Here is a 72,089-nt window from a genome sequence, read left to right on the forward strand (position 1 = left end):
TTTTTTTGCACCCCTAACAATTTAACTCCAGGGCATCCGCCCCATGATACGCCACTGCTCTGGGTGGCATCTTATAGTAGTTCTGTTTTGGTCTGCTCCTGTTGTCAGTAATCTCCATGCCCAACGTCTAAGCTTGCAATTTGCTTAACGCCTTATCCGGCCAATAGAGGCAGCTATAATAGTTTTCCTCCTGTCCGGACGACATGTTGATATAATTCTTACTATATTTATTTATTTATTTACTTATTTCATTAACAGTACAGAGTAACCCACCGCCTTGAAATGTAAGGTGGATCGGATGCTTCTGAATGTAATAGCAAAGACTTCTCATTGTTACAGTCTTATTGGTATACAGTTGTTAATGCTTTTTTTTAATAATATAAAGAACATATTATATAAAGATTTCTCTGAGGTTACAGCAAATTGAATGCTTAACAATTGTTTCAATGGTTCCATATAATTTGTTATTCGTAGTTAATGAGAATATAACTTATACAAAGAAAAATAAAAAATTAAGAAAATGTAACACAATGATCGTGGTTAAGAATAATTTGTAAAATATAGAGGGAACTGATATGCTGTATTTGGATGAGTAATACAGCCTTAATAATTTGTAAAATATAGAGGGAACTGATATGCTGTATTTGGATGAGTAATACAGTCTTAGTAGCATGTGGTTGGTAATGGCCTATTTCTATGTATTTCAGATGAGAAGATCTCGGTACAACCTCGAGCTATTCTCATCTGAAATGGTTTGCGCTAATTTATGTTAACACAGATTATACAAATTAAATGCTGATTGAGCACTTCATACATGGAATTCATGAATTTTAGCTTCACATGAGAAATACACTTATGTTTGTAACTTGTTAGTTGAAACAGAATGTAATTCATTGCTACTTGAATGCATTATTCTTTAAATAACTTAATACGTTTATGATATATGAAATTAATTGATTATAGCTTTGAATAGAGAAGAGAATATACTTCTGTCTGCACACAATAAGACGAGCAATATATGACTGCTTGTGTGCAGCATACTTTAAACACTATGCAGGACGCCATTGGGGAGGAGGAGCCTCGGAACAAAAGTTCTTCGAGCCTTCTCCTCCCAAGCGACATTACCTCATTACTACAGTCTTAGTATGTGGTGCCGGTGTTTATTTGTTTTCTGTTTGTTGTTTTGTTTTACTCTAACTATTATCCAAAAAATTGCTCAAACGTTAATACCAAATCTGCAAAAGTGAATAATTCAAAATTAAAACGCTCCCGGGTTGAGAGGTTACGAAATGGCCGTGGTAATGGCGCAAAAAACAATGTCGCGTCGACGTGAGTCTAGCAGCTTCGCGCAGTGAATTCCGCCGTTCCGCATAAAACAGCAGACAGCTCCAACAATGGTATCGGTATGTCTGCGCTGTCTCGCGCTCTTAAAATGAGTTATTCAGCCACATGAAAACGCTGTGTTTTGGTGACCTTTATGTCTCGTGTATTTTTATGCATTTTTTGCTGATATATTTTGTAAATCTGACAACTGTTTCCATTTTGTGATCGGATTTCGTAACCTATTCCTTCCACGATATTTTCCTGAATGGTTTCGATAAAAAATTTGAACTGAGAAACTGATTTTCCTGCATCTGTACTTCATTGACCAAAATGAGAGACAGACTGTAACATATCAAGGTGAGCGACCACAGCGTCGCCGGCGGGGAGTGAACAATACAGGGAGCAGTCGCTCAATGTGGTCACGTCCGTTGCGAGTATAAGTCGTTAGTGCGTGTCATTTTAGAATCTGATTGTAAAATTTGTCACGTTTGAAAAACTTTTTTGATTATTAGCCTAAGTATCAGTGTGCGTGTTCACAATCAGCGTTCACTGTTTCTGTTCCTACCTAATAGTTATTCTTTTTGCTCAATTAGTATCACGTACGAATAAACTCGTTACGTCAGCCTCCTCGGATACAGCGAGCGATGTCGACATGTCAGTTTTGAACCCACTCTAGAAGCGATCGAAGAAGAAGTAATTAAGTTCTGTAGAGAAACAAATGGTTATTAATGTGTATAAAATGGAGCTGTTGTATCCAGAGCAGTTAATGACTGTTTTTGTTTTGAAAGCACCTGCATCTACAAGTGATGATCGTTCCTCAGAGTATCGTGTGATAAATGATTACAAGGCTACACGCACCCAATGAAGAAAAATCACGCCAGAAGCTTTTAGAAAGTGTCAATGACTTAGATAGAATTGCGATACGAAGGAGAGTACGCGAATTTTTCATTTCATAACGAATTGCCAGCAATTGACAAACTGCTTGCTGCCGTGATCGAAGAGCCAGATTTGGGTAATTTTCGGAGAGCCACATTTTATTGATTATTAAAAGAGATGAATTTTAAATATGTTCGGCGTGGACGCGATAGCATTCAAAGAGACAGGGATGACATCATTTTATGGAAGTGGCGTTATCTAACGAACCATTAAATTGTTGAGAGATGGAGGGACACCCATTTACTATTTGGACGAGACATGGTTGAATGCAGGACACATCCCAAGCAACGTCTGGGTAGATAACGTCATAAAATCCTCTCAATAAGCGTTTCTGTCCGCATTATCCACCAGAAAAAATGACCCACTAGATAAAGGTGGGAGCAAAGTTGGTTTCGTCGAAGATTGTTTCTGGGTGTTCTAATCCAAGAAAATTGGACATTGTCATGAGGAGATGTATGCTGATACATTCGACAAGTGGCTTAAAGGTATTCTTTCTCGGTTTCAGGAAAGCGCAGTTATTGTTCTTCACAATGCTCCGTACCATTCTCGTTGAAAATAAAAAGCTTCGAAAGCGAATTCCAATCGCTAAAAATCTCACAACATAGATTTTGAAGACAGTATGTTGAAGAAAGAACTACTAGAAATCGTTAAAGGAGTTGCGCACATCGAGTATGCATCTGACGAAAGGACTAAAAATGTAAGGAAAACTGTTCGTACAACTGCAAATTAATCGTCAATGAGTTACTTTGGGCCACAATCAAAGGCCCAAGGGCAGCGAAGAAACAGTCCATGCAGAATGTCGAAAATTAAAGAACTAGTAGAATAAGAAGTAGGAACGTTGAGTGCAGGAAAGAGGAACAAATGCGTCCTCCGTGTGGTGGAAAAAGTTGAGTAAAGGGTAGAAATTAGACTGCATTATAGAGGAGAGAGAAGAGCGTTGTGTTATAAACCTGAATGAAAATAGTTAGAGTTCGACAGAATGAAATTAGTTTCATCGTTCCTTTAACATTATTACAAATTAGCATTGTTGTTAAAACCGCTTGTGACTTTGATCTTTGCTGTAGAGTGCACGAAAGATTTGAAACAGTCCTGCCTTCACTGCAACGGGCGGTAGTCGTCCCAGCTCTCGGTGAATAGACTATAGTGTGCAGAATTTTGGGTGCCCAGTAGCAGCTAGGCACGTATTTAGCTTTTTCAGATGATGTTTGGAGCTCTACTCTTCTGCTGTTACTTTAAGAATTTGTATTTGTTTATGCATGGTTTCATTGTTCTGATATAGCATCAATGGGTCGTCTGCGAATCCGTTACTTTATGACATAACTGTCATATGTGGCATTATGTAGCTGCAGCTCTGTATGTTCGCTCTGTGTTTTCGGATTCCACTCGCCAGAGGCCACTTGGCTGGGACTACAGTAGTTAATTTTATGAGTAAACAGATTTTAGTTAATGGCGACCCCGATCTTTTTAAAAAGATGAACAAAATTGTGAACTCTAGTTACAAAATGTTAATCTTGTTTGTATGTTCACTGTTACCTTTTGAAAATGCCCACTTCGCTTGGTCTTTATTTTCGTTTGCTTTTCTAATTGACTCGAACGTGAACTTCAAAAAAATCTAAAAAATCCTCGAATGCTCAAACGTTTTAAATACTGTTAAATCCACTCAAGTATTCCATCAACATCTAATTTCAATAAATTTGTGTCACTAACTCATTCATCTGTTTGTAGAACTCTCACAACATTCCGAAACATTAATAAATATTCGAGGACGTTAAAAGTCTCTGGACCTTTCTAAAGAATTTTAGAGCATTCTGAAACATACAAGATCATTCATAAAAGTGACAGTACTCTCTGGGGTATTCTAGAACACTCTGGGTTATTCTCGAAAATTGGAGAATATTTTAGAAAATTCGAAAACATTCGATAATTATAGAACATTCGTAAAAGGTGAAACACTGTATATAAATTTCGAATTTTTCCCTTTAAATATACATTGCACGTCACCAGCTATGTGACTACTCTGCAGTTCACTGGTGAGTGCTTGGCAGACGGTTCATTGAACATTTTCACATTACAAAGAAAACAAATGGAAATGATTGTATGGTATCGTTGGCCGGGAGGCCTCTATTCGGGGAAGTTCGTCCGCCAAGTGCTCTACAATTCGACTATCAAATAGTGCATGGGGAAAGTGAACACTTCAGTCTGTAAAGCCATCTGGAAGTGGTAAACTACTGAGCCCAGAGTCAGCAGCAAAATTAAAAAGATCTATTTCAGTACCATAAATTTACATTAAGCACACACTGCTAACCTGAACACTTTTATTAAAGTAATAAAATTACTGCACTGTTAACACCCCCAAAATCAAAATATGACAAAGGAGCCAGTAAGAAACGCTATGAAGGTAATATTTAAATGAGCCCAAAAGCAGATTACACCACTTAGCAGAAACTATTTTAAAAATACAAGTAAAGCAAAATAGTTTACATTACAACCCGGGGTTTACCAACGGAGAACAGAAAGAGTTCGGCCTGAATACTTGTTCAGAAGCTAGTATTTAAATTCAGCATTGGGAGCCAGGGGCAGTCCCCACCCATTCTGCGTGAGTAGACTACAATATAATACAATTATGTTTTAGAGCTCTAAGAGAGGAAAACGACGACGTTAACATATATACAACAGCACCTTAAAATACACCCGTAATACAAGGTAACCTTTTCCGACCTCTTTCCCTTTAACCATTTAACATCGCAAATGTATTTAAAAAACAGTACCACTTCAGAGGATTAGGTACCAAACCAGCCTAATGTAAGGTACCACCCAGACAGTGGATATTTACTAGGAACATCTATGGCACATACAAGCTGCCACTACCACTCCCTTTGGAAATTTTAAATAAAAGGAAGAGTTAAAAGCTGAGACAGTCGAACGTATACGAGCACTATCAACATTCAATCATACCAAAATAAGTTCACTGATTTCGTCCTGCTCTAAGATGTAATACAACAAATGAGAGTTCGCAATGGTCTCACAAGAAGTAGAACTCAGTGAAGAACTTCTGTGGTGGAATTAGATGTAGCCTCCTCCACGGAAACGCTCCAACCCAACAAGTAAATTCGGCTGAGGAACTGACGAGCTCATATGTCGCCACCCGTATGTGGCCACCCATCACACAGCCACCTCCCAACAGAAAAACTCGCTGTTCTTACAAGGTAGAGTGTGCACAGAACAACGTGGTCGCTAGATACGCGCGTGGCAGGGCAAGTGTGTGGAGAGCAGTAGTGATTGGGGTTGGGAGTGGACCGTCAAAACGTTCTGTAGGGGAAATGGCGAAGACTGGAAGGCTTCCAAACTGAAGGCTACGCTCATACTTTTGTAAATATTAAGTGGAGCCCTTCCGCATCGACACTTGCGGAAAACATCAAGAAGGAGTTGTGCGACATAAACGAAAGTTGGTAAGCATGTTACCACATCTGAAAGGTTATGTCAGTTCAAATTTAGCGCCAGTCGCGTAATGGAAATGGAAATTAAGTCCCATGCTTCTTGACAGAGTGTAGGGGACCGATGCGGGAGACCCACACCGCCAAGGTCCTAATGGAGGTGATGTGCCTTTGCCTCTGAGCGTAATGGGGATGAATGATGATGATGAAGACGACACAACAGCCAGTCATCTCGGGGCAGGTGAAAATCCCTGATTCCGCCGGGAATCGAACCCAGGACCCCATGCTCAGGAAGCGAGAACGCTACCTCGAGACCACGAGTTGCGGACTGAAATGGTACTTGAATTACGTAACCATTACGGCACCTCACCTCAACCTCTCGATACGAGCAATATTCTACTGTGTTTCTGTAATATAGTTAACATATTTCTGTGACAACATTCAGATTTTATTTCATTAATGTAGAGGTACTTTGATACATCGATATGTTTATATTGCAATGATATTATTCTTATGTGTATTCTTTCTTGTGTCGCTATGATCTTTGACGTATTTGTAACTCTGATTTTTGGGAGCGTAAGCGATTATTACAAAGTCAAGTCTTGGTCGTCATGTTGAGAAGACGCAAATTGTAGTCGGTTTATGAAACGTCAACTTTAACAGTGAGGAAGATATTTTCAAGTATGTTTTATATTGTGAAGTGGTGGTGCAACAGAAGTAATAAAAAAGAAGTGTAACTTAAATTCGGAGTGCTGATTACTTTTTTTACATCACCAGTGTGCTAACTTGCAAATGTTTAATCTTCAAGAATTGTTTATGAAACACATCTATAAAATTTTTGAATATCGCAGAATAACACCTAGGCTTCTTTGCATCCGAGCTTGGAATCACCACTACCTAGATTTTCGACGATTGAGCCACGAGTTCACAACGAGACCAGCGTGGGAAACACGAAAAGATGAGTGCCTAGTTTATCCATTATTTCATGAAATGACTTTATTAACTGTGCTCTAATGACACCTGCCACATAATATAACTTTGTTGTTGCCCGAAAATGCAATATTTAGCAGCGTGAGCAACACTACAATCATAATTAATTTTTGACCTTTGTTGTGGTAGGGTCGTTAGAGGACCCAACCGCATAAGAGAGGCGCTAACAGCACCAGTGGGAGGATGCAAATCAGGTTTCCTTCAAATAAACGCTGTAACGTACGTGATCGTTAGCTACCTTTGAAATTGGAAGTGTTGGGTTGATGTTAGTCAAGAATGCCTTTACGGCAACAAGGACGCCATTATAAACATCTCACTGAGTTTGTACGAGATCGTGTAATAAGGCTGCGAGATGCTGAATTTTCCTCCTGTGATACTGCAGAGAAACTTGGCAGGAATGTAGCCACCGTACATGATTGCTGGCAGCGATGGTCACGGGAATGTACGGTCGCAAAAGACCGGGCTCTGGATGGCCACGTGACACTGCTGCGAGGCAAGACTAGTGTACGGCGTATGGCTGTGGCACACCGTGCTGCACCTGCAGCAGCAGTTTTAGCACCAGTTGGCACCACAGTGACACAACCAACTGGTACAAAGCGGGTACGTCAACGACTGTTTCGAGCCAGACTCCCTGCACCGTGCACTCGACCCACCAAAAATCACCGCCATTTTCGATTTCAGTGGTGTTAATCGAGATCTCATTGGAGGGCAGGTTGGAGGTCAGTTGTATTTTCTGATGAAAGCTAGTTCTGCCTAGGTGCCAGTGATGGCACCTGTTGAGAGCCTGCAACCATGTGTCTGCATGCTGGATGCGCTGGACCTACACGTGGTGTTAAGGTGTGGGGCGCAATTATGTATGAGAGCAGGAACACTCTCCCGATTATTGCACGCACCCTGCCTGCAAATTTGTATGTCAGTCTGGTGATTCTACGTTTTTTGCTGCCATTCATGAACGAGATTCCCAGGGGTGTTTTCCAACAGTATAATGCTTGCCCACTTACCTTTGTTGTAACCCAGCATGCCCTACAGTGTGTCGAGATGTTGCCTTGGCCTGCTCAATCACCAGATCTGTCTCCAGTCGAGCACATATGAGAAATCATTGAATGACAAATGCAGCATCATCCTCAAACAGCATTAACACTTCCTGTACTGACCGAGCACAACAAGCATGGAAGTGTATCCCCCATATTGACATTCAGCACCTGTACAACACAATGCATGCACGTTTGCATGTTTGTATTCAACATTCTGGGCGTTTCACCGGTTACTAGTGTACCAGCATGTCACATTTGCAATGGCTTATCTCGCAATTACATTAATCTCTGATCTTCCAAAGTTAATCATTTACTTGTGTTACCTAGATAAATGTATTTCCGAAATTTTGGTACACTCTCTCTCTCTCTCTTACTCTCTGTCTCTATCTCTGTCTCTCTCTTTCTCCCTCTGTCTGTCTCTCTCTCTGTATGTCTCTCTCTCTCTCTCCTCTCTCTCGCTGTCTGCTCTGTCTCTCTCCCCCTGCCTCTCTCTCTCTCTCTCTCTCTCTCTCTCTCTGTCCGCTCTGTCTCTCTCTCCCTGCCTCTCTCTCTCTCTCTCTCTCTCTCCTTGTCTGTCTGTCTGTCTGTCTGTCTGTCTCCCTCTCTCCCTCTCTCCCTCTCTCTCTTTCTACATCTACATGTACATACATACTCCGAATCCACCATACGGTGCGTGGCGGAGGGTACCTCGCCCACAACTAGCATCTTCTCTCCCTGTTCCACTCCCAAACAGAACGAGGCTGAAATGACTGCTTATCACTCTTATCTTTGTGGTCTTCCCGCGAAATGTAAGTTGGCAGCAGTAAAATTGTACTACAGTCAGCCTCAAATGCTGGTTCTCTAAATTTCCTCAGTAGCGATTCACGAAAAGAACGCCTCCTTTCCTATAGAGACTCCCACCCGAGTTCCTGAAGCATTTCCGTAACACTCGCGTGATGATCAAAGCTACCAGTAACAAATCTAGCAGCCTGCCTCTGAATTGCTTCTATGTCCTCCCTCAATCCGACCTGAGAGGGATCCCAAACGCTCGAGCAGTACTCAAGAATAGGTGGTATTAGTGTTTTATAAGCGGTCTCCTTTACAGATGAACCACATCTTCCCAAAATTCTACTACCAATGAACCGAAGACGACGATCCGCCCTCCCCACAACTGCCATTACATGCTTGTCCCACTTCATATCACTCTGCAATGTTACGCCCAAATATTTAATCGACGTGACTGTGTCAAGCGTTACACTACTAATGGAGTATGCCATTCTTTACACCAATCACGAATCGTGTCCAAGTCATCTTGTATCCTCCTACAGTCTCTCTCTCTCTCTGTCTGCTCTGTCTATCTCTCTCTCTCCTTGTCTCTCTCTCTGTCTCTCTCTCTCTCTCTGTCTCTGTGTCTCTCTCCCACTCTGTCTCCCTCTTTTCTCCCTGTCTCCCTCTCTGCCTCTCTCTGTCTGCTCTGTCTGTCCCTCCCTCCCTCTCTCTCTCTCTCTCTCTCTCTCTCTCTGTCTCTCTCGCTCTCTCTGTCTGCTCTGTCTGTCTCTCTCTCCCTGCCTCTCTCTCTCTGTCTGCTCTGTCTGTCTCTCTCTCCCTGCCTCTCTCTCTCTCTGTCTCTCTGTCTCCTCTCTCCTTGTCACTCTCCCTCTCTGTCTCTGTCTCTGTGTCTCTCTCCCTCTCTCTCTTTTCTCCCTGTCTCCCTCTCTGCCTCTCTCTCTCTCTCTTTGTCTGCTCTGTCTGTCTCTCTCTCTCTCTCTGTCTGTCTCTGTCTCTCTCGCTCTCTCTGTCTGCTCTGTCTGTCTCTCTCTCCCTGCCTCTCTCTCACTCTCTCTCCTTCTCTCTCTCCTCTCTCTCTCTCTCTCTGTCTCTGTATCTCTCTCCCACTCTGTCTCCCTCTTTTCTCCCTCTGCCTCTCTCTCTCTCTCTCTTTCTCTCTCTCTCTCTCCTCTCCTCTCTCTCTCTCTCTCTCTCTCTCTCTCTCTCTCTCTCTCTCTCTCTGTGTGTGTGTGTGTGTGTGTCGAATAGAGGGAGTATAGTGTAAGTAACGAAACGACCTCTGCACAGAACGTAACCAGGCCAGCCATGTCGTCGCTGCGCTACGCCATCCGGCCGCTGACAGAGAGGGACGGGCCCCAGCTGGTGGACTTCCTGCGTCGGTTCTTCCTGAGGGACGAGCACCTCAACGCAACCGTGGGCCTCCTGGCCGGCGGGCGGCAGTCCTGCCCGGAACAGGAGGAGTTCCTGCTGGACGCCCTGCCCCATGGTACCGCTGCTACCGCTACTTGTATAACTTCTCTCACTGTACAAATACACACATGTACAGAAAAAGAAACAGAACAAATTGAACGACCGTAGATAGGAAGTTATGTTCACAGGACACGTACAGTCGTGGACAAGACGAGCGAGACCCCTCGCCTTTTCGTTATGCCGATCCGCACAACTTTAAAGTCTGCTACACAGCATAACAGGCAAGGCGACGAAGTGCTACCAACATACTATGCACAGGCGTGAAATTGACAAACTATCCGAACTTTGTCACACCGTTTTCAATCATATGCAAGGCTATATTATTGCTGATTAGTGTGTTAAACACAACACGTAAATATAAGATATAATTGAAAGAATAAGCGCTAATTAATATTAACTGTACTAATAAAAATGAATTCCAGCTTATCGAGATAACACAACTGTTCTAGTAAGTCAAAATACCCCAGATCGTTACGATTTAGCAAAATATTATGCGCATTCGGCCGCGACACACTTTGTGTCAACTTTCAGTCCAGTCATAGTGGATTACCGTTGCTGACCTACCATGAAAGTGTGCAAATTTAGTAATGCGGGAAGATTCATAACGAAATTCAGTTAAAAATCATTCAGTGCCACACGTAAATCAATTCAATGATTGACATAAGCGGAAAAAGGAAGGCAGTAACAAGTATGAAATTCTACAAGAGTTTCATATTGACATCCACAGGGTGCCAGTACAGAATAAATGTAGCAATAAAACGTATTGGGGGCGCGAGAATTTCTTAAAATTGCTTTACTGATAGTTTATCTGCCTCCGTCGAGGATTAGAACCGAAAACAAACCAGACCTCCCTTGCAGTAGCAAACACCTTTCACTACGCTAGCAGAGAACCCAGGCAAACAGCCCTCTATTATTACCTCAGACATGAATAAGCCGGCAATTTCGCAATGAAAATGTCAAAATCATCTGCAGTTTCTGTTGCATAGAGCTTTCTGGACTCTAAAATATGAATTTTCTACCTTTATGTCACCGCTTATGTGACAATCATATTCAGCTATCTGAATATTTCTGTAATTTCATTTGTGTTGGGGATAATTTTGGTATCAATTATGATTAACAGCCTGCAAGATGTAATTGTATTGCTATATGTTAATATTCATATTGTTTTATTATTCACGTGTAATTTGAAACCTTGTTTACAATGTCATATAGAGGAATCTAGTTACGTTCAATCTAGAGGCACATACATAGCCTCCACATTCAGGAATTGCTTGTGAGAGAATGAGACACTTATTTCCTTTTATTGTAAGTACAATTATATTCTTTTTATTAATTATATTAACTTTGGTAACCACTTATCTCTAACAATTGATGATTTGTACGTTATCTCATACTTAAATTTAATTTTTAAATTTTGAATAGAGGAATCCTATTATGTTTAAACATAGCTACCTGAATACTTCCTGTATCTAAGATTTTCTGTGCAAGATATTTTAATATTAATTCTGCTATTATGTTTCATGTGAAATTCTAATATCACTTATAATCTCACATAGAGAAATCTAGCTCAGTTTAATTTTTGGGGCACATGTTTAGCTTTGCACTCTAAAATTGCATCAGGGAGAACTCGGTTCTCTGTGGATACCATATAGTTTAGAATTCTTATTCTTTGTTTTCCTTTGTGTATATATTTTTATATCTATTATGTTTTATTTTATACTTAATTAATTATATTAGTTTTTATTAATTATTATGCATATAAACGTCACTCACTGTATTAAAGAGTGTACCAACACACAGAGCAACAGCCAGGGCAGAAACATTAGAAAAGGTCCGCCTCCACGTGGCAGGGACGGTAACGGAATGGGGGCTTGTCAAGCCAACATACTTGCAAGCAACCATTACGGCTAAGAGACGTAACACTGCCTGGCTTGTCACTTGTTTTAAGTAGCACACGGCCCACCTTAGTAACCCAGGTGGTGGGCTACTCTGTAGTGTTTAAAAAAAAAATCATTCGGGAAATTTATCGAAATAACAAAATAGTGTTATTAGCGAGTAACTTCAACGGGTTCTACACAACGCTGGTGACTACTTTGAAGGACAGTAACAGGTGCAAATATGTAACTCTTTTGTATCGGTTGTGAATAAATAGTTGCCACTATTTAAGTTGCAACCCTCGTATAGTCTTACATATGATTGAAAACAGTCTGACAAAGTTCGGATAATTTGTCAGTTTCACGCCTGTGCATAGTTTGTTGGTAGCACTTCGTCGCCTTGCCTGTTATGCTGTGTAGCAGACTTTAAAGCTGTGCGGGTCGGCATAACGAAAAGGTGAGGGGTCTCGCTCGTTTTGTCCACGACTGTACATTAGTATGTTCTGCAGAAATGATTAGTATTTGAACCATGTCGGCCAGCGACATCGATATTACGGCGCAACACCACCTACCGGCAAGATAAGCCCGTGGCTCTCAGTGCCATCTAGCACGTTTCTGCATATTCGTCAAAGGTAGGCAGAGTAGTGGACAACGCACAGGTAACACGAGCCTTAATAAACGGCGACGGACTGTGACCCCTGATAGTGTACGATCTGTTCCACTCATGGGCCACAGCTGAGAAAGACGCAGATCTGTCCTGCAGTACCATTTGGATGAGGTATCGATCTTCTCGGGGAGGGAGGAGGGTGGGAGGGTTTGGGTGATGTGGATGGTGCGACCTGACCCATCTCATCGTGTTCTACGGGCTTCCTTGAACCATTCTGCACACATTCTCTGCACTGCCGAAACACTTCGCCCCAGACGGGCAGCAGTTTCCCTGATGGATGCATCACATTCTCTCATGACAACAACGCCGCCTCCTTCAAACTCACTGATCTGATGGTGCAGTTCGCTGCTCAAGTCACACAGATCCATTGCTTTGGGTTTATGGCGACACCGAGAGGATACTTACAGCAGCAGTGGAGCGCTATGCAGCTGAGTGACTGGAAACGAAGTCTCGCTATGGGGACTCATACATAGTTGAGGTGCTGAACAAATGTGCGTGGGTGGCATAATAGGTGTAGCTGAACTGGGGGCAACAGGGGGGGGGGGGGGGGAGGGAGGGGCGTCTCAGCGTCTCAGAGGGAGCCTCTGACGGTTATATACACACACCTGTGAATATCGGGTTGTCCCAAAAAAATGGCTCAAATGGCTCTGAGCACTATGGGACTTAAGATCTGAGGTCATCAGTCCCCTAGAACTTAGAACTACTTAAACCTAACTAACCTAAGGACAGCACACACATCGATGCCCGAGGCAGGATTCTAACCTGCAACCGTAGCGGTTGCGCGGTTCCAGTCTGAAGCGCCTAGAACCGCTCGGCCACACCGGCCGGCTCGGGTTGTCCCCCTATGATCACGCCACAGGAGGGACCCAGAACAAAAAGGCTGCTTTGGGCCACGTGAAAATTTCGTCGAATGGTTTTGAACAGTTCCTAATGGTTCCCATTCTGTGTACTAGAGCAAAAATTGTAGGCGCCCTGCAGTCCAAAGGGAACATACCACATTCAATAGGGTTGCAGGCCTACAGTTCCTTAGAGAAGGGTTGAGTCAGCAGTCTCTAAACACAGCCTTCCGAACTTACTTGACCAAAGGAGACGACATAAAAATTCCAGAATTCAAATCAAGAACAGCTGCCAAGATGAGTAACGTAGAAGTAGATATCCTCGGAGTAGTGAAGCAACTTAAATCACTTAATGAAAGCAAGTCTTCCGGTCCAGCCTTAATACTAGTTAGTTTCCTTTCAGAGTATGCTGATGCAATAGTTCCATACTTAAGTCATATACAACCTTTCGCTCGACGAAAGATCCGTACTCAAAGAGTGCAAAGTTGCACAAGTCACACCAATATTCAGGAAAGGTAGCAGGAGTGATCCACTAAATTACAGGCCCATCTCATTAACGCCATTATGCAGCAGGGTTCTGGAACAGATACTGTGTTCGAACATTATCAACTACCTCGGATGGAACGGTCTATTGACACACAGTCAACATGGAACTAGAAAACATCGTTCTTGTGAAACCCAACTAGCTCTTTATTCACATGAAGTGTTGACTGCTATTTACAAGCTGATTCCGTATTTCCATATTTCCAGAAGGCCTCTGACACTGTACTACACAAGCGGCTTGTAGTGAAATATCGGGCTTATCGAATAACGTCTCAGTTATGTGACTGGATTCGTGATTTCGTGTCAGGGAGGTCACAGTTCGTAGTAACAGACGGAAAATCATCGAGTAAAACAGAAGTGACTTCTGGCGTTCCCCAAATTAGTGTTATAGGCCCTGCAGTTCCGTTTATCGACTATAAAAGGCATCAGAAGATCAAAACAAATTGCAAAATGATTAAGTAAAGATACCTGTATGGAGCAAACGTTGCCAACTGATCATAAACAATGAAAAGTGTTAGGTCATCCACATGAATGCCGAAAGGAATCCGTTAAACTTCGGTTACACGATAATCAGTGAACTCTAGAGGCCGCAAATTCAACTAAATATCTAGGAATTACAATTGCGAATAAGTTAAATTGGAAGGAACACCAAAGAATGCGTTTCGTTCGGAGGACTCTTAGAAAATGTAACAGATCTACTAAGGAGACTGCCTACACTATGCTTGTCCGTCCTCTTTTAGAATACTGCTGCGCGGTGTGGGATCCTTGCCAGATAGGACTGACGCAGTACATCGAGAAAGTTCAAGGAAGGGCAGCAGGTTTTGTATTATCGCGAAATGGAGGGAGAGAGTTACTGACGTGATGTAGGATTCGGGGTGGACGCCATTAAAACAAGGGCGTTTTCCGTTGCGGCGGAATCTTCCCACGAAATTTCAAGCACCAACTTTCTCCTCCGAATGCGAAAATATTTTGCTGACGCCGAGATACACAGGGAGAAACGATCGTCATAATAAAATAAGGGAAATCAGAGCCCGCACTGGAAACATATAGGTGTTCGTTTCTTCCGCGTGCTGTAAGATATTGGAATAATAGAGAGTATCCATGTAGATGTAGATGTAAGATGACGAGGACGTAGTCCTGTTGCACATCGTACTGCAAAATATCTGAAAATGATCGCCGCTAGTGAAGGGGTGGTTTCTTTGACACCCCTTTTGCCGCCCCCTGAGGCTTTTCCGTGTAGGTTCTGAGCTGCGGTGTGTCTGAAATGTTTTCCTGGGCTAACCATAAGAAAACCGCCTGATTTCAACGCTGGGCGCTGAGGTTCTGATCACAGTCACAGAAGTGACAAAAGTATGGGTGAAAGTGGGTAAGGGTAGAGGGTTAACGACCTTCGCATCCTCTGACACGTCCACGATGGAGTTGGGTAGAACGTTTTAAGAAATTTGGTGCCAATGTGACATCATTAACCCACCTTACTGTTTTGAGTGCCGCCGAATACGCGGATGACGTCGCAGGGTGCCGCGCTCATACACCACTGGGCACCTTTGAGCCAAGTTTCAAATTCGCGGCCGGCCGGAGTGGCCGAGCGGTTCTAGGCGCTACAGTCTGGAACCGCGCGACCGCTACGGTCGCAGGTTCTAATCCTGCCTCGGGCATGGATGTGTGTGATGTCTTAGTTCGGTTTAAGTAGTTCTAAGTTCTAGGGAACTGATGACCTCAGAAGTTAAGTCCCATAGTGCTCAGAGCCATTTGAGCCATAAAATTCGAGTAGCAATGGGAGACAATTACAGGGTGTCAAAACATTGACCCTCCGTGTTACGGAGTGATCAACGCTGATTTCATTGTGAATCCTGCTTCATATACACTGAAGAGCGAAGGAAACTGGTATACCTGCCTAATATCGTGTAGGGCCCCCGTGAGCACGCAGAAGTGACGCAACACGACGTGGCATGGACTCGACTGATGTCTGAAGTAGTGCCGGAGGGAACTGATTGAGACACCCGCTAAACCCGCTGGGCAGAACAGGTGATTAGGATTGTGGTAATGGCCAAATAAGGTATCGGTCAGGTTCACTCAAAATTGTAATTTACTGTAATTTAATAACACCTTTAAACCAAAACGGCACATAGCCGAACCTTTAGAATGACTTTCAAAAAAACACTTCTTTCACGAATTAAGGCTTCCAAACAAGAAATTTTAAAAATCAACAAGATATAATGAAGTTAAAATAGCAAATAAAATAATTAAAATATATTTTTATTACAGCTAGGTTGAAAGCCTCAAGGCAAAAGTGGATAGAAAAACAAACAAGAAGCAATATAAACGGCTGATGGCCCACAGTAAAATTTTTATGATTTTAAAACAAATTCCAAAGGCAGAAGGCCGCAATGTTTAAGCCTGAAAGGTAATTTTAAGAATAATGTTCCAGGGCTGAAGGCTCACAATTAATTTTCCAACATTAAAAAATACATAAAATCCAGTGAAATCAAGAATTTTTAAATCATTGGCTATGATATATTATAAACAGACAATTAAACACCAGTGAGAAGGACAATAAAGACAACGTCACTCAGAAGTCTCCAGGGAGGTCGGTCTGCCCTCGTTCACTTAGGTGAAACAGGTAGTGAGCCCAACTACACTTGATCCGTCGGTAACCCAACTAAGGCACAGTCACGGGCCGACCGACAAAACGACTTGCTTGCCACCAATCGGTACATGAGAACTCAAACACAAAATGTTACAAACGTGATTATCCACAATGAAATATGTGTTAAGCTGTCAAAACTACGCACCGTGTAGGACGGCGACAACAGCTGAGGAAAGGACGCTGCCTGAAATTAGGTTAGTGGCCGGGGCAGGTAACCGGAACGCTAACGGCCACAGGGCAGAAAATTCCGCTGGTACACTCGAATTTGAAATACGGTAATGTAGTTATCTTCACCCAAAAGGAACACTGCCTGAATTTACGTCAGTGGCCAGGGCAGGTAACCAGAACACTAACGGCGGCCACAAGGCAGAAAATCCCGCTGGTGCACTTGAATTGTAGTCAACCATTATGGTTAATTGCACCACATGGCGGCTAAATTTCAGTAATAAAAACACTCTGTGTTACTTACAGGGAAACCTCCCCAACAGCGAACCACCGAAACGAACCACACAACGTCAATGGACGAAAGATGGTACAAGGTGCAAATATCGATACACATCGCTGCTGGCACACGTAGAAGGAAGAAGAACCACGACGTAACCGCAACAAGAGTGGGAAACCAAACACAGACAGACAGCGAAGTCCATGAAAACGCAAAGTTGGGAGTGAGCGCGGCTCACTGATACCATGAATCCTGCAGGGCTGTCTATAAATCCGTAAGAGTACGAAGGGGTGGAGATCTCTTCTCAAGAACATGTTCCAAGGCATCCCAGATACGCTCAATAATGGGAGTTAGGTAGCCAGCGGAAGTGTTTAAACAGAAGAATATTCCTGGAGCCACTGTAGCAATTCTGGACGTGTGGAGTGTCGCATTGTGCGGCTGGAATTGCCCTAGTCTGTCGGAATGCACAATGGGCATGAATGGGTGCAGGTCATGATCCAGGACGCTTACATACATGTCGAGTCAGAGTCGTACCTAGACATATCAGGTGTCCCATATTACTCCAACGGCACACGCCCCACACCATTACAGAGCCTCCACCAGCTAGAACATTCCCCTGCTGACAAGCAGGGTCATCGGATTAAAGAGGTTATGTCCATTCCCGTACACGTCCATTCGCTCGATAGAATTTGGAACGAGACTCGTCCGACCAGGCAACATGTTTCCAGTCATCAACAGTCCGATGTTGGCGTTGATGGGCCCAGGCGAGGAATAAAGCAATGTGTCGTGCAGTCGTCAAGGGTACACGAGTGGCCGTCGGCTCCGAAAGCCCATATCGATGATGTTTCGTTGAATGGTTCGCACACTGACACTTGCTGATGATCCAGCACTGAAATCTGTAGCAAGGGTTGTACTTTTGTCACCTTGAACGAATATCTTCAGTTGTCATTGGTCCCGTTCTTGCAGGATCTTTTACCGGCCGCAGCGAAGCCAGAGATTTGTTGTTTTATCGGATTCCTGATATTCACGGTGCACTCGAGAAATGGTCGTACGGGAAAATGCCAACTTTATCGCTACCTTGGAGATGCTGTGTGCGTCACCCGTTCGCCGACTATAACACCACTTTCAAACTCAATTAAATCTTTCCAGAAATGAGATTTTCACTCTGCAGCGGAGTGTGCACTGATATGAAACTTCCTGGCAGATTAAAACTGTGTGCCGGACCGAGACTCGAACTCGGGACCTTTGCCTTTCGCGGGCAAGTGCTTAAATCTTGATAATCTGCCATTGTACCAGCAGTAACCGATCTAACAACTGCGCCAGACTCTTATCTTATGTAGGCATTGCCGACCGCAGCTCCATATTCTGCCTGTGCACATGTCTCTGTATTCGAATACGCATAACTATACCAGTTTCTTTGGCGCTTCGGTGTATGTACACCGCTAGATTCCTACTCCTACGCTTACACAGTTTCAGTACAACAGATTAGTGTGTGTGTCTCTCTCTGTGCCGGCAGGCCTGTCACTGCAGGCGGTGGACGTGGAGACGGGAAGGCTACTGGGAGTCATCATGAATGGTCTGCACCGAGCGGGGCACGAAGAGGAGAATATCAGGAGGGCAGAGAAGTTGCGGGACCCGGCATTCCGTGAGATTCGTCGCTTCGTCACCTTCGTCGATCTCCAGGTGACTGCCCTGCATTCTTCTACGTGTTGTTGAGTTGTAGGGAAGCAGCATACTCACGCCTTATAAAATTCACATCAGTCTTTCCATTGTGTGCCAGCCTAGTCTGCTGTAACTAGCTCTGTCGTCATAAATGTTGCGCAATACTTTAAAAATCAAGTAAATAACCTGAAACGTTTCTAGCATGTCAGGAGTAATACTAAATCAATACGTGTTGAATATCAGTTCAATAACTTTAACTATTTTCGAAATTTGGACGTTTTTCTGTAAAAATCATTGGCGCAGCAGAAAAGAGCTAGAAACTTCAAAATTTATATTTAGATTCATTTTGCATAATAATTTAGTAGAAACAGTATTCTGGATCTCACAAATTAAAATTTTAGTTGAAATTCATCATTTTCTGGTTTTTGTCTTAGAAATTAAGGAAGCAAGATAGATTAAGTAGGCGAATAAATAAAGCTAGGATGTTTAAATTTAAGTAGAAGGGAGATCCGCTATAATCATAAAGATGTGAGAAGTTTCAACTGAATAACTATAAAACTATAGCGATAGCGTATCTCCAAAGAGCAAGTTCAGAGCTCGTCTACTGCGTGTAGTGTAATTAAATTAATTCTCTCGCCCAAAATATTTGACTTAGCCACGTCAGACTTTTATTATGATTACTTACTTGTGTGCTGATTGCACAATTAAATTGAGAGCTTCATCGGCCATCAGCAAAGGAAGCAATGATTTATTGGATAACTTAATATGGTGCATTACTAGCCCAGTGGCTAGTCAGGGGAGCAGATTTGATCAGGCGTTCCCTTAGCCGTCCTCACCGCGGCTTTATATGTAAGAACGCTGCGCGAGAGAAGGAAGGCCCCAGTTCTCTCCGGACGCTGATTAGCGCACCACCTGTGCCGGAAGTCGCGTCGTGTCGCGTCGGTATCGTTGATATAAACAGCCTCGAATGCAGTAATAAGTTACTCGGGATACGTGTAACCGTGAAATCATTTTCGAGTGAAGTGTTAATTTTGGGATGACGTTAATGATCTATCTTTAATTTGTGTATGTCGTATTTTCACGTGCCGCCGCAGGACAGACATTCTACCATTATTAGCGTGGTGTTTGATGAACATTATCATCAAATTATGGCGAGCATTCACTTAAACATTTAATTTGAACAGTTATAGTTGCATCAGTGCATTAGACTCTGAACTGCTCTGGTAGTTAGATTGTGTGGATCCTTTTTGGTCTGTGACTTTCAGAATATAGTGAACATTTTAGAGAGAATGGTTTTTGATTATGAATCCCAGACAATCTCCTAATTCCTCAGAGCTGTAAGCTGTAGCTATAAATGTATTTCTCAGATGAAGTGGGCACTAGGAATTCTAATTACAGGCTTCATGTTTTGCTAATCACTTTCTGGTTGCCAATATTGTAGTTAGAGAGCCAGTGTTGAGAACGGCAAACAACAGCATTAAATAAAGGATAGGAACATTTTAACAACAATTATTCCACCCGCCGCTCCACACGGTGATCAGTAGAGCTGATGTATACACAGTGACGTTACAGCTGAAGATGTTGACCAACCAACGAACCAACGCTGATTGCAGTGTGTCCGGAATCTGTACAGTCAAAATTTTGCAGGTGGTAGAGGAATCTAATATCTTGAGAAATCGGTCAGATCTCCCTTATCTTTCTGTATTTCTTGACTTTTCATGTTATATTGCAACTCTCAACCTCTTTGTGCTTTTAGCCTCTCAGAATGAAGCGAGCCATTGTATACTTACACAATTAACATTGATATGGGTCTACACTTCTTACTACTTTTCCCAGCCAGCTAATTTTAAAATTGTTTCCGGCAACAGCCAACACAGAAATTAATAAAGGGATCATAGAAAGATCCTGGCGCACCTCTCACTATTTGTACTGTGAGGGATAGTGGTGGTGGCGGTGGTGATAAATTCCTGTGGGACCAAACTATTAAGGTCGTTGGTCTCTAGTCTCACACACTACTTAATCTAACTTAAACTAACTTATGCTAAGGGCAACACACACAACCATGCCTGTGGGAGGACTCTAACCTCCGACGTGGGGACCCGTGAGAACCGTGGCAAGGCGCCTTAGACCAAGCAGCTACTTTAAGGGACATATCCTTCCAACTGTGATGAATAGTCGTTAAGTACTAATTTCCGCCAGTTATTTCAGCTTAATCAGTCTAACAGCTAGCTCCTTTTTTAGGGTTCTGTGCCTCGATCAGTAAACCGGAGCCTTTATAGGATCACTTTGTCTATCTATCTATCTGTCCAGCATTTTAACACTCTTTTTTCCTTTGGATCAGGTTAGTGTATCAAGTTCAAATTTGTCACACACCGAACCCTTTCATTCTTTGCGGCGTAAAAATTTAAGCTTCTAAATTAATTCATGCAAATGATTCGGTGATTTGTCTCGTATTTTGATGTCGAAAGCGCACTCATCAAAACCTGTAGGGTACCTCCCTTAGACGTAGAATAATGAAATTTGGCAAGAAGCAAGGTTTCACAGTACAAGTAAAATCATTTGAAAAGTGTTAAATTGTAATTATATCACATCAAAAATCTTTTTGACGTTGCGGCATACACACATCAAAAAACGTTTTGCATCACCCTGGTTCCCGGAACTCTTGAACATAGACGTTGACTATGGATATTGTATCACAGACACAATCCCTTGCCGGCCGGAGTGGCTCTAAACGCTACAGTCTGGAACCGCGCGACCGCTACGGTCGCAGGTTCGAATCCTGCCTCGGGCATGGATGTATGTGATGTCCTTAGGTTCTAGGGGACTGATGACGTCAGAAGTTGAGTCCCATAGTGCTCAGAGCCATTTGAACACAATCCCTTTGACTGTTCAGAGACGTCACTAAACCCTCTCAAAGATGTAAACAACCATGCATGAGCAGCGCCTATTAGTCGGAGGGAGTACGACAGCCGATCAGTTCCAGTCATTCCACCAGGAAGGAGGTACATGGTTCGTGTTAGTGTAGTTCAACCATGCCTAGACGGTCAATGCCGCGGTTCTATCGCACCCGCATTATTATTTTGTGCTAGGAAGGGCTCTCGACAAGATACAGAGAGACAGGAACTGTCGATGACATCCCTCGCTACTACCCAAGGGCTACTACTGCAGTGGATGACCGTCACCTGCCGATTATGGCTCGGAGGAACCCTGACAGCAACGCCACCATGTTGAAAAATGCTTTTTCGTGCAGCCACAGGACGTCGTATTACGACTCAAACTGTGCGCAGTCGGCTGCATGATGCGCAACTTCACTCCCTACGTCCATGGCGACGTCCATATTTGCAACCACGACGCCATGCAGCGCGGTACAGAAGGGTCCAACAACATGCCGAATGGACCGCTCAGGATTGATGAGTGTCGCATACGCCTTCAACCAGAAAATCTTCGGAGACGTGTTGAGAGGCAACCCAGTCAGGCTGAACGCCTTAGACACTCAGTCCAGCGAATGCAGGAAAGTACACTCCTGGAAATTGAAATAAGAACACCGTGAATTCATTGTGCCAGGAAGGGGAAACTTTATTGACACATTCCTGGGGTCAGATACATCACATGATCACACTGACAGAACCACAGGCACATAGACACAGGCAACAGAGCATGCACAATGTCGGCACTAGTACAGTGTACATCCACCTTTCGCAGCAATGCAGGCTGCTATTCTCCCATGGAGACGATCGTAGAGATGCTGGATGTAGTCCTGTGGAACGGCTTGCCATGCCATTTCCACCTGGCGCCTCAGCTGGACCAGCGTTCGTGCTGGACGTGCAGACCGCGTGAGACGACGCTTCATCCAGTCCCAAACATGCTCAATGGGGGACAGATCCGGAGATCTTGCTGGCCAGGGTAGTTGACTTACACCTTCTAGAGCACGTTGGGTGGCACGGGATACATGCGGACGTGCATTGTCCTGTTGGAACAGCAAGTTCCCTGCCGGTCTAGGAATGGTAGAAGGATGGGTTCGATGACGGTTTGGATGTACCGTGCACTATTCAGTGTCCCCTCGACGATCACCAGTGGTGTACGGCCAGTGTAGGAGATCGCTCCCCACACCATGATGCCGGGTGTTGGCCCTGTGTGCCTCGGTCGTATGCAGTCCTGATTGTGGCGCTCACCTGCACGGCGCCAAACACGCATACGACCATCATTGGCACCAAGGCAGAAGCGACTCTCATCGCTGCAGACGACACGTCTCCATTCGTCCCTCCATTCACGCCTGTCGCGACACCACTGGAGGTGGGCTGCACGATGTTGGGGCGTGAGCGGAAGACGGCCTAACGGTGTGCGGGACCGTAGCCCAGCTTCATGGAGACGGTTGCGAATGGTCCTCGCCGATACCCCAGGAGCAACAGTGTCCCTAATTTGCTGGGAAGTGGCGGTGCGGTCCCCTACGGCACTGCGTAGGATCCTACGGTCTTGGCGTGCATCCGTGCGTCGCTGCGGTCCGGTCCCAGGTCGACGGGCACGTGCACCTTCCGCCGACCACTGGCGACAACATCGATGTACTGTGGAGACCACACGCCCCACGTGTTGAGCAATTCGGCGGTACGTCCACCCGGCCTCCCGCATGCCCACTATACGCCCTCGCTCAAAGTCCGTCAACTGCACATACGGTTCACGTCCACGCTGTCGCGGCATGCTACCAGTGTTAATGACTGCGATGGAGCTCCGTATGCCACGGCAAACTGGCTGACACTGACGGCGGCGGTGCACAAATGCTGCGCAGCTAGCGCCATTCGACGGCCAACACCGCGGTTCCTGGTGTGTCCGCTGTGCCGTGCGTGTGATCATTGCTTGTACAGCCCTCTCGCAGTGTCCGGAGCAAGTATGGTGGGTCTGACACACCGGTGTCAATGTGTTCTTTTTTCCATTTCCAGGAGTGTAGATATTACCTGCTGTTTTCGGGTTGCCAATATGTGGGGCCGACGTACGCCTCTGGTGGTCATGGAAGGTGTTGTAACGGCGGTACGATACGTGAATGCCATCTACCGACCGATAGTGTAACCATATCGGCAGCATATTGGCGAGGCACTGGTCTTCATGAACGACAGTTCGCGCCCCCATCGTGGACATCTTGTAAACGACTTCCTTCAGGATAACGACATCGCTCGACTAGAGTGGCCAGACATGAAGCCTATGTAGCATGTCTGGGATAGACTGAAAAGGGCTGTTGATGGACTACGTGGCCCACCAACCACCTGCGGGATCTTCGCCGAATCGCTGTTGAGGGGTGGGACATTCTGGACCAAAAGTGCCTTGATGAACTTGTGGATAATATGCCACGATGAGTACAGGCATGCAGCAATGCAAGAGGACGTGCTACTGGGTATTAGAGGTACCATTATGTACAGCAATCTGGACCACCACCTCTGAATGTCTCGCTGTATGGTGGTACAACATACAATGTGTGGTTTTCATGAGCAATAAAAATGGCGGAAATGATGTTTATGTTGATCTCTATTCCAATTTTCTATACAGGTTCCGAAACTCTGGGAAGCCAGGTGATGTAAAACTTCTTTTGATATGTCTACTTTGCATTCATTATCCGTCAAAAGCATAACAGACGACTATTACTGCATGTAAACAATAATGTATGCTGTTGCCATGTATTAATAACCAAATATAAAATATTTTATCAAATCTTCTATATCTACATATGCAGGGTGAACATTAATAAACACCCGTGTGCGACATTCTGATTTAGGTTTTTCGTGATTTCCCTAAATCGCTTCAGGCAAGTGCTTCCGCATTACAGTTCGCCGAAACCTCATCATCATCTTCCCCGAGTATCGCTTAGGACGCGGTGGCCCTGTAACATGGCCTACTAGATCACAGGACATAAACCCTCTGTATATTTTCCTGTGGGAGCATCTGAAAAGCGTTGTGTGTGCCGAGTCAGTTCCTGATATGCAGTCCCTTCAACAGCATGTTCACGACGCCTGTGACCCTATTCAGAGAGAGGCCAGAACGTGCAAAAGAGCACGGCAATCCATGATGTGATGTGTGAACGCGTGCATTGTATCATATGGGAGCCACTTGGAACACCTGTTGTGACGTGGATGCGATGCAGCTCTGCCCTGTTTTCCGTTCTCCTACGCATCCGAATCACTGTCTCCTTTACCCACCCACGGCGGTTCATCTCTCACATCGGCGCCCCAGGTCAGGGCTTCCAATCGCAGTTCGTGTCTGATTCCTTCTTTCCTAACTGGAGTACTTGCCTTTACCACCTATGAGGTCCATTCACGTATCCTCCATGGTGTACACCTAGGCCACGGTTTCGCCTGGACCTTTCACATGGCTCTTAAGGACTCAGTTAACCTCGCGGCTCTGCGCTACCACTTCCTCTCGATTCTTGACATTTACCGAGGCCACGAAGTGGTTTGCACCGACGGCTCGGTGGTTATAGCTTGATACCAGTGCCTACCAATTTTAATCGTTTGTTACAGCACTGAGGATGGTCACTAAGTGACCGAAAATCGATTTTGCTGACAATAAAACAAGAAAATACGGCCAATGCTGATTTTCCTTCCAATTCTATCCACTATTTGGTCGTGGTGCGCACAACACGCCATGGAGTCGCCAATCAATTACATCCGTTCATGCCCTGGGGAGTCGTTTCTTCTGCATACTTACTCGTTGAGCAGCCTAAAGCTATAGCCCAGTGCTACCCTCGTCATCCCTTGGTAGCGACCATCCAGGAGTCCATCTATGCCCTGGAACGGTCCAGTCGTTCAATGGCGTTTGTCTGGAACCTAGGTCACGTCGAAACTTCCAGGTAACGAACTTGCCGACAGGCTGGTCAAACAGGCTACGCGGAAACCGCTTATGGAGATCGGCTTCTCTATAACTGACCTGTATTCAATACTACGCCGCAAGGTTTCGCGGCTTTTGGAGACGAAGTGGCATAACCTCAGCTTGCACAAAAACTGCGTGCCATTAAGGAGACTAAGAACATGTGGCAGTCCTCCATGCGGGACTCTTGCAGGGACTCTGTGGTTCTCTGCCGGCTTCACATTGGCCACACTTGGGTGATACATGGCTGCCTCTTGCGCTGTGATGACCCACCTCAGAGTCGGTGCAGCGCCCGGGGACAGTGGCCCATATCTTGGTGAGCCGTCCTTCTTTGGCTGCCTTGCAACGGACTTTTCGGTTACCGGACTCGTTGCCATTAATTTTAGCTGGCAACGCCTCATCGGCTAATTTAGTTTTACGTTTTATACGTGACTGTGGGTTTTATCATTCTATATCAGTTTGTCCCTTTGTGTTCGGCACTCTAATGCCTTTCGGGTGGATGTCTTAACGTGTCGCAGAGTGTCTGGCTTTTCCTTTTTATTCTCGTGGTCGACCGTTCAGTATGCTCGCCGCCACTGCCATTCACCGTATGTACTCTGCTCTGATTCACTCAGTGCTCTTCAGAGCCTTGGAGCTCCATATCCGGTCCATCCCTTGGTGCAACGGATCCAGCAGTCCCTCCATTCTTTTGCTGCAGATGGCTCTCCTGTCAGCTTTCTGTGGGTTCCCGGCCATGTAGGAGTGCCTGGGAATGAGGCTGCTGCTGCTGCAGCCAAGGCTGCAGTCCTCCTGCCTCGGCCAGCCTCCCATTGTGTCCCGTCATCTGACGTTCGTGGTGATGTCTGTAAGAGGCTTGTGTCGTTGTGGTGGGATACTTGGTCATCACTTCACGGAAACAAGCTCCGGGCGGTAAAACCGTTCCCAACTGCTTAGACAACCTCCTCCCGACCATCTCGGCGAGAAGAGGTCCTTCTGAAGAGGTTGCGGATTGGGCATTGCCGGTTTAGCCACCGCTACCTGCTCTCCGGTGACCCAGCCCCGCAGTGCCCTTGTGGTCATGCATTAACAGTGCGCCATGTTTTATTGTCGTGTCCCAGTTTTTGTCAATTTCGTGTTGTCCTGTCTCTGCCATCTACTTTACCGGATATTTTAGCTGATGACGCTCGAGCAGCTGCTCGCGTTCTTCGTTTCATTACTTTGACTGTCTTGTCCAAAGGGTAAGGTTGGCAGCCCTGCAGCCAGGCGACTAGCGCGAGTTTTGGTGTTCTCGTAAAGATAAGTCATTTTAGATTATAAAACATATAGATTAGTACTGAATACGTGGTAAATAAGTGTATTAGTGTGCCGTTTAAGTCTACCATTAAAGGTTTCATTTTTCTTTACGTAATATAGCAGAAAACACGAAAAGACCGTACAGTCGTATTTTCTGTTTACGTTCTGCTGAAGCAAATCTATAGAATTTCGTTTAGTTGTTCCTTGCTCTCTCCAGCAATTTAACTTAGCGTACCTCTTCATTATTTAACTAGCATTTCCGGAAAGTAGCGTAAAGTTTAAGTTGTTGTTTCAGAAACTTTGCACTTTTGTTTTTGTTTACACACAGTTGCGTAAACAGTTGCGTATAGGCCAAATTTGTGTAACCATATTTTCGTGTTTATCTGTAATTTAACTGACTTATTCTTAATAAAATATTACGTTTATCATGAGTGAAAAGTGCTTGACTTGCCGTAGAATTGTTAGGTCGGGGCTTTGGTGTGATGGGTGCTGTAGTTTTTTCCATGTGGGTGACTGTAGTGGCGTGGGAATAGGGGAAGTAAATGAGACTCATCAGTGGTTTTGTAGGATTTGTAGTAGAGATAGGAAGATACTAGAACAGGAGGGGAAAATTGCCGCCCTTCAGGCTGAGTTAGACAAGGCCAGGGGAGATCTTGACAGGTTAAGGAGGGAGAAGGGTAAAGAGAGGTGGGAAGTGGCAACAGGCAACAGGAGGAACAGGCCTAGAACTTTGTCTGACAGCTTTATGGTGAATGTGGAAAATAGATTTGACCTGTTGCTTCAGTTAGAAGCTGGTGAGCCTCAAGCAGTTGCAGGTGTAGACAGGGCACAACAAACTTTCAGCAGCAAATTGAAAAGTAAGAATGTAGGGAAATCAGTAAAGAGAAAGAAAGTGTTGTTGTTAGGTAGTTCCCATGGAAGAGGTGTTGGCCAACTTTTGCAGGATGAACTAGGATCAGAATACCAGGTCACCAATTTTTTTAAACCTAGTGCTGGTCTGGAGCAGGTGACAGAGGATTTAGGATCACTTTGCAAAGATTTCACTAAGGAAGACACCGTGGTTATAGTGGGTGGGGCAGGTAACAGTATTGACAGAGATCCTGGGTACAGTATAGAGTGTGACCTGGCGAAGATTGCGTCAGCATCGAAGCATACTAGTGTTGAGTTTGTATCTGTTCTTGGGCGCCATGACCGACCTCATTTGAACTCTTCTGTCAAGAGAGTTAATTTGGAGCTGGAACGGCTGCTCATGTCGGGTGCGGGGTCACACATTGGAGTGGTTCCTGTTGATTCTCTCAGTAGGTGGGATTATACTAGGCATGGCCTTCACCTCAACAGGAAGGGGAAGGGTAAATTGGCTGGGGAAATAGCAGGAAAGTTAAAGGGGGGAGGCACTATCATGAGTGGTAAAATACCAGTGGTTATAGGATTCAGAAAAGACCCTTTTTTAGGGTAGGGAGGACAGAAAGAAAGCAAATTTTAAGAGAGGTTAGAACTGAGACAAATCTTCAGTTTGAGAAAGAAATCAAAAAACATGATTCCAGCTTATTACATCAGCATAAACAGCCATTGGTTAAGAATTTTCAACTGTCAGCAGATATTTTAACTCCACCCAATCTTAACTCAGTCAATGAGAAATGTCAGCTATCTTTATTGCATCAAAATATTCGAGGACTGAGAAATAAAATTAATGAATTAACTATCTGCATAGATGAATTAGAGTCTTCAAACCCAGCTGACATAATCTGCCTCTCTGAACATCATGTGACCACTGGTATAGAACTTTTAAGTGTTACAGGGTTTAGGTTAGCATCTCACTTTTGTAGATCAGAAATGGAGAAAGGAGGAGTTGCCACATTCATCAGGAACTGTCATAAATTTAAGAACATAGAAATTCATAAATTTTGTCTAGAACAGCATATGGAAGCATGTGCAACAGAATTAGAATTTCACAAAAAATCCTTCATAATATTAAGTGTATATCGAGCACCTGCAGGTAACTTTAATCTGTTTGTCAACCACCTTGAAGCTGTACTGGCCCATTTAACAACCAAAAACAAAGAAATAGTGGTTGCTGGTGATTTCAATGTAGATTTCCTTAAAGACTCTCCCAATAAGAACTTGTTTGAGTTAGTAACACTATCATTCAACTTAATTCCCACAGTAAAGTTCCCCACTAGGATAGCCACTTGCTCACAAACAGCCATTGATAATATCTTTATAGAAAAGTCCAATGAACAAAATTATATTACAAAACCAATAGTCAATGGCCTCTCAGACCATGACATGCAGTTCCTTCTGTTAAATGTTAATACTGAACAGGATATAAAATCTGTTAAATCTGAGCTCAAAAGGGTAATCAGTAAGCCAAAAATTGATTATTTTAGGACACTCCTCAGAGACATTCACTGGACTGATGTTTACAGCGTTCATGGCATGAATGAAAAATATAACATTTTTGCTAATAAAGTGCTTACCTTATTCGAACACTGCTTTCCCCCAAAACTTACCAAGGTTAGAGCAAAGTCTACAAAGAAGCCATGGATTACTCGAGGAATAGGGGTATCTTGTAAAACAAAAAGAAAACTGTATCTGTCACTCCGAAACATTTCCAATGTTGATGCTATAGCACATTATAAGAAATACTGCAAAATATTAAAGACTGTAATACGGATGTCAAAGCAAATATATTACAAGGAAAAGATAGTCATATCAGATAACAAAATAAAGACAATATGGGATATAGTGAAGGAGGAGACCGGTAGAACCAGGCATGAAGAGGAACAAATAGCATTAAGAGTAAATGATACATTGGTGACAGATGTGTACAGTGTTGCAGAACTTTTTAACAAACATTTTATAACTGTTACTGACAAGATGGGGTTGTCAGGTTCGGTAGATGCTGCTATGGATTACCTTAGACCAGACATTTCGAGTAACTTCCTTAATATGAATTTGACCCTCACTACCCCAACAGAAATAATGTCCATCATAAAATCTTTAAAATCAAAAACATCTAGTGGGTATGATGAAATATCAACAAAGTTAATTAAAGAATGTGATTCTGAGCTAAGTAACATATTAAGCTATCTGTGTAACCAGTCGTTTATTAGTGGAATATTTCCTGAATGGCTGAAATATGCTGAAGTTAAGCCACTGTTTAAGAAGGGAGATAAAGAAATAGCATCAAATTTCCGTCCAATTTCACTGTTGCCAGCATTCTCAAAAATTTTCGAAAAAGTAATGTACAGTCGTCTTTATAGCCATCTTATCTCAAATAACATACTGTCAAAGTCACAGTTTGGATTTCTAAAAGGTTCTGATATTGAGAAGGCTATCTACACTTACAGTGAAAATGTGCTTAATTCATTAGACAAAAAATTGCAGGCAACTGGTATATTTTGTGATCTGTCAAAGGCATTTGACTGTGTAAATCACAATATCCTTTTAAGTAAACTAGAATATTATAGTATAACAGGAAATGCTGCAAAATGGTTCAAATCTTATATCTCTGGCAGGAAACAAAGGGTGTTATTAGGAAAGAGACATGTATCAAGCTATCAGGCCTCATCCAACTGGGAACTAATTACATGTGGGGTCCCACAAGGTTCCATTTTGGGGCCCTTACTATTTCTTGTGTATATCAATGACCTTTCATCAGTAACATTACCAGATGCCAAGTTTGTTTTGTTTGCCGATGACACAAACATTGCAATAAATAGCAAGTCAAATGTAGTCTTAGAAAGATCAGCCAATAAAATATTTGTGGACATTAATCACTGGTTCCTAGCCAATTCTTTGTCACTAAACTTTGAAAAAACACACTACATGCAGTTCAGAACTTGTAAGGGGTGTCCCAAGAGTATATGTCTAACATACGATGACAAGAAGATAGAAGAAGTGGACAGTGTTAAATTCTTGGGATTACAGCTTGATAATAAATTCAACTGGGAGGAGCACACCACAGAACTGCTGAAGCGTCTTAACAAATCTCTGTTTGCAATGCGAATTTTGTCAGACATAGGGGATATAAAAATGAAAAAGCTGGCATACTATGCTTACTTTCATTCCATAATGTCATATGGGATTATTTTTTGGGGTAATTCATCAAGCCAAGCTAAAGTTTTCCGGGCAAAAAAACGTGCAGTGAGAGTTATATGTGGTGTGAACTCAAGAACATCCTGCAGAAGCCTGTTTAGGGAACTAGGGATACTAACTACTGCTTCCCAATATATTTATTCCTTAATGAAATTTGTCATTAAAAATATATCACTTTTTCAAACCAACAGCTCAATTCATGGAATCAATACTAGAAATAAGAATAATCTTCACAAGGATTTAAAGTCACTTAGTCTTGTACAAAAAGGTGTGCATTATTCAGGAACACACATTTTCAATAACTTGCCAGCAGCCATAAAAATCTTAACAACCAATGAAATTCAGTTTAAGAGAAGCCTAAAGGATTTATTGGTGGCCAACTCCTTCTACTCCATTGATGAATTTCTTAGTAAAACCAACTGATTTGTATATAAGTACAACATAACTTCTGCACAATTTCAGTGCAGTAATGTGTTCATTGAAAATTTGTGTGTGTGTGTGTGTGTGTGTGTGTTAGTATAATCTAACTTCTGCACCATTTCAGTGCAGTAATGTGTTCATTGTAAATAAGTATTACAGTAGTTGTATTACCTTATAAATAAATAAAAAACTTTTTTATTTTAAATTCAGTGCATTAGTATTTGTAAAATTACTCTTAGTGTTCATTAAAAAATGACGATCATTCCACTTGGGACCTGTGGAATGGTACATTAGCTTATTTGTTTTAATTGTAAATATTTGTCATGTATTGTTGTTTTTCTGACATGTTCCACATCCTGGAGGACCTCCTCACTACGGATCAATTGGAATGAAAGTAAATCTAATCTAATCTAATCCAAAGACGTCTAACTCTTTCCTTATTTTATCTGCATCTTTGCAATAACTTTCTGGTGTGTCCCCCCCCTTGAGTTTTACTAGATTCTATGTGCTCTAACAATTGTGACTGGGCGCTAATGACCTCAGTAGTTGAGCGCCCTTAAACCACCCCAAAAAAAAAAAAAAAATCTCGTGGTCGGCCAGCCACAGTCATCTGCTCTGTTGTGATTCTTGAGTTTCTCCCGGCGTATTTGATAATCAAAATATCTACGGGTGTACTGCCGGTCTACAGTGTCCAACGGGCACAATATTTCGGCGATCATACATGTCGCCATCATCAGGTGAACTGACGCACTGAGCTCCTGTGAACGTGCCGGCACGGAGATCCGTACACTATGGCTGCTCAGGGGGAACTGGGTTCGGTCGCGGCGGCGGCCGATTTAAATACCCTCCGCCCGCGGCGCGCTCACTCCGCCGTCCGCGCCCCGCGCCACGGTCGTGCGGTGGAACAGATTGCGACGGCGTCTGAGATGACGTCGGTGTGATGGCTCTGTCCGCCGTGGTCGTCAAAACTATACGTTTGCTCGATTTACTCTTGATTAACCCAATCGCTGCTTCCCAAGCCTTGCTAAGATTATAGCCACAGTCACGGTTTATGAGGTCGTCATTGGTGCGAATTTCGATGGCCTCTCTAACAACGCTGTCCCAGTATCTCGACGTCTGTACCAGAATCCTCGTGCGTTCATACTCCATAGCGTGATTTTCCGACAAACAATGTTCAGCGACCGCCGACTTGCTCGTATACATCAGTCGAGTGTGCCTCTGTTGTTCACGGCATCGATCCTCGACGGTACGAATCGTCTGACCAATATACGACTTGCCACATTGACACGGAATCTGGTACACGCCGGCCTTCCTCAAACCGAGGTCATCTTCGGCGCTCCCCACCAGTGCACGAGTTTTATTCGGAGACTGAAACGGAGGGTAAACTACCTTTCCTTGGCGTCTTGGTAAAGAGAAGGCCTGACGGCACCCTAGGCCATGGGGTGTATCGGAAGACAACGCACACTGATCTGTATTTGCACGCAGACAGCTGCCACCACCCTTCACAGAGGAATGGGGTGCTTAAAACTCTAGTACATAGGGCGCGCACTATCTCTGACGCAGAGAGTCTACCCCAGGAATTGGAACATCTGAGAACTGTATTTCGAAAAAATGGGTACTCAGAGTGGCAGATTCAACGTGCTCTCCGCCCACCCACTACAGCACAACCTGTGGAGATGGATGAAATCACGAGGGAGGAGGTAGGCACTGCGTTTATCCCATATACAGGCGTACTCTCGGGGAAAATCGCCCGCATTTTGAAGAAACACCGGGTCGGAACTGTGTTTTGTCCTCCGAATAAAACTCGTGCACTGGTGGGGAGCGCCAAAGATGACCTCGGTTTGAGGAAGGCCGGCGTGTACCAGATTCCGTGTCTATGTGACAAGTCGTATATTGGTCAGACGATTCGTACCGTCGAGGATCGATGCCGAGAACAACAGAGGCACACTCGACTGATGTATCCGAGCAAGTCGGCGGTCGCTGAACATTGTTTGTCGGAAATTCACGCTATGGAGTATGAACGCACGAGGATTCTGGTACAGACGTCGAGAGACTGGGACAGCGTTGTTAGAGAGGCCATCGAAATTCGCACCAATGACGACATCATAAACCGTGACTGTGGCTATAATCTTAGCAAGGCTTGGGAAGCAGCGATCGGGTTAATCAAGAGTAAATCGAGCAAACGTATAGTTTTGACGACCACGGCGGACAGAGCCATCACACCGACGTCATCTCAGACGCCGTCGCAATCTGTTCCACCGCACGACCGTGGCGCGGGGCGCGGACGGCGGAGTGAGCGCGCCGCGGGCGGAGGGTATTTAAATCGGCCGCCGCCGCGACCGAACCCAGAGTCGCTGAGATGTGCAGCCGCGAGAAGGACGTACCTGCGCCTGCTAGCGACGCGAAGGGTGTGGCAGATCGCCGTCCGGCCGCGCTTGCGCGGTCGGCGGCCCCATCTGGCCCCCCACTTATGACGACCACTGCTATGGCTATGGATTTGACGGACACTACTCCGGAAACGTTGAAGACTGCGCTGTCTGCTCCCGTGCCAGATTCTGAAGATGAGAGCTCTACCGCCCCTCAGCCACGCGGACGCAGCGGGAAACAGAAGAGGAGGGCAACAGCTGCGACGGCCGCTGCTCGCAGCTCGCCGATTGAGAAGAGAGCCAAGCAAGATTTCGCCCCTGATGCCGACGGTTTTGTCCCGGCCCGGCGAACTGCAAGACGCATGCTGTCGTCGACGACGCCTCCAACTGCCGTCGCCAACTCATTCGACGCGCTCGATGACGCGCCGGAACCCACGCCGCGCGTTCCTGCGCCGAAGAAAGACTCCCATCTTCCGCCGGTGGTCCTCCAGTTTCGGCCGCCCTATGGGGAACTGCAGAAGTTGTTGCGCAGCTGGACAACGGCCGTGTACACAGTGAAGCCTGCAGGGCGTGACCTGTACAGGGTCACACTCCGCACTGCCGATGACTATCGCCGGGTCACTCAGGAGGCGTCTGAGCGTGGTCTCCCTTTCTATATCCACGCTTCCGCGCCCGACAAGGTCCTGAAGATTGTCTTCCGCGACCTCCCGTTCAACATGGAAGCCGATCACCTGCATCGTGAACTCGCTGACCTGGGCTTCTACATCCGGACCGTCGTGAAGATGAAGTCGCCAAAATCACGTGAAGATATGCCGCTCTTCCTGGTCGTCTGCTCTGACACCGTGGAGAACCGCAAACTCTATCAATTGACGCGGGTCGCCGACGTTCCGGTTCAGACCGAGGATCTTCGCTCCCGGAGAGGCCCTGTGCAGTGCTTTCGCTGCCAGGGGATCAATCACGTCGCGCGCCACTGCTCTATGTCGGACAGATGCGTTAAATGCGCCGGCGCTCATGCAGGAAGTGCGTGCCCCCGTCCGCCCACCGAGAAGCCTACATGTGCACTCTGCGGCGGTGCTCCCGTGGCCAGTTATCGTGGGTGTGAGGTGTGGAAGCGTGCCATCGCTCGACAACGTGGCCAAACACCAGCGCCTCATCAGAAGAAGCCAGCAACGAGACGACCAGGCGTCTCTTTCGCGGCGGCAACGTCTGGGACGCCCTCCGCCTCCCCGGCTGCGTCGGTTGCTCCCGCTCCCGCCGCATCCGAGGCCGTGCCGACACCTGAGGCTCCTACACCTCCACCACAGCTGCCAGTGGCGGCACCGGGTACTGCCTTTCCCGGGACGTCAGTCGGACCGCGCCCTGCCAACCGCCGGCGCGGGGGTCGTCGCCCTGTGGGTACCCAGCGCTTGGCACCGTCCGTCGAGCAGCCCCAGGTGGGCTCTCACAGCGAAGCAGCCCCGCCTCCCCCCTCCAGCGCCGGGGCCGCGCCGGCTGCCTCCACCGCTGACCTGGCCAACCTCGTCGCGCAGCTCACAGCCCTGGTGACCAGTGCTACGAAGTTGATTGAAGTCCTGTCGCAGCAACTCACCGCTGCAGTGCCGATGGCCTCTCCGGCCCCGACCGCTGTCAACACTCACCAGCCACACCATGGGCAGCGTTAGAGGGCTCACGGTCGTCGCGTGGAACGCCAACGGCATCCGCACTCAAGCTGGCGAACTACGCCAATTTCTCCGCGATGAAGCCGTCGACGTCTGCCTTATCAATGAAACACACCTGAAGCCTGGGGTCGACGTCAGGGCGGCGAACTACTCCAGCTATCGCACCGATCGATTGACGGCAGGTGGAGGGACAGCCGTCTACGTCCGCACTGGCATTCGTCACCATGTGATACAACTTCCACCACTGGCAACGCTGGAGGCCACTGGTGTCGTCGTTCACACCTCGGCGGGCGCCATCACGTTCGTCGCGGCCTATCGGTCGCCGTCTCGTCCCCTGGACCCTGCTGACATCGGTGCTCTGCTCTCCATGAGGGGGCCGGTGTTCGTCGCCGGGGACTTCCACAGTAAACATGTCTCCTGGAACTCCAGGATCACCAATGCCGCTGGCCGCTGCCTGCTCCGGGTAGCGGAACGTCACCATGCGCTTGTGGTGGGGCCGTACGACCCGACGATCTTCCCTGCCCGTGGCCTCCCAGATATAATTGACATCGCGGTCGTCAAGGGCATCCCTCTTCAGATCACCGCCACGACGAGGACGGCGCTGTCTTCGGATCATGTCCCTGTGGTTTTTGATATCGACCTAGATGCCCTTCAGCAGCCCAGGCGAGGTATCTCACTTGCTGGCATCGACTGGGACAGGTTTCAAGAAGCCGTGACGCACTCACTCGCCACCGCGCCGCCCCCTGCGGAAGCTGGAGCGGACGAAGCACTTCTGCACTTCGCGGCATCGACGCTCGACGCTGCCGCTATAGCGACGCCGCCCCGACCTCGCCCTCCGCCTGACTACTCCCGCCAGCTGCCGCCGGACATCCTTGCGGCCATCACTGAGAAGAACCGGGTCTACCGGGAGTGGCAGCGGACGAGAAATGCCAACACGAAGCGCCTTCTCAACAGGATGCGTCGGGACATCAGGGCCGCCATCGACGACCATCGCAACCGCGACTGGACCAACAAGGTCGCCACTCTTTGTCTTGAAGACGGCTCCGCCTGGCGGACGGCGAAGCGTTTCCTACGCCGCACGCAACGCATCCCTCCGCTGCTGGTTCATGGTCAGGCTGTCTGCGAACCATCTGCGAAGGCTGATGCCCTCGCAGACGTCTTCGAGGCCGCGTTTACGCCTATCGAAGACCCAGCTGACGCTGTCCTCGACGCCCTGGTTGCTGACCGGCTCCCACGCTACCTGGAGGCACGCGACGACGACGACGTCATTGAGGAGACAACGGCGGAGGAGGTGTCTTCCATCCTGCGTGCCCTGAACCCCAGGAAAGCTGCGGGCCCAGACGAAGTTTCTAACGCCCTACTTCAGAAGTTGCCGCCCGTGGCTGCCACTCATCTTGCCGACGTTTTTAATGTCATCCTCCGGTCCTGCAGTTTTCCTCAGTCCTGGAAGCATGCAGAAATCGTGGCGATTCCGAAGATGGGGAAGGATCTGCGGCATCCCGTGAACCACAGACCTATTAGTTTACTGCCGGCCGTCTCCAAGGTCTTTGAAAGGGTGTACATCAGGCGGCTGCAGCGCCACGTCGACGAGGAAGGCCTCCTGCCCGAAGAGCAGTTCGGATTTCGCAGGGGCCACTCGGCCGTTCATCAACTCCTTCGGCTGGTGGAAGATGCGTTCGTCGCCCTCGAGCAGCGCGAGTTCTTCGGCGCGGTGTTCTTGGACGTGTCGCGCGCTTTCGACAGTGTGTGGCACCGCGGACTCTTGTTCAAACTGTTTGAACTTGGGGTCCCGACGTCGCACGTACGTCTCATCGCTTCCTATCTTGCCGATCGGACCTTCCATGTGCGGGCCGCGCAGGGCTTGTCCTCCGTCCGCCGCATCAACGCCGGTGTGCCACAGGGCTCGGTCTTGGGGCCACTCCTGTACTCGCTGTACACGTCTGATGCGCCGAAGATCGACCGTGTGCGGCTCGCCCTGTACGCGGATGACACGGCTCTCTATACCAGGAGCCTCAATGCCGCCGTCATGCGCCGCCGTCTGCAGCTCGCCGTTGACACCCTGACAGCCTGGGCAGTCAAGTGGCGTCTCCAATTCAACGGTGTCAAGACCCAGTTCCTGATCGTCACCAGGCGCCTTGTTCCTGCAGGTTTTGAACCGCTCACCGTCGGTGGAAGCCCTGTCCCGTGGCGCCCAACGGCGCATTACCTCGGCGTCACCATCGACCGCCGACTCACGTGGGTTCCGCATATCCGCGAAGTGAAGGCCAAAGTGCGGAACCGGCTCCGCACCCTGTACCCGTTCCTGAACCCCGACTCCCACCTACCACCGCGGCTGGGCATCACCCTGTACAAGGCGCTGCTCCGTCCTGTACTCCAATACGCCGCGGTCGTCTGGGGGAACGCCGCCGACACGAACCTGAAGAAGCTGGAGACACTGCAGAACCGCATCCTTCGGCTCGCCCTACACCTGCCTTACGATTTTCCCACCGCTCATCTTCACGACGTCGCGGAAGTACCTCTGCTCCGTGACCTCTTCCAGACGACCGCCCGCACCTTTTACGACCGTGCTGGCCGGTCGCACAACGCCGAAATCCGTACGCTGGGCCGCAAACTGCCGCGCAGCGTCACCACCCGCTGGCCACACATGCTCGCTATATAGCTAGCTCTGCAGACCTGTGCTGAGGAGACACCCAAGAAGACAACCCACATATGAAGACGCAACATCAGCATGCATGGGAGGCAAAGCATTAACTGCTGCGAACTCCATCATACTTCGGAGGCAATGTTATCTCCGTGCAGATCCACGCGACGACCGAACCCAGTTCCCCCTGAGCAGCCATAGTGTACGGATCTCCGTGCCGGCACGTTCACAAGAGCTCAGTGCGTCAGTTCACCTGATGATGGCGACATGTATGATCGCCGAAATATTGTGCCCGTTGGACACTGTAGACCGGCAGTACACCCGTGGATATTTTGATTATCTGCTCTGTTGTTTTTACCCCTTCTGCCTGTTTCTTGCGTCTCTCTGTGGTTTTCTTTTCCTGTTTTGTCCATAGTAGTGTTGGTTGGCCTTCTGTCATTCTTCTAGTTCTTCCATTCTACTGTCATTGTGCTGTACGTCTACTTTCTTTTCTTCTTTCCGTTGCGTAATTATTTTACCGGGAACAGGACCGATGACCTTGCAGTTTGGTACCTCCCCCCCCCCCCCCTCCATCTTCTAGCCAACCAACCAACCAACCAACCGCGACGATTTGTTATCGTCGCACGCACTCCGTCCATTTCCGGACACATGTTTATAGGCCCTTTCTTCCCCCATTTCCAGTCAGAAATCCGTTTCTGCGGTTTGTCGGTTTTATTAACGTTTACTCTGTTTAACCTGAAGTTCCCTGCTCGGTTCTTTTTGTACGTACAGGCTAGTCTGAGGAACTGCTGTAGAGATTTTGATGCGGTCATGGAATTTCTGGGAATGATATCTTGCCAAAATATATATATATATATATATATATATATATATATATATATATATATATCCAAAACAGGCAAAAATCGCTGAGATTCTGGATTCCCGGAATGGATGAACATATATATACACTCCTGGAAATGGAAAAAAGAACACATTGACACCGGTGTGTCAGACCCACCATACTTGCTCCGGACACTGCGAGAGGGCTGTACAAGCAATGATCACACGCACGGCACAGCGGACACACCAGGAACCGCGGTGTTGGCCGTCGAATGGCGCTAGCTGCGCAGCATTTGTGCACCGCCGCCGTCAGTGTCAGCCAGTTTGCCGTGGCATACGGAGCTCCATCGCAGTCTTTAACACTGGTAGCATGCCGCGACAGCGTGGACGTGAACCGTATGTGCAGTTGACGGACTTTGAGCGAGGGCGTATAGTGGGCATGCGGGAGGCCGGGTGGACGTACCGCCGAATTGCTCAACACGTGGGGCGTGAGGTCTCCACAGTACATCGATGTTGTCGCCAGTGGTCGGCGGAAGGTGCACGTTCCCGTCGACCTGGGACCGGACCGCAGCGACGCACGGATGCACGCCAAGACCGTAGGATCCTACGCAGTGCCGTAGGGGACCGCACCGCCACTTCCCAGCAAATTAGGGACACTGTTGCTCCTGGGGTATCGGCGAGGACCATTCGCAACCGTCTCCATGAAGCTGGGCTACGGTCCCGCACACCGTTAGGCCGTCTTCCGCTCACGCCCCAACATCGTGCAGCCCACCTCCAGTGGTGTCGCGACAGGCGTGAATGGAGGGACGAATGGAGACGTGTCGTCTGCAGCGATGAGAGTCGCTTCTGCCTTGGTGCCAATGATGGTCGTATGCGTGTTTGGCGCCGTGCAGGTGAGCGCCACAATCAGGACTGCATACGACCGAGGCACACAGGGCCAACACCCGGCATCATGGTGTGGGGAGCGATCTCCTACACTGGCCGTACACCACTGGTGATCGTCGAGGGGACACTGAATACTGCACGGTACATCCAAACCGTCATCGAACCCATCCTTCTACCATTCCTAGACCGGCAAGGGAACTTGCTGTTCCAACAGGACAATGCACGTCCGCATGTATCCCGTGCCACCCAACGTGCTCTAGAAGGTGTAAGTCAACTACCCTGGCCAGCAAGATCTCGGGATCTGTCCCCCATTGAGCATGTTTGGGACTGGATGAAGCGTCGTCTCACGCGGTCTGCACGTCCAGCACGAACGCTGGTCCAACTGAGGCGCCAGGTGGAAATGGCATGGCAAGCCGTTCCACAGGACTACATCCAGCATCTCTACGATCGTCTCCATGGGAGAATAGCAGCCTGCATTGCTGCGAAAGGTGGATATACACTGTACTAGTGCCGACATTGTGCATGCTCTGTTGCCTGTGTCTATGTGCCTGTGGTTCTGTCAGTGTGATCATGTGATGTATCTGACCCCAGGAATGTGTCAATAGAGTTTCCCCTTCCTGGGACAATGAATTCACGGTGTTCTTATTTCAATTTCCAGGAGTGTATATATATATATATATATATATATATATATATATATATATATATATATATATATATATATATATGCGTAACTGAGTTTGAACGCAACACTCATTGCCGAGTCTTTCTTCTACTTGGCCAATTTTTTACCACCGTTTACTTATAATTACAGAGGGCGTGCTAAAAAGTAACGCACCCGAGTCTGTCACGTGAAAGCTCATAAAGGTTTTGGAATAAAGTAGACTATATGGGTGTTCTAGATCCTTATCTTTCATGTCTACACACTCATTATTCAACGTAGTCACCACGTACACATCTCTCTTAGAGACCAGTTTGTTGACACCATCACTGTAGAATCTTTGTTGACGGAGCCACAATCTCACCTCTGCTTGCTGCAGCGCTTCATCACTATCAAAGTGAAGTCCTCGAAGGCGTTCGTAAGGTTCTGGAAACGCATGAAAATCGGGTGGGGCCAAGTCAGCACTCTACGGAGGATGATCGTTGAAAGCGAATCGGAGGTGTAAGGTTGCTGCAGATGTCGCAGCATTGTCATGCTGAACGAGAGGGTGCCCCATGTGTGGAAGAACTCTTCGAATTCCCGTTTTCAGTTTGCTGAGGGTCTATTTCTCACGCTCCGACACAGTTAAGTTACACATCACCATATTACGCGATACATTTAGGAGCGCTCGAGCGGTAGTGAGTAGCAACTTGCTTCAGCAAAGTGGGACATTCGACCAAATAATAACATGTAATCCTTAAACGAACTACGCCCTCGTAGATGTTCCTCTTAGCAAGGTAGGGAATCGGCAAATCAGATTTTATTAACATTTGTTTCGCCTGAGAAGACTGTAATCTGAGTCGTGTGCATCCTGAGTAAGGCCAACTGTTATTCCCCCAGGTATAGTGCTACAACGATGAAAAACCTTTTTTTCATGATATAAAGAAGAATTGACGATATTAAAAATGTCATATAATTTTATTATTTTAGTTTTTGTGCTCAGTGAATCAAAGACTTTCTAGTGCACGGAATAAACTAGTATTGTTTGTACTACGTAACTGTATATGATTGTTAAGTGAGAACTGATTCTATGTAAGACATTTTGTCTGGGCGGATTTTGTTCTCGTACTGGTCGGTAGAGAAAGAAAAGTTTCTTAATCGATGTATGTAATGTGACTGTATAAAGGCTATAAAAAGGAGAGAGAGAGAGAATCCTTGCGGACAATCACCATATTGTATAAGAAAAGGTAAATACAAGTTATTCAAAGCAAATATCTCTAAAGTGTATCGTCTTGTGATTTATAAAGACTGAAAACTGCGGTGTTTAATCTAAACCTGCCCTGAATAACAGCGAAGAACATTTATGTCATCGTATATTTTCTTCGTTTGACCACGGTTCTGATTAGCTTGTTACTTTTTGTTACGTGACGTGTTAGGAATATTTTCATTATACGCGCAAAAGTGCACACAGCTTTAATCGAACCTGCATCTTTCGGAAACGATAACTCTTAATCAGTACAATTACGCGAATATCGTCTAAATCGCAACCGTGATCACAAAAGTGTTTCCTGGACCTGATTTTTATAAATGTGTAGACTTGAAAGCGAACAGCATTGCACCATCGCTGGTTCGCAACAATTGAAAGAAAACAAAACAGAAACTTAATAACGTTAAATTTTAACGCCATCAGCGTTACGAAATCTGAACGACGTAAGTTAATTAATTGAATATTAACAGGAAGAGAATTATTAAATTTTAAAAATTAAATCATAGCAAGAATTTATGTTTCTTTGCATTAGTACTTGAGTATCAGATACCATCATATCTAGTTAAAAGACAGTGCGTAAATAAAATTGCCACCTTTTATAATTATTATTATAGCAATTCACAAACAATGGACTCTTCCTTCACGTAATGTACACACTAGCACTGCCGATATTTTTAAAAATACACCCAGTATATCGAAGTTAAAAAAATATCATTATCGTCTCGCTAACTATTGAGAAAAAGAATCGATATATCAACGGAAAAATATGGACTTACTGGCCCATAAAAATATCGGCTTCAGACTGTAAATATACTGCCGGTTTTAGAGCTGTAGATTTAAGTATTGATTTATTATCAGATATTCTGTAGATTAACGAACGGCGTATCCCCTTAGAGCAAGAATTGAAAGGAAAACGATGCACGTTCACGCTTTCCGATAACCACTTTTCTAAAAATGATACTTCATGTATTTGTAAGTGGCACAATAAAAGGTGTCCGACGGGTCCGTAGCTCGGTATCGTCACATACAAGATATGCCTGGGACTCTTCATGTTGACTTCCCAGTTTTTTCATTTCTACCAACACCAGCGACCTAGCAACTGTAGTGTCAAAATTTCATGGTGAGGTAAACGTTGCAGGTTCTGTTGGTAGCGCCGAGCGCCGATTACGTCAGCATTTCCGCTCTCACTTCTGCGCCTACCGCAAAGACAAAACCTCGTCATTTAGATCTTTGTCCATCATTTTCAGCAACTATTTTTGAAGAATGTCGATATGAAGAAATAGCACACTAGTTGTGTTAAAAATTGTTTTTTGACGCCACTGGCGTGCTGTGTCTACTCATTGTAAATCTTGTTATTCCATTCACAGCGCCGCCACTCCCCCCCCCCCCCTCCCCCCCTAAACCTTCGTCTTTTGTACCACATATACTTTCTTCATGGTAAATGATGACACACAAAACAGTTGCAGGATAAAGATTTATTAAAATTCTTGACCAAGGTTTCGGTATATATAAATATACCTTCATCAGAAGTAAAATGCCCTGAACAGGAAGACACTTTAACTAGCAAAAACTTGGCATCGGAAATGAGAAAGAAAAAACACTATAGCTTAGGTAACCGCAAAATTACCAGAGTATTACAGGCACAAAAACTTTTAGTCACTTACTAAAATTACTTCTTGCAATGGAGATTAATAAAACAATTGTGCCAAAGGCGTCGTCAGCAGTTAAGACATCATCTCCATTTATACAACATGATTATGGACACAGGGTGAATTTGAACACAGTTTAGCATCAGTACTTCGCCTATGAACTATCGTGACGAGAGTGTGAAAGCCCTAGGGCGAATGGTTTCACTGCGAGAGGGCACTTGTGGTATGTGCCAGACACTCGCGCACATTAAAATCCATGGATACATACACATGCGGAACAAAATTATTAAAAGTTGTGCTGATTCAAATCTTCTTTCTTAATAAATAAAACATATCAGAACCAGTTAAAAACATCTATGTAAAATAGAAAATATGGAAACAATGCCAAGTTTTTGCTAATGAAAGTGTGTTCCTGTTCAGGATATTTTACTTCTGATGAAGGTATATTTATATATACCGAAACCTTGGTCAAGAATTTTAACAAAACTTTATCCTGCAACTGTTTTGGCTGTCAACAATTACCGTGAAGAATTTCAACAGTTGCTGTGTCAGCCATGTTTCAAATCTTGAAACATACTCTTTCATCAAAGAGTCAAAGAGAAAGATTGGACGTGATGAAAGTTCAAAAAGAGGTAAGACTCCTTCACACAACGAAGGTAAAATCAAGTACTATAACAATTTCAAATATTTATTGATAATTGCGAAAATATATAATATAAAATAAAAATAACGGCACTCGAAGTTGCCATTTCGATATCGATACATGAAGGAGAAGAATGTCGCCGATACATATCGTTACACTTGGAGAAAAATATGGGTATATCGATATTTTATCAACAGCCCCACACGGCCACCTGTTGTTCTCTCTAGTCAATGGACTCTTCTTCACCTAATTTACACAGGCGACACTACGTCGGAGAAGGCCCACCGCTGGTTCTGTAATGCAAGGCAGGGGTTCGGCACGCTGAAATTTAGCTGGAATGCACCGGAGAAAATATGCATCTGGTTGAGGATGAGGTACCGCACACACCCACCTCCTCTCGCCTGTTGCCTGTAAACTAATCGAGGACGTGCCCTTTTTGAAGGTCGAGTTAAGCTGTTTCGCAAATAATTGTAATGGAAGGGGTAAGAGGCGAGCATTGTTTCTTTACTCTAACGAAAAGACTAGAGCTCCGATTGATGACTAATATTTTGACGCGGTCTTCTCTGGTACTATAGTTCAATTCTTTTATCTTGGCGGCTCGCGCATGCCCGCCCAGACGCGGGAGATTGCTGCGTTGCCAGTTGCACGCGCCAAGAGAAGCAGCGCTGTAGTATAGTACAGTTCGCAAACTTACGTTTAGAGGGGCGCGCAGTTTATGAAGTAACGCCACCACGGCTGCATTAACCTTTACGCTGCTACAGAGACGTGCTCCCCGCATTCCGCGCTGTGCGCGATTTTGTCATCAGCGCACTGCTCGCCTGTGCCGACACATGGTGTTTCGACTGCTTTGACACACTTATCATTCGATTTCACAAAAACTATTTGGCCCAAAAATTTGATCTGATTTTTACACATCTTCTTGACTGATACCTTTCCCCCATAAATGACTTAATTTTGTTTTGATGTTCAGCACAGTTATTGTGCAGCATTAAATGTAGTAAACCATTGCACGAAATATTGAAGACTTTGCAGAGGTAAAATTCCACAGCGTATATTTTCCGTATGGTCGATTTTAGTTGCCACTAGAAATTTCAAAAAATTACATTCAAACGAATAAAATTCATGAAGTAAGACACTTCGAAATTGTTTTAAATATAGAAAATAGTAGGCACCAAACAAGATTTGAACTCAGACCCTTTTGCGTAGCAGCCAAACACCATAACCATAACCATAAAATGCAGCTCGTGCTGTAACATATTTTCTGGAGAATTTTAAACAGTCACACAAAATACCTACAAACACTGTTGGTATGACTATGAATTATTCACGTTCATTGAACTACAATAGGAAATAAACAATTACCACTGTTCTTTATTGCGAAAAAGCGGTTAGTGAGAATGAATTTCCTTTCTATCGCCTGAATTAGGAGGCTTATTGCTTCTTTGGTTTAGTTAATTAATAGAATATGAAGCAGTTGGTATAAACAATGCTTTTTCCAAACTTCCTTTTATAGAAATTCTGCTATCAAGACACTGCTTTTGTTCAATTACTTTATTTGTGACTGAACGTTTCTAAAACTGAAGACACTCGTCCGTGATCTGCAATGCAGCTGAGCTCTGGCAACGTCGTTCTCTGTTCACTGGCTGACTGTGTTTTGTGACGTCAGGTGTGCAGAACGAACCTAAACTCGGCCACTGTCGTAAATGACACGCACTTTAATTAGAAGAGTGCATGGGATTTCTGACAAATCTCGCTTCAACAAATCACGATCTCTCGCTGGCTGACGCTGGTTTTGGTGCTCTTTTGTCTGCGCCGTCAGAATTCGAAATACGCAGGGTTCAGCAAACATTCAGGCTCACATAATGGTGAAGTACACTCTAGTACAGATGGCGTTTCCAATCAGGTGCTGTGAAGAATGCTAAATTCGCGACTCGGTGTTTGAAATCAGCAGACTGGCGCCGTGTGAATTTCAGCAACGTCACGATAACTTTAGACGTTACTCAAAACCGTACTGATGAGTCTTATTTTAGTTACTTCAATCATTTCGTGATTCTGGAGTGGATGTCTATTACAGTGAATCGGGTTACCACGTCTTGCTCGTTAACTTGTCAAATTTCCTGTGCATCTCCGAATATCAGCTCTCCTTGTATCACGGGTAAAACATTTATCTCTGCCATATCGTTTAAAGGCGATTCATTCGCGATCTCCGGAAGTAACACTTCCTTGATACTATGTTTCCCTATACCTTTCGCGTGAAATGTCCGTGTTATATGTTACTGAGGCTGTTTAATACTCCGTGTGCATTTCGTTAATTCTGAACAAACACGTTCGTTATGTTTAGCTCTTCCCCATGTGATTCTTGTTAAACGACTATGCACGACCTGCCTTCCTTTTGCTATCATTTCGGTTGTTAGTAATATCCGTCTGTCTTTTATTATGGATGAACCAGGGCCATAAGGCATGTTTATATACGAAGGACATGTTTCTTTGACAGTTAATTTATGCAAATCTTCATTCACTGTTAACAGCCTTTGCTTAAGAGAGGTGGCAGAAGCATTTCATCGTAATAAAGAAAGTGATGTTTTCGCCACCAGCTGGAGTCAGAAAGTCACTTCTTCCTTACAAACAATAGTGTTCTCGTTTGATGAAACAAACAAATAAACTTTAAATTAGAAGATAATAATTTGTATGTGGTTAGTCTATGCCTCAATCAATTAAATCACTAATCTGTGGGACAACCTGCTTACTACTATCGAATTAAGATGCTGCTGTATGTATACGTTACTGGAGGAGATGGCATACAGGAATCTTGGGCTTCAGACGCCGATAGCTTACCACACACACACACACACACACACACACACACACACACAAACGCAAAAATGATCTGAGGGGGTATGGCCGCTCTTCTTGCAATCCTGGTCCGAGCAGAGATGGGTTAGCAAGTATAAACACCTTTTATCAGTATCTGTAATAGTACATAGTGTAAGGTTGGTGTGTTTATTCATGCAGGTGAAGTATCATTTGTGAATGCGTCATTAATAACATATTTGGCGCATTGTAGGTGTCAGAGAAGCTGCGTAACATGTACCCTGACATCGACCATCACCAGGTGGAAGTCCTCGGGGGCTCCGTTGATACAGCAGTAAGGCGCCGTGGGATCATCACGGATCTCATTGAACACAGCAGGTCAGTAGCAAATAAATATATAAATAAGCACCAGACAGCTCTTCCTGAATACTGTTCCTTATAAAGATGTCCCCCCCCCCCCCCCCGCTCCAAGGAGCTCCCGGTTTTTCTGTGAATTCATGCAAGGCACACATGAATCCCGAAGCTATCAGGGCCCACTCTTCCTTCCTGTGCTGCATTTCGTTCCCCGTGCCCTTCCCTCCCTGTTATCGCTTCTTCCCTTCTCCCCCCTCCTCCCCCTGTCTAGATGTTCTTACTTATGACGACCTGGCTGTCCACATAGTTTCCTGTCTTCCTTTAGATTTTGTTTCCCTTGCCTTTTATTTTTCAACCTTCCTTTTTGACATCTTTGATTTCCTTTTGGGGTTTGACCTCCATGTCTACATTGTCTCCTCATAGCTTTGTGAGCCGTTTGGTGAAGCATCCCTAGCATTTATGATGTGGAAACCTCTCTCCCTTTCCTTCCCTCCTTCCTGCCTCACCATAGACCCTCCTCCACCTCACTATGTCACCAAGCCCCCTGGCAACACAGGGATCACACTTCTGATGCCTGAAGCATTGCCTCCCCACGTCCCTGTGTATGCCTAGGAGAGATTGCTTGTCATTCTGGAACATCGGAACGCCCAGCAGTGGCAGCTGTGACAGACTCTTGTCATGTCTGGGTGGCACCCATGACAAGAGCCCCCAATCTGACTGGATGGTATCAGGGTAGATGCTATGCCTGTGAAACGTATTAAGCTCCAAAAAACTGGACGTTATTCTATGGCTATCTCTTCAGTTGTTAATCGAATATTTAAACTGTTTATATGACCCTGCAGTCTTCTCTTCCCTGGCTACACCCTGGGAGGAAGGCGAAGCTCGTCAACTTGGGGTGAAACACTTTCAAATGGTTCAAATGGCTCTGACCACTATTGGACTTAACATCTGTGGTCATCAGTCCCCTATAACTACTTAAACCTAACTAACCTAAGGACATCACACAACACCCAGTCATCACGAGGCAGAGAAAATCCCTGACCCCACTGGGAATCGAACCCGGGAACCCGGGCGTGGGAAGCGAGAACGCTACCGCATGACCGCGAGCTGCGGACTGAAACACTTTCCCCACTACCTAGTCCGCACTAACACTGACGGGAAAACGTTCGCCATCAACGAGCAATTATGTTTGTGGAAAATATCGTAGACAAATTTGGCGAATTGGAGTCTCTCAATAAGATGCAATTGGGTTCACTGTTGATTAAAACCTCTTCTGCCAGCCAGTCTGCAGGCCTTCAAGCTTGTAACCGTCTTGGCGACGTCCCAGTGTCCATTACTCCTCACCAGTCCTTGAATGTGTTTCAGGGAGTCATTTTTCAGAGGGGCCTCATCCTTCAAATTGATGAGGAACTCTGAACCAGTCTGGAAAGGTGGGCCATTCTTTTTGTTTAATGTGTTCAGAAAGGTCATAAGGATCATCTGTTACTGGCGTTATTATTCTGACATTTGAGGGAGATACCTTCCCAGAGATGGTCAAGGTTATGTGTTATTGGTGTGAAATGAAACCGTACGTCCCGCCACCCTTGAGGTGTTGTCAGTGCTTGCATTTTGGGCCCATGTCTTCCCAATGTACAATGGCCCTCTATGTGGTGAATGTGGACACCCATTCCATGAGAGGAGCCCCCGTGTTCCACCGCCAGTATGTGTTAATTGTCAGAACCATCACCATTTTCGCCTGACTGCCTGGTTTATAAGAAGAACATACAGGGGTATAAGTTCCTTGACTATTTATCCTATGCTGAGGCTCGTCAGAAATATGACCAATTTCACCATGTGTCGATGACATCTATGCCTCTGTTATATCCTTCCCCTCCTCCCTCCACCTCACTCAAGCCCCACCCCACACTTCTCCTGCAGTTCCCACGCCCTGCCCTACAGGTACTGTTTCCCTTCCCCAGTGTCTCCCTTCTTCGATGCCTGCTGGTAATGGGGCTTCCTACCAGGACCCTTCCCTCATGTCTCCCAGGCTGTAGGCCTGCTGCCACAACTCCACCACGGGACACACTATCTATGCATCCCAAGGTCACCTGCTCCCTTTCAGTTCCAGAAGTGCAGAAGCCTGCTCTTCCTCAGTGCCCTGCCCTCCTTGACCTATGAAGGAGGAGAAGGAGAAGAAAAAGAAGACTCAGGACAAGGCCTCGCGCCTCATAACCTGAGTCTGACCTCTTATTTATGGATGTCACCCTGACCTAGTTGGTGATGGATTGTGACCCGATAGTGTGATTGGCTCCAGCTGGTTCAGCTCCCTTTCGGATCCCATATCATCCTTATTCAGTGGAACTGCAACCAGTACTATTATCACCTCCCACAGTTTCAATCCCTTATTTCGTTTTACGAAGCAGCTTGTGTCACTTTCCAGGTATCTCATTTTACTGATGCTCACTCACCAACCCTTCCTGGGTTCCATACTTTGTCGGAACCAGGTCGGCCCTTTGAGGGCTTCTAGTGGCATTCACACATTGGTACATACAAATGTCGTTAGTACACGGATCCCCTTTTGTACCACATTGAAAGCAGTTGCCACCTGGATTCACTGTGACACAGCGGTCACAGTTTGCAGTCTCTACCTGCCTCATGACAGACCACCTACAGCTCGTGTACTAAATGACCTCTTTCAGCTACTTCTCCCCTCCCTTCCTTCTGCTTAAGGATTTTAATGCACATGCAGTGCTTTTTCGTCTAGTTTGGGGCTCTTCATTGACAATTTTTTGCAGACCACGACCCATTTCTTCTTAATGATGCTTCCCTTACTCATTTTAGTACCACATATGGCACTTTCTCTGTCATTATCTTTCGTTCACTTTTCCTCCCCTCCACTTTTTCCTTCCTTACAATGGTCGCCAAACGATGACCTCTGTGACAGCGACCATTTCCCATTGATTCTCTCATTCCAGCCTCCTGATAGCCAGGTTTCCTTGCTGGGCTTTCAAATGCGCTGACTCCCCTCTATATACCTCCCAGGTGCTGTTTACACCATCTTGCTGCAGTTTTCTTCGATTTTCATAAGAGCTACAACACAGCTCGATACCAACAAATCCTACTTACACTCCATGAGTAAGGGCCCCTCTCCCATTACTTAATGCTCTGAATGATCAATGTGACAAAAAATGGCACTGTTCTCATGTCTCCGCAGACACAGCAGAACGGCATTCCAGAGGGCTCTATATTAAGTGTCCTTCTTCTCATGCTATTAATGAACTTGTGGTCTTCATGAGACTCTGCTCTGTAAGTGGATGATTTCTGTATCTGGACTGGCTCGCACTCTGAGCCTCTGTGGAATGACAGGTTCAGGGTGCCATCTGGTGCACGTCAATATGTTCTCTCCCCTAGAGTCAAGGGTAATGAATTTGTCACTGTACTAATGTCCATCCTGATCTGGAGCTCTACTGCAAATCCCAATACCTGACCATGGTTCCCCAGTTCCACTTCTTGGGTCTTCCTTTTTACAACCAGCTTACTTGGTTGATACATATCTGCCATCTGTAAGTTGGCTGTTTTCACTTCCTTGCCCACAACTCTTGGGGTACAGATCGTTCAACTCTACTTCACCTTTATCGGACATTAGTTCTGTATCGTCCGGATTATGGTTGTCCAGTTTGTTGACCCGTTGCCCCTTCCACACTACTCCTCTTTGACCCAGTTCACATCATGATATCAATTTAGCCACCGGTGCCTTTCACACTAGCCTGTTGGTAGTCTTCTGGTTAATGCTGGGATCTCTCTCTTTTTGGTTTAGCTGTCCCAGCTGCTGATGTCTATACCATAAGTATTCACTCTTCCCCTGCTCCTATTTTTGTGGATTAGGGACATCACCCACCTGCTGCTCACCATCGGATGGGTTTACTGGTTGGGCACCACTTCACTTCTCCCCACCATGATTTCCATCTTCCCTCCTTTTCCTCTTGTTTTTTTACACTGATGACTCTAAATCCGCTGATCACATTTTCTATTGGCATGTAACACCATCTCTCGTTTGCCACATATAATATGTTTACTGTGGAATTGATAGCAATCTATTGGGGCCCCTCTGCTTTATTAAGCAGTCCTCACTCACCCAAATTTTGTTATGTACAATGAGTGGCCATTAGGCAATTGCTCGGCGCTTTTTCCCACCGCCTCCTGGGCTCTGCCATCCACGACCTCTTCTCATCAATCTTGGGAATGCTGCTTGTTCAGTTGATTTCCTTTAGGATTCTGGCCATATGGGTATCCTGAGTAATGAACTTGCTGATTGTCTTGGTGGGAGGATTGGTGGGGGCGGCTACCTACTCCCATTCTCCATGACCCCAGCCTCATGTCAAATCCTCTTTTTACTCAAACATGGGCCACCTCTCAGGCGGCTACCACAGCCCCCCGCCCCCTCTCTAATAAATCCTTTGTGCGTGAATATGTGCGTATATGCTGTCTTGTGTTTCAAAAGAAGAACTTTCCAGAAAGCTTATTGTTTAGTGGTCTTTTTGTTATGCCTTTCCATGACTCAATATCTCTGCTATATGGCGAGCAACAAAAGATCTTTTCCTGAAAGCTTAGTGCTTAGTGGAGCTTTTGTTATGTCTTTTTGCGACTCAATATTTATGCTATATTGTGAATAACAGTCTGTCCTTTTCATTAATATTGCCATTTTTCCATACTGAATTTTCCATTGTTCTATTTTGAACTTCAGCTGCTGAAAATTCTTCCAGGTTCTATGGCGGTGGTCCATGGAACTCTTCTATCCCTGATGTTTCGTCCAAGGCTACGTTGGACATCTTTGGAGCTGCTCCTGGTTGTGCTGAGTCTTTCCGACTGACGAGTCAGATGTCAAAGAGCAGCATAAATACTTCTAATCGATTCTGTAGCGCCACTGTCCATATATTGCTGAGTGTCATATATGGACAGTGGCGCTACAGAATCGATTAGAAGTTTTTATCTTTGACATACTATGATCGATAGTTAAATTTTATCTTTGACAAGGTTTCTCTCTGCTATCACGTGAAATCCAGACCACGCCCAGTTTTCACGGTATTTATGCTGCTCTCTGACGTCTGACTCATCAGTCAGAAAGACTTAGCACAACCAGGAGTACCTCCAAAGATGTCCAACGTAGCTCTGGACGAAGCGTCAGGGATAGAAGAGTTCCATGGACCACCGCCATAGAACCTGGAATAATTTTCAGCAGCTGAAACATCTGGTCGCGAAAGCCTTCATTGTACTATTTTGAATTTGCTTCATAAACAATGTGTTACACAAAACAAATGCCGGCCGCTGGTGGCCGAGCGGTTCTGGCGCTACAGTCTGGAACCGCGCGACCGCTACGGTCGCAGGTTCGAATCCTGCCTCGGGCATGGATGTGTGTGTTGTCCTTAGGTTAGTTAGATTTAAGTAGTTCTAAGTTCTAGGGGACTTATGACCTCAGCAGTTGAGTCCCATAGTGCTCAGAGCCATTTGAACCATTTTGAACAAAACAAATGTGAGAAGAAACTATAATGTTTGCAGTGGAACAATTTGTAAAATTTTGTCTTTACTTTTTGTTTGTACTTATCAGAGGGAAATGTGATTACTTTTATTTTTGTTTTCTTATGCCTCTACCTGACAAGACAGAATAAGTTTTTGTTTCCTATCATCTCTAGTATTAACAATAAAGCAAGATGCAACATTTATTTTGACCACTGTATGTAGGCTTTGTAGCTGTTATAATGAGTAGGAAGAGGTATAATGACGTGTATGGGGTGGACAAAATGAAACTGGCCCCAGCCACTTCATAGATCAACCCTTTCTGGTGTTCGAAGACTTTCCAGACAGTTACAGTTGTTATTCGCTTCAAAGCCGGTTTCGCGGCATTTTGCCGCTAAGTTCTGCACTGCAGACTTTGCTAGAGGTTTTGCAAAACACTAAAAGTCGTAACTCCTTGTGCAAATAGTTCAGCACACGCCTTCGTCGAATTACGCTTTGCATAATACTCGACAGAGAACACGTGCTGTTTCATCGTGAGCGCCATTTTTTGTTGTTACATCTGAAGATTCCTGCTCCCCTCTCTCAAACGTCATGCCGCAGGAAGGTACTCGCGACAGAGCAAGCAGGAGAAGCGCATGCGCAGATATGTGACAGAAACGATTGGTGCATCGAAATCACGGTTTCCAGCATACTACGTGATGGAACAGTTCCCCTGTTCATTGGCCGGGTGAATTCCGCGTCAGTCTTTTAAATATTTCACTGGACGTTCGTATTTTTGCCGAACCTACACGGGGCGGTTCAGCTGCCTCTACCGCTACCGTTTTATGCAACCCGCAATGTTATACCTTGCCGTAGTATACCACTCTCGAGATTTTCATACTCACTTGCTCACTACGCGCAAACTGTTAGTCCTAGACAAAAAAAAAGTGAATAGAGCTTTTTCTAGGATATTTAACGCAGTTAAATTTTGCGTTGGGATATGTTTTCGCCGATGGCAACGGTTTTAGATACTCAAGAAAAACGCACAAAAGTGACGTCCAAACGCACCTCCACCTCTCACTTATGCCTCATCAGTCAGAATTTCTAGGGTGTTGTTTGAGGTGCTTCCTCTTACCACTGTACAAAAATTTGCGACTCCACCAACTATTCCCAATATTCGATCATTTTTTATCTCTATAGATTTGGCTATTACGCCACCGGCGTGGTTGGCTACTTCGTTAACACTATTAATTTAAACGTGTCGGTAAGAGTAACGAACGAAATGTGACTTATGTAAACGTTACGATAACACTAATTACGTTGGCAATTCGATCTAAACTCAAACCTTACAAGCACAGTAGTTTAGTAGTCTGAAGGCCGACAATTACAACGATGCAATTGTTTTTTTTTATGTTAGTAAAATTCACAAAATCGTTAGGTAAAATTTACACATACTACAACTTTACAATTTGTATGTGCTCGAATAAGCGCGTGGCGTAATAAGGCCAGTCAATGAAGACAAAACAGGTCGAATGTGGGAAGTGCTATCAGAAATATTTGTACAGTGGTAGGAGGGAGTACCATGAACAACATACTAGAACTCTTGAGAGATGGGGCGTGAGTGTGGGTATGGGGGTCTGAAGGTCATTTTAGTACGTTTTTCTTGGATAACTGGAAAACTACATCTTCTACCGAAAACATATCAGAGAACAAAATTTAACTACATTAAATTTCCTGCAAGGAAATTCTGCAGCGAGCGAGAGAATATGAAAATCTCGCTCCTGGTCTATGATAACATTAGGGGTTGCATAAGATGACGGCAGTACGGGCATCTGGCTCACCCTGTATACGGGGTGGGGCGCTTAAAACTGTTTTTGGAAATAACTCGAAAACTACAAATAAAATTTGAGAAATCTTCGGAAAAAAGTTGTTCATCTGGAACTCGACCCTCCGTTGAAACTCTAAGGGGTGGGGGATCAGTTTGGAAATCTTAAAAAGAAATCCCCTTTCTTTACTACATATTCGGATTCTCTGGGAAAAAATACGTAACTTGTGTATTTGCCGTCAGTTTCGTTCCGTCCTCTAACTGACACAAATAAAAATTGGTTAAAACCGTTGAAAAAAGGATCCCAAGAAATACAAATCAGATTAGGGTCCTAGGAGGTTAGAAAGGTGATTCTTCTGAAATATTTAACTAAAATCAGGTTCCTTATAGCAGAAAACTGCTTCACTTTGTCGACATTATTGGTATAATTTCTTTCACAGATGACGCTCAACTTGCCTTAACCAGAGGGGATTAATAATCGATATAATGCCGATTTAGTTGATAGACGATTCGTAGAAGTTGGTTCATCAGAGAAAAATACCTGCGAAACAAAATCATCATAGGGTGCTATTTGTATCTATCTACAAAAGTTCAAGCAGTTCGGAGCCATCCATCCTACTTCCTGATATAACGATTGGTGATGTGTATTGAACTAGTGTTCATACAGTATGCACAGAGCACTTTTTTCGAAATTCCGGGACCTCGTGCGATTTGCCGAGACTTAATGTATTTTTAGGGTTCTGTGGCTCAATCCGTAAAAGCTGAACCCTTAGACGATCGCTTTGTCTGTCTGTCTATCTGTTTTGTGTATCTGTGCAACTGTTAAGAGCCCTTTCTCTCAGGAACGAGTACAGTACAAGTTTCTAAGTCAGTGTATAAAGATACATAGCCATTTATGTCACATATTCTGGTACTTAAAAACCCACTCATCAAAACCGACATGGCACTTCCCGTTGAGCTAGTCATGAAATTTGGCAAGAAGCAGAGTTGAAGTGCACAAGCAACCGGAAAAATCCGAAATTGGTACTTTTAATTATATCACAGGGAAAAGAAATTCCTATGCCATTTGTTATCATACTTCAAATTGGGATTTAAAACATTCTCAAGAGTCTTGGGATATCTGGGACCGTTATCTTTCCCGTACCAATGTCGATAATAGACAAAAGTCGTCAGTATCCTCGATTCCCGGAATAGATGAACTGTCTGGCTATGTAATACACTAAAGAGGCAAAGAAACTCGCACACCTGAGTAATATCGTGTAGGGCCCCCGCGAGAACTCAGAAGTGCTGCAACACGACGTGGCATGGACTCGACTAATGTCTGAAGTAGTGCTGGGGGGAATTGACACTATCAATCCTGCAGGGCTGTCCATAAACCCGTAATAATACGAGGTGGTGGAGATCTCTTCTGAACAGAATGTTGCGAGGCATCCCAGATATGCTCAATAATTTCCATGTCTCGGGAGTTTGGTGGCCAGCGGAAGTGTTTAAACTCAGAAGAGTGTTCCTGGAGCCACTCTGTAGCAATTCTGGACGTGCGGGGTGTCGCACTGTCCTGCTGGAATTGCGCAACTCCGTCGGAATGCACAATGGACATGAATGGATGCAGGTGATAGGACAGGATGTTTACATACGTGTCACGTGTCAGAGTCGTATCTAGACGTATCAGGGGTCCCGTATCACTCCTACTGCACACGCCCCACACCATTACAGAACCTCCAGCTTGAATAGTCCCCTACTGACATGCAGGGTCCATGGATTCATGAGGTTGTCTCCCTACCCGTACACGTCTATCCATTGAAAACAATTTCCAACAAGACTCGTCCGACCAGGAAACATGTTTCCAGTTATCAACAGTCCAATGTCAGTGTTGCCAGACCCAGGCGGGGCGTAAGGCTTTGTGCCGTGAAGTCATCAAGGATACACGAGTGGGCCTTCGGCTCCGAAAACCCATATCGATTATGTTTCATTGAATGGTTCGCACGCTGACACTTGTTGATGGCTCAGCATTGAAATCTGCAGCAATTTGAGGAAGGGTTGCACATCCGTCACGTTAAATGATTCTCTTGAGTCGTCGTTGGTCCCATTCTTGGAGGATATTATTCCGGCCGCAGCGACGTCGGAGATTTTATGTTTTATCGGATTCCTGATATTCGCGGTACATTCGTGAAATGGTCGTATGAGAAAATTCCAACTTCATCGCTACCTTGCAGATGCTGTGTCCCATCTTTCGCGCGCCGACTATAACACCGCGTTTAAACTAACTTAAATATTGATAAGCTGCCATTGTAGCAGCAGTAACCGACCTAACAACTGCGCCAGATACTTCTTGTCTTACACTGGCGTTACCGACCGCAGGGCCGTATTCTGCCTGTTTACATATCTCTGTATTTGAATACGCAGGCCTATACCAGTTTGACATCTTCAACTTTTTTAGTCCTGTCTTCCTCAGTTGCGTGTAACATTACGGTATATTGATAATATTCACTTATGGACCGTCTGACAGCAACTGAATAAAACACAATTTTAGTGCCGTACGCGTTTCGCCTTTATTTTCTGCAACGCACAATCAGTGGCCTGGAGGATCCTAATCCGCAATAAGAAATGGGGGTTCGTATTTAAGATTCCAGAGCTAGTTCCTCTCCTGCCTCCTGAGACCCTTTGAGACGAACTATTTGTATTCATGCCTTTTATTAACCCGATTTGTAATTCTTCAGATATTTCCAAAAACAGTTTAAAATGGTAATTTTACAGCCGTTGCCTTTTTGTGCAAGGCACCGGGGTACTTTCTTAGAGAATGGTATTTGATTTATAACGCCAAAAAAGTAAGTCTACCAAAGTCGAAAATATAACAGTGTCTTCAAAAAACAACTTTTCTCCTAAATTTAAACAAGGCGCTGTATACGAACACTACCAGCCTCCACTTGAATGCGATATTGTTAAGCCCACTGAGCTTCTGTGAAGTACACGTAACGTTGCCCGCGCTTTATTGTAGCAGACAGTGTAACTTAATTTGAATAACGTGACTCAGACGCATTCCTTCTTGTTTGATATGTTACGTAACGGGACAGTCTTACAGCCAATGTTCTAGTAAACTCCGGTTTCGCATGCATTATTTTCAAAGTGGTAGTGTTCTGTAACAGTGCAAATTATCAAGAGTGAGAGAAAGTCTACGTTTCTCAACATTTCAAACGCATTACAATTTCTAGTTCACTGTAAGATATGCGCTGCCTGAGAAACTATGTACAAAACAGGATTCACGATATGAGACGCTCAAAATATATGGGTTTCAGCGCTATTCTGGCACACGGGTAAATCTTCTGAGAGGCTACACTGTAAAAGTTGACTGAGAAATAAATACATACTCGTAATTACATATTTAAATACCTGATCAAATAATTTTGTCGGAAGAGCAATTGATACAAATCTTGGGAATGGCTGAGGTCAAATAGAAAGATCACATCCTTTTATTAGTGAACAGACATAAAATTTACTCAGCCATTAAACTTTCTTCATTCATTTATTATAGGCTACAACAACAAAAAATGTATATGCTTCTGAAACTTGTTTCACGCATATTCATTATATTATTATTTTTTACAGAAAAATTGGAAAAGAAAAAGGGATACCTCTTATGAGGGCTGACTGCAGTAGCATATATTCCATCAAGGCTTGTGAGTATTTTGGCTTCAAGAAGATATTTTCCATCAGATATGATACTTATCAGCGTGATGGAAAAGTAGTTTTCCCACCCACAAAAGAATCTGGTGATGAACTTGCGACATACGTTCAAAAGTTAAATTAACTATACCTCTATTAAAATACTATCTGTCTTGATGTTAGTGCTTAGTTCTTTGATGGCGCTTTCCAGTCCTTGTGTACCCACATACATACATATACATACAGATGCATTAACAAACCTTGTTCTGGTAAATCTATGTAGAATTTAAAGTATTATGGAATAAGTTGAATATACATCAGTAAATAAAGACAGTTATGTTTATCCATAGTTAAATATAAATCCTTAACCAATAGACTCGTTGTTTACATCCATGTACACTGCTACACGTTTTCATTTTCACTTCCAGTTATACTGTTAGTCTGATATTCTCAACCAGAAAATAGCTATCTGGAAAACAGAAGCAATGTTTTATCAGAGTATTCTTGTCGTTGTTTGCGCAGAAGTGAAAAGTTACAAATAAGTACATTATAATTTTATACTTATAACTCAGATTATATAAAAACTGTATTTGGCGATGCATGGTGTTTCCTTCTACTACTCACATTCTAACAGATCACTAATAAGCATCTGGAAATCCAGATCCAGTATGCTCAGAAAACTCAAAGGTTTCATCACAAACTCTTTTTAGGTATTGTGCCTTGCTGGATTCTTCATAACTTTTTACTTTGAACCCAGTGGTTTCGTGAAAGGAAAGTAGAACTAGCTACACGTCTAATGCTTTTTGTTAAACTAGTTGATGTTTATTTCTCATGATGTTTGGTAAAATACATGTGCAATATTTCTTTTACGCATAGTTCAGCCCAGTATGTTATATGTAGCTTTTTGTTCAATCTGGTAATATGTTTGGGAACAACAGTATTATCAGGACACACCATACTTGCATGTACAGGGTGATTAGAATTAAACTGCCGCCGCTTGAGCCAGTGGAGGTGAAAAACTACATACCATATGGGTACCAGACTTCATGGGAAATATGTTCAGATCGTGCGGTGCACGATTCGCGTTGTTAGCTGTGTTAGCGTCGATGACTCGCCACTGGGCGCTGGTACTGTTGTGGCGAAAAACTACACTACTGGCCATTAACATTGCTACACCAAAAAGAAATGCAGATGATAAGCGGGTATTCACTGGACAAATAAATTATGCTAGAACTGACATGTGATTACATTTTCACGCAATTTGGGTGCACAGACCCTGACAAATCAGTACCCAGAACAACCACCTCTGGCAGTAATAACGGCCTTGATACGCCTGGGCACTGAGTCACACAGAGCTTGGATGGCGTATACAAGTACAGCTGCCCACGCAGCTTCAACACGATACCACAGCTCATCAAGAGTAGTAACTGACGTATTGTGACGAGCTAGTTGCTCGGCCACCATTGACCAGACGTTTTCAATTGGTGAGAGATCTGGAGAATGTGCTGGCCAGGGCAGCAGTCGAACATTTTCTGTATCTAGAAAGGCCCGTACAGGACCTGCAACATGCGGTCGTGCATTATCCTGCTGAAATGTAGGGTTTCGCAGGGATCGAATGAAGGGCAGAGCCACGGGTCGTAACACATCTGAAATGTAACGTCCACTGTTCAAAGTGCCGTCAATGCGAACAAGAGGTGACCGAGATGTGTAGCCAATGGCACCCCATACCATCGCGCCAGGTGATACGCCAGTATGAGGATGACGAATACACGCTTCCAATGTGCCTTCACCGCGATGTCGCCAAACTCGGATGCGACCATCATGATGCTGTAAACAGAACTTGGATTCATCTGAAAAAAAAAAAAAAAAACGTTTTGCCATTCGTGCACCCAGGTTCGTCGTCGAGTACACCATCGCAGGCGCTCCTGTCTGTGATGCAGCGTCAAGGGTAACCGCAGCCATGGTCTCCGAGCTGATAATCCATGTCGCTGCAAACGTCATCGAACTGTTCGTGCAGATGGTGGTTGTCATGCAAACGTCCCCATCTGTTGACTCAGGGATCGAGAGGTGGCTGCACTATCCGTTACAGCCATGCGGAAAACAGCAGTTCTGAAAAAAAAAAATCATGAATGCAAATATATCAACACTAGAATTGTGGCTGAATGAGAGTCAACAAATATAACTAAAGTCATCTCACTTCTTCAGTACTGATACTTTTTTAATGATATTAGGCAAGTTCTCCGTTTGTGTGTACATTGTAACAGTAGGTCTCATATTAATAGGTTCACTAACATTGGTACTTTGTATGCGACTACTAAAAGCTTTTTTGTGTCACAATAAGCAATTCGCTTCTTTTTCTAGTTGAAACATCACTAAAGGTAAGAGTTCACTGCCCCTTTTGTGGTAAATTTGCAATAGATGTATACAAGATTAGATAATTTTGCAGTAGTTATAAAATAATTTTTTCAATCAACTTGTTTGGTGGAATTGTTGATAAAAAATAAACTATTCAAGAAATATCTCACTACTGGTACAAGCTCTTTGAGGTAAGTTTTATGACAAAATAAGCACCTCTTAGTTCATTTAACTCAAAATGTAGTTGAAAATTATTACAAGTTGTGTATGTGTAAGCTGTGCAGCAAAGCCATTCCTGTGCATTTTATGGGATGATTATGTAAATGATCTGTCACATCCAAGGTCACCCTTACCTCCACCAAAGTAAGGGTCAAGGTCATCCCAAAGACAGTGTGTTGGGGGTGAAGATGAAAGTGACAGCTCATGTGCATAATTATCCCATAAATTATCCCAGGAATGGCTATGCTCCACTACTCACATAGCTCCAAAGAGCAGTGTAAGAGTTTTTCCTCATCAGCAAATATTCTTCAAAAAGAAATCTGCTATTTACTTTCCTTGGTTTGGCAATGTACAATACATCAGGTGAGCTCTTCCTATGATGCTCAACATCATCAGCTTGCAGCTATAAACCCCTTTGAAACATTGCTTTTTTGGGAGATTTGGCCACGAACCTGAATCTGTGATCAATTTTCATGTCTTCTGCTAGTCAGTATTTAAGTACGAATATACATGGGTGAAAATAGCATAAAAGTATTGTAGTTGGAGTCGTTCATTTATTTTCGTATCCAGTCAGCATTTACAAAACATAGCAACTGTGATAGTTATTTGCTTTCATAAAGCCCTGTGTTGTGCAAAGTTGTTCCAGTGGAGGCCATATAATTAAGTAACCTGGATGTTTTGTTGTTCCGCACTAGCACTGCATGTCTCTAGCTGGAAGAATGTCCTGTGTTTGCATGTTGATCGTACTGAGAGGAATACTCATCTTAAGAATGCTAATTGATGTCCAAAGTGAGTAGGGCAGATAGCTTGCTGGGTTAGCTCTTCCTTTGCAGGGATATGTGATGGCAGCTTACTCTTCCATCTGACAATGAGGCTCCCTCCGCCGTTGAGTCATAATGATGAAGCTCTCGCTGGATTTTGGTTGATGGGCTTGGGCTTGATGATCATGCAGTGGGTCATAGGCATCATTGATTTGTTTTACCCTTGTCGCCTCAGAAGCAATGCTCTTCTGACAGTAGGGGGGGGGGGGGAACTGTTCCAACAATGTTGGGTTATGTTTGTCGACTGGATTTGGCCTCATTAAATTCATTAGCTGCAGTGTCAACCTGCTTGGTGTGTGAAGATGCACTCCACATGGTTGACGCATATTCTGCAATCTCAGGACATGAGGACTAGGTCTCCAGGCGGTGTCTGTGAGCTTCCTAAAAACATTGTTCGTTGCAGTGACCTTTGTCCTGGTGTTATGGAAATGTTTCTTGAAGGACAGTATATGGTCAACAGTAGCAGAAATATATTATAAAGGTGTTGAGCATTGTTGAAGTATTTTACCTTGCCACATGTCAGATTTGCTCTGTGCTTCTCTATTCATAAGTGAAATGTCCACATTTGAGCCTTGTGAGGATTTGGCCTTAGATCGTTGGCATGCTGAAGATAAAGTGTATCCAAAGATGAAGTCAATTATTCTTCTACCACTTCATACATCTTTCCTTGGGTAGCCGCTGCTGTATCATCAGCATAATATGAAATGCCTGGCGTGGTCTGTATTGAGCTGATCATTGATATAAATATTAAAAATTTTACTCTGGTTGAAGTATTCATTTGTTCTCCACTTTATAAATTTCTCTCTGCCAATAAAAACTACTCCACAGACTATTGTCACCTTCAGTAACAGATAGTACGCCTTGCTCAGAATCGCTGCCGTGCTCACCTCCTTGAATTATTTCCACCTCCTCGTCCGATTCCCCACTGCCACCACTGCACAGTTCATGATCCGACCCATCTGACAACTCTGCAGAATTTTGGCTATTTCTTCTGGCGTCATTTCCCTGGATACGTAACAAACTAATTTTTTTTTTCAAACTGCTGATCTTGTATAAATATCTATTCACGTTTGCACGTACATACCAAATATGTATCTTCTTACAGGACCAGGCGCATGGTGTACTTTGTACACCAGTAGCGTTCTGCCAACATATTCACGGAGCCGCAGGCACACAGAAAGTGACAGACTGAAATTAACTGCAACAGTCGGCAGCCGAGACAACAATAGAGCAGTAGCTATTGGGCCAGTAATCTCGGACAAAAAGCAGTGTTGCCACTAGCAAAAAACAAAATGTGCTGTACTCTATACCGCAGCGCGCCTGCTCAAGGGTTAATCAAACCTTCTTAGCTCTCTCACTTCCCATTCCAGTTCTCCACCTAGCCGCTTTAGACATTATTGATGCCCTCACTATTACCTAAAACAAATTTATAGCTTTCGAATCACGACGATGATTCAAAATAATAAGGAACATGACATGAGTGCCAATGCACTGAACACTGATATGGAAATGCCGTGTGGCTAGGGCCTCCCGTCAGATGGGCCGTTCACCTGGTGCAAGTCTTTTTAGTTGGGGCCACTTCGGCGAATTGGGCGTCGATGGGGATGAAATGATGATTAGGACAACACAACACGCAGTCCCTGAGCGGAGAAAATCTCCGACCCAACCGGGAATCGAACCTGGGCCCTTAGGTATGGCATTCCATCGCGCTGACCACTCAGCTACGAGGAGCCGATAATACTATGATATAAACGTGACATAGCCATGTAAATTCTTATTTCTAACATGATAAATGTCAAATTTACAATTTCGCGATTATTTGCTCATCGGAGATGAAATATATTACCATGATCCGACAAGTGTCTACACGTGTAATGCATCACAGTAAGTCTATTATTCAAAGAATTTCGTCTGGTGAGAAATCTTTCTCATCTTGCATCGTTTACTGCTTAATTACTCAATCAGAGTAATTTGTTGACACAAACGCAACTAAAGATATTTACAAGTATCTGGAAACAAAGGATCAATAATAGTATGTGTGGTGTCACCGCTAGACACCACACTTGCTAGGTGGTAACTTAAATCGGCCGCGGTCCTGTAGTACATGTCGGACCCGCGTGTCGCCACTGTGTGATCGCAAACCTAGCGCCACCACATGGCAGGTCACAAGACACGGACCTCGAATCAACCAACCGACCAAACTACGGCTCTGCTTAAAATTTGACAATATCGCGAAACTCAGAAGGAAATAAGATTAAATCTTAACACTGCGCAACCTCGTGTTGTATTTGAATAGCTTTTTGGTATGATTGCTTATGCAATTTTGTTATGTGTGCGTATACATACATTCACACTGATTTCTAAACAAAGGCAACAGCCAGAACCGATAATGTAGTCCTCTGAAGAAGTTGCTTGACTAATCCCAGTACAACATTTTATTTGTATATCAGAGGCTAATGATTTGCCAAATTAGCTGCAAAAAACATTCTGTATAAATACCATAAAAATTCGCGTGAAAGCTTTAAAAATCAGTTCGAAAGAAGATGGCAGCCTTAAGATGAAATGAGGGAGAAAAGTAATCAAGAACTAAATGTCCAACAAACGAAATACATCGTGGTGAACTGCCTGTAATTGTTGTCGCGAGAATACAAGACCCAACTTGAATGAGATTTTCACTCTGCAGCGGGGCTTCGACTGATATGAAACTTCCTGGCAGATTAAAACTGTGTGCCAGACCGAGACTCGAACTAAGGACCTTTGCCTTTCGCTGAGCTACCCAAGCACGACTCACCCCCCTCCCCCCGCCCCCCGCACCACCCTCCTCACACAGATTCACAGCTTCAATTCTACCAGTACTTCGTCTCCTACCTTCCAAACTCCACAGAAGCTCTTCTGCGAACCTTACGGAACTCCTGGATGAAAGGATACTGCGTAGACATTGAGAACTGAAGTTGTGGGGACGGGTCTTATATCGTGCTTGGGTAGCTCAGACGGTAGAGCACTTGCCCGCGAAAGGCAATGGTCCCGAGTTCGAGTCTCGGTCTGGCACACAGTTTTAATCTGCGAGGATGTTTCATATCAGCGCACACTCCGCTGCAGAGTGAAAATCACATTCTGGAAACATCCCCAGGCTGTGGCTAAGCCATGTCTCCGCAATATCCTTTCTTCCAGGAGTGCTAGTTGTGCAAGGTTTGCAGAAGAGCTTCTGCGAAGTTTGGAAGGTAGGAGACGAGGTACTGGCAGAATTGAAGCTTTGAGGAAGGGTCCTGAGTCGTGCCTGGGTAGCTCAGATGGTAGAGCACCTCCCCGGGAAAGGCAAAGGTCCCGAGTTCGAGTCTCGATCTGGCACACAGTAGTAATCTGCCAGGAAGTTTCAAGACTCAACTTGGAGGCAGTAGCATCAGATGTTACTAGACCACAGGACGAACGAAATTTCGAGAATTGGACAGGATCATATTTAGACTCTATTAGTTATCCATTGGTTACCAGCCTCACATATGACCTGCATCCTAGATGTTTGTATTTCACACTTATTTTTGCTGTTATCATCCATATAGGATTCAGGTTAGGATTCTGAGAAGGCTAGTCCATTACAGGGATGTTACTATCGTGTAACCACTATGCCACAGGCCGTGCATTATGTACAGGTGCTCGATCGTGTTGAAAGATGCAATTGCCATCCCCGAATTGCTCTTCGACAGTGGAAAGCAAGAAGGTGCTCCAAACATCAATGTAAGCGTGTGATGCGATAGAGACACGCAAAATAACAAGGGGAGCAAGCCCCTACATGATAAACATGACCACACCATAAACCACCGCCTCCGAATTTTACTGTTGGCATTACACACGCTGGCAGACGACGTTCATCGGGCATTCGGCCTACCCACACCCTGTTATCGGATCGCCACATTGTGTGCCGTGATCCGTCACTCCACACAACGTTTTTCCAATGTTCAGTCGTCCAATGTTGACGCTCCTTACACCACGCGACGCGTCGTTTGGCTTTTACCGGTGTGATTTGTGGTTTATGAGCAGCCGCTCGACCTTGAAATCCAAGTTTTCTCATCTCCCGCCTGACTGTCATACTACTTGCAGTGGATACTGATGTAGTTTGGAATTCCTGTGTGATGGTCTGAATAGATGTCTGCCTATTACACATTACGACCCTCTTCAACTGTTGGCGGTCTCTGTCAGTCAACAGACGAGGTCGACCTGTACGGTTTTGTGCTGTACGTGTCCCTTCACGTTTCCAGTTCACTATCACATCGGAAACAGTGGACCTAGGGATGTTTAGGAGTGTGGAAATCTCGCGTACAGACGTATGACACGAGTGACACCTAACCGCCTGACCACGTTCGTGAGTTGCGCGGAGCGCCCCATTCTGCTCTCTCACGATGTCTAATGACTACTGAGGTCGCTGATATGGAGTACCTCGCAGTAGGTGGCAGCACAATGCACCTTCATATGGAAAACGTATGTTTTTGGGGGTGTTCAAAATGTTCAAATGTGTGTGAAATCTTATGGGACTTAACTGCTAAAGTCATCAGTCCCTAAGCTTACACACTACGTAACCTAAATTATCTTAAGGGCAAACACACACACCCATGCCCGAGGGGGGACTCGAACCTCCGCCGGGATCAGCCGCACAGTCCATGACTGCTGCGCCGCAGACCTCTCGGCTAATCCCGCGCGCCTTGGGTTGTCCGAATACTTTTGATCACATAGTGTAGTCAAGAACGCTAAGACTGGTCCTGGACTTAGTGCCAACACCGGTAACTAGGTCGCGGGCTAATCAAAAGATCGAACGGAAACCGAAATTTCCCGAACTGTGACGTAAAATGTTCGAACAGTTAGTCGTGTTTAAACACAGCACTACGTCTGGCATTGTTATGCTGGAAGATAGGGTGCTCCAAATGTAGAGGAACTCTTCTGCAGTTAGAAACTCGATTGCAGCACGCTGTTTCTCACTCGCCAACATAGTTCCGTTACGCTTTGCCATGATACGCGCTACAATGAGGCAGAAGATTGCTAATTGGGCTAGCGAAGCAGCATAGTAGAGTAATATACATCACATTTAATACCTCAACCGACATTGAGAATAGAATAATCTTGGTGGCATTACCTTCCAGCTTGCCCCTGTATTTCTAACGTCCTCCTGTTGGGGCACTGTCGTTCTGAAAATCCCTCCCAGTACATGTGTTGAGCGGCTCAGGTATTACCCTCAGCTAATCCATTCAACATCTGACTATTTTTCCATTCCATTGTACTATACCGGAAATTAAGTCAGTGATAAACACTAAACAGTTGATGCTACAAGCTTGATGCCAGTACAGGAATGTCACAATTGCCTTCTTTCAATTGGCAACACTGGTAATGTCCAAATAACATATTTTATTCGTCTAGATGTGAGGAATGTTTCCTGAAAGTTTGGTCATACCTTTTCGTTACACCCTGAATACTTTTTCCCTGAAACAAGAAAACTGATAGCGAATTTTAACACATCCTGATGAACCAAAACATTATGAATGCAGCCCACTGCGAGACTGAATGCCGGCTGGTAGCATTTTGGGCATGTGACTCGGTACTGAAACTGTATAAGCGCAGTAGAGACGAATTGGAAATCATTCTAGCAATGATATGGAGCTGTAAATGTGGAAAATCTACTGCCATAAGGTACTTTGCGTAGGGCAGATTGTTGGAACCTGGCGTCTGTGAACGACAATCTCGGAAATGGAGAAGCTGATCGGCTTTTAAGTCGTCAGTCTTCTGACCCCACGAATCCTTCTGTGCTAACCCTTTCGTCCCAGAGTAGCAATTGCGCCCTACGTCGTCAGTTAGTTCAGGACGTATTCCAATCTCTGCCTTCCTCTACAGTTTTTGCCCTCTACAGTTCCCTCTAATACCTCGAAAATATCCCATGATGACTTAACAGGTGTCCTGTCATCCTTCTTCTTGTCAGTGTATTCCGTATGTTGCTTTTCTCAACGGTTCTGTGGAGAATTTTCTCATTCCTTACCTTTTCAGTTCATCTAATTTTCAACATTCTTCTGTATCACCACACCTCAAATGCTTCGATTCTCTTTTCTTCTGATCTTCCCCCAGCCCTCGTCTCACTACCATTCAATACTGTGCTCCAAACGTAGTTTTCAGATATTTCTTCCTCAGGTTAAGGCCTATGTTTGATACTAGTAGACTTCTCTTGGCCAGGAGTGCCTTTTTCGCCCGTGCTAGTCTGCTTTTTACGGACTCCTTGCTCCATCCATCACTGGTTATTTTGCTGCCTAGGTAGCAGAATTCGTTAACTTCATCTATTTCGTGACCATCAATCCCGATGTTAAATTTCTCGCTGTTCTCATTTCTGCTACTTCTCATTACTTCGGTCTTTCTTCTATTTATTCTCAATCCATATTCTGTAGTCATTAGACTGTTCATTCCGTTTAACTCGTCCGGCAATCCTTCTTCACTTTCACTCAGGATAGAAAGGTGATCAGCGAATCTTGTCATTGACATCCGTTCACCTTGAATTTTAATCCCACTCTTGAACCTTTTATTTCCGTCATTTCTTCTTCTGTATATATATTTAACAGTAGGGGAGAAAGACTACATCCCTGACTTATACCCTTTTTAATGCGAGTGCATCGTTCTTGGTCTTTCAGGCTTATTGTTTCTTGAATGAGATTTCCACTCTGCAGCGGAGTGTGCGCTGATATGAAACTTCCTGGCAGATTAAAACTGTTACGAGTCTCGGTCGGGCACACAGTTTTAATCTGCCAGGAAGTTTCTTAATGTTTCTTGTTTGTTGGTTCTCGTACATATTGTATATTACCCACGTTTCCCTTTAGCTTACCCCTATTTTTCTCAAAGTTTCGAACATCTTACACAATTTTACATTGCTTTCCTCCAGACCGACAAGTACTATAAACGAGTCTCGGTTTCTCTTCAGTTCTGCTTCCAATACCAACCGCAACCTCAGAACTGCCTCTCTGGTGCCTTTACCTTTCCCAAAGCCAAACTGATAGTCATCTAACAGATCTTGAATCTTCTTTTCCATTCTTCTGTGGATTAATCTTGTAAGAAACTTGGACGCATGAGCTGTTAAGGTGATCGTGCGACAAATCTCGCACTTGTCGGCTCTTGCTATCTTCGGAATTATGCACATGGTGTTCTTCCGAAAGTCTGACGCTATATCACCCGTCTCATACATTCTACACACCAACGTGAATAGTCGTTTAGTTGCCACTTCCTTCAATGACTTATCGAATTCCGATGGAATCATACAGAACCCTTCTCCCTTATGTGATCTTAAGTCTTCCAAAGCTCTTCTAAATACTAATACTGGATTCCCCATCTCTTCCCTGCTTTGCATTTAACATTGGAATTCCCGTTAGACTCTTATGTTACCACCCTTGCTTTCGATTTCACCGATGGTCGTTTTGACATTCCAGTGTGCAAAATTCGCCCTTACGACAATAATTTCTTTTTCGATCTCTTCATATTTTTCATGCAGCCGTTTTCCCTTAGCTTCCCTGCGTTTCCTATTTATTTCGTTCCTAAACGACCTATATTTCTGTCTTCCTTAATTTCCCTGAACATTTTTGTACTTCCTTCTTTTTTCGAACAGCCGAAGTATTTCATCTGTTATCCATTGTTTCTTCAAAGTGGTCTTCCTTGTACTTGTGGTGTTCTTTCCAAGCTCTGTGACTACCCTCTTTAAAAATGTCCACACCTTTTCAGCTGTACTGTCTACTTAGCTACTCATTATAGCCTCTTCATTTCTTAGTGCTTCCGTATCCCACTTCTTTGCGCACTGACTCTTCCTGATTAGTCTCTTAAGCTTCAACTTACTCCTCATCATTACTAAATTGTGATCTGAGTCTGTATCTGCTCCTGGGTACGCCTTACAATCCAATATCTGATTTCAGGATCTCTGTCTGACCGTGAAGTAATCTAACTGAAATCTTCCCGTATCTCCCAGCCGTTTCCAAATGTACCTCCTTCCCTTGTGACTCTTGAACAGAGCATTCACTATTAATAACTGATATTTATTGCAGAACTCAATTAGTCTTTCTGCTCTCTCGTTTCTACTACCAAGGCCATATTCTCCCATTACCCTTTCTTCAGCTCCTTCCCCTACAGCCACTTTCGAGTCTCCCATGACTGATTTTCATCTCCCTTTATGTATTGTATTACCCATTGAATATCCTCATATACTTTCTCTAGCTCTTCATCTTCAGCTTGGCACGTCGGCATGTACACCTGAACTATTGTTGTCAGCGTTGGTTTCCTGTCGATTCTGGTAAGAACAACCCTAACACTGAACTGTTCACAGTAGTTCTCTCTTCCTATTCATAACGAATACTACTCCCATTATACCATTTTCTGTTGTTGTTGATATTACCTTATACTCTACTGACCAGAAATTCTTGTCTTCCCGCCATTTCACTTCATTGACCCTCTCTATATCTACTGTGAATCTTAATATTTTCCTTTTCAGATTTTCCAGCTTCCCTACCATGATCAAACTTTTGACAGACTACACCCCGACTCGAAGAAAGTTATCCTTTCGTTGGTTATTCAATCTTTTTCTCATCGTCACCTCCCCATTGGCAGTCCCCTCCTGGAGATCCGAATGGGGGACTATACCAAAATCTTTTACCAATGGAGACATCACGACACTTTCTCAATTACGGACCTCATTTCCTGTGGATACACATTTTATCTTTTATGCAGGGGTTTCTATTGCCTCCTGCATTCTCACGTCATTAATCATTGCTGATTTTTCGGCCTTTAGAAGCAGTTTCACACCCCAAAGGCAAGAGAATGTCCTCGACCTTTATCAACCACTCCGCCCTCTTTGACAAGGCCATTGGCTGGATGAGGGTGACTACTTATGCTGCAAGTCTTCAGCCGCCATTGCTGATGATTTTTATTCCAAGTTTAAGTGGTGGCGGGGTGCGATCCCGCGATCTAGGACGTTTTGATTAGTAATCAAAGACACTACCCCAGACCACAGGCGCTGAACATGAGGTGTTCTGGAAAGTGTTTGAAGGACAGTGAAAACACAATTAGTTGACATGGCGTTGGCCATTGTAATACCGCAACCCTTTTGGACATTATATCCTTTTACCAGTCTCCTGAAGAGGGCATATGTATAATATCAGTGTAATGCTTTGATGTTGTCTTTTCTGGCTGTCTGGAGTCAATACACTGAAGATTTTCTTTTGCAGCAATTAATAATTTGCATTGATTTAAGTTATTGTTTTTACATTGTCTACGATTGGGCCTCACCAATATGCAGATTGTTGGATTAAAAGTTAATGTTCCATCATAATTTGTGCATTACACGAACTTCAGGCACATGGTAGGACTAAAATTGCTATGGTAATTATGGAGTAATTAACGATTAAAGTTACGATATTACTAGCCATCGAAAGACGGCTATTTTTATGTTTTCAAACTCAAAAATCAAATTGTATCCGTATTAATTGAATCTCGGCTTTTCATTCAATAAAACTAATCCCTCTGTTCGCTTGAAAATGCTAAGATGATTATCCTTTAAGTAAGTAACATAATGTATGCAAATTAACGACGTATATTGTTGTACCCCCCATGAACCATGGACCTTGCCGTTGGTGGGGAGGCTTGCTTGCCTCAGCGATACAGATGGCCGTACCGTAGGTACAACCACAACGGAGGGGTATCTGTTGAGAGGCCAGACAAACGTGTGGTTCCTGAAGAGGGGCAGCAGCCTTTTCAGTAGTTGCATTATTGTGGCATTATTGTGGCCAAGATAGACACGAAGCCCACGCCTACTACAGTAGTACAAGTTTATATGCCAACTAGCTCTGCAGATGACGAAGAAATTGATGAAATGTATGTTGATATAAAAGAAATTATTCAGATAGTGAAGAGAGACGAAAATTTAATAGTCATGGGTGACTGGAATTCGAGTGTGGCACCACATTCTGCAATTATCCTTAATTTATGAGCATGAGTGTAGTTTAAATGCCCTGCTGACGTACTTAAAACAACAGCAAGAAAGATAACGAAACCCCCTTGTTGACGTTCCGATAGGCGCGTCTTCTAGTCGGACAAGCGCGGTCGCGCCTATCTCGCAGCTACCACCTATTGTTAGTAAATTTTGACTTTTTAACCACTATATTGTTATTATAGAAGTAATATTAGGTATTATTCATGGGTTATACAAACAAACGGAAGGTAAAAAAATATTTAAAAATAAAGTTATGTTTCAAAACACACATTTTCTTCCCACAGCTTCTCGAGGTACTGATACTTTCGGTGTACGAATGTCAAATTTTTACAGGATTATGCCTGAAATTTTGGTTTCTCAAAATACTAAAGTTTTTTAGAAGTTGAAATACAATCGGTGCAAACATTTCTTGAATGATGTAAACAAAACATTCCGTCTATATATCTCACATTTGAAACGGGTGATCACTTAGAAACTGAAATACAATGATTGCAAACCTTCCTTGATGCTGTAAACAAATAAACTGTCCTAATATTTCACACCTGAAACGGTTGATTCGCGTTTTCTTACTATCTAATCGTGGCCCAGATCTTTTCTTCAGAGACTCCTGAGGTAGGTCCGCTTCTCCTCTTCCTTGCTGCTGTTGGTGTTCATCTTCTGTGTGCAGCACATTTAAAACATTTGTAGGGAGGTTTCCAGTTACATTAGTACTTCTCCTTTTTACATGTTCCTGTACAAGTTCGTT

The 72,089-nt window shown here is 44.6% G+C and overlaps 1 protein-coding gene across 1 annotated transcript; it reads left to right on the forward strand.

Annotated features, from left to right (window-relative positions):
* Positions 1-9,777: 9,777 nt before the first annotated feature.
* LOC126210562 (arylalkylamine N-acetyltransferase 1-like) lies at positions 9,778-58,202 on the forward strand. The gene is made up of 4 exons (XM_049939828.1): positions 9,778-9,971; positions 18,481-18,647; positions 46,901-47,025; positions 57,902-58,202. The coding sequence occupies exons 1-4, from the start codon at positions 9,791-9,793 to the stop codon at positions 58,101-58,103; spliced, it is 675 nt and encodes a 224-aa protein (XP_049795785.1). The 5' UTR covers positions 9,778-9,790; the 3' UTR covers positions 58,104-58,202.
* Positions 58,203-72,089: the final 13,887 nt, after the last annotated feature.

This window comes from Schistocerca nitens, chromosome 10 (assembly GCF_023898315.1).
Source record: "Schistocerca nitens isolate TAMUIC-IGC-003100 chromosome 10, iqSchNite1.1, whole genome shotgun sequence".
NCBI classification, from domain to species: domain Eukaryota; kingdom Metazoa; phylum Arthropoda; class Insecta; order Orthoptera; family Acrididae; genus Schistocerca; species Schistocerca nitens.

What these genes read in the sequence shown, in the direction of transcription:
- LOC126210562 (XM_049939828.1), top strand. Translation starts at nt 9,791, where the DNA reads ATGTCGTCGCTGCGCTACGCCATCCGGCCGCTGACAGAGAGGGACGGG. An exon ending in GCTGGACGCCCTGCCCCATG is followed by an intron (nt 9,972 to 18,480) that starts GTACCGCTGCTA and finishes CTGTGCCGGCAG; the next exon opens with GCCTGTCACTGCAGGCGGTG. An exon ending in GATCTCATTGAACACAGCAG is followed by an intron (nt 47,026 to 57,901) that starts GTCAGTAGCAAA and finishes TATTTTTTACAG; the next exon opens with AAAAATTGGAAAAGAAAAAG.